Below are 72,089 nucleotides of genomic sequence, written 5' to 3' on the forward strand. Positions count from 1 at the left end.
AAAAAAATTATATTGAGATGCTAGGTGCACTAGGGTAAGAATGAAGTAGTAGATACACCTGAAAAGTAAGATTAGAGTGCTACACATATTTTCACTTTTCTTCTTATCCAAGGGTTTATTTTTTCTATTATATTCTCATATCTAGTTTGAGCTTTACAGTAATCATAAGAAGGCATCAAGAAGGAAATGGTTTCCTTTCCCGGTCTAATTTCTAGGGACCTAATAGATGTGGTGGTTCTTTATATCTCATAATGATTAGATAGAGAATTGATTTACATGTTTGAAGTTCATTTAAATGTTATACATTTTTTTATTTGAATTTTATTTATTATTTTTAAAAATTAGTGATTTAAATATAAAAAAATTAATACTATTTTTCTTTTGAGTAAAAAGGAATTCATTGATCAAAGGGATATGTACAATTAACGAGACACAACCAAATAGTTACAGCATTAATCATCTAAGAAAAGCTTCTCAAGAGTTACAAAAATTCTTCGCCTTCATGATATGGTCTGCAAAGGAAAGTGTCTCGTTGATCATCCTGGGTTCCTCGTTGAAGACGAAATTGTTACGAGCTCTCCACAGTTTCCAACAGAGTACGCCGAAGATAGTGCACCACAGTGGGTTATTCTTTGGACAACTTAGGTTTTCGTGAAACCAAACCAAATATTCAGAAGCCAGCTTGCGTTGCCTTAGGACATGATTAACTTTTTCTTCTTCAGTGCCACATATGCCTACGAGAACCCTTTCACTATATGTGAGTAATTTGCCTCCCATTGCAAGCCAGGGGAAAGTTCTGATTCTGTTTGGACCAGGTCAGAGCCAAGCTTGATCCCATTTGTTATTTTCTAGCGGGGCAAATGATAACGATAGATGTCTTAGTGGGCCAAGGTTGCCCACCCAGTGATCCATCCAGCTCAAAAAATAACCTAAAAAAAGATTAAATTTAAAATAAGTGACTTTGATTCCTGAAATTAAAAATTAGTGGTTTTAATTCCTAAAATTTGATCTCATTTTGACCTTGAAAATTAAAAATGATATTAACCCAAAAAATAAACAAAGATATATTTTCAATTTATTTGCCAAATTTTGCCGATGGATAGTGGCATAGGAAAAGTAAATGAATCAATATGATCAAACTCGGCAAACAATAAGACCAAACTGACGAAATGTTTGGGCCTCAGCAAGTTAACTGAAAAAAACATGTTTTTTGGGCCTCAGCAATTAAATATAGTATCAATCGCTCATATTTATATTGATTTTTTTTTTTGATCAGTTGAATCAGCTCTTCAATCAAATCTTGGCAATGAGAGTATTATCCTAATTTATGAATGGTACCCAAGCTCAGCAGAGAAATAATTTGACCTAAATGTCAACTGCAGGGTTAGGAAAGGGCTAAGAATCATTTCAGTTGACTCATGTAATTACAATCATGTAAAATTTGTCGCCAAATCTCATGCTTTATTAATTACAATGTTCTTAACCTGGTTTTAAAAAAACAAACAAAAAAAAAAAGACTGGCATGCTTGAGCAAGATGCTCAAGAACTATCTTCTCCGTCAAAGTCAGAATCCTCAATAGCCTCAACATCGTCGTCGTCGTCATCTTCAGGCTCATCACTTTCGGTTTCACTCAATACATATGTTTTGGGCCTGCGAATAACCCTCTGAGGTCTAGCTCTTGGTGCTGGTGCAACTTCAACTACCTCATCCGCACCAGGCGATGTGGAAGCAGAACCAGACTGTTCTTCACTTTCAGTTTCATCTTTGTTTGAAACCTTGGCCAGCATGGAACCACTTTTCTTGTTAAATGGGGATTCTCTCATCTTTCTTACTTTCTTCTCCGGTGAGATCCCTGAACTATCAGCTGTTGGCTTCAAAATATCATTAATAAATTTTTGACCCAGAATCTGAGTTTGCTTTTTGGCTGCTACACCTCTCTTCCTGGTGGCTGCAGGCGGCTTTTTGGCACCACTCTGAGCTGCAGGTTTCCTACCTCGTCTCTTTTTTTCTGGTTCTGGGGCAATTTGCTGCTGTAACTCAAAATCATCATCTTCAACGTCGTCACCACCAAAATTTTCATTATCGCTATCAGAACTGTCCAAAACTGTAATAGCTGAGGACTTCTTTTTCGCAGCAGCCCTTTTGCCATGTTCTTTCTTTCCAGCAGCAGGCACATGGGGTTCTTCAGTTTCCATGACTGTTTAAAGCATATAATAAGTTATGATATCCCAGGATAGGCGACAGTCCAATACAGAAGCAGTTGTCTGGGAATATTTTACCTGTAGAATCATTACTACCAGATGGGCCAAGGTTATATGCAGCAAGGCGTTCTTGAAGGGATAGCATTTCATCATCATCCTCATCATCCTGATGACAAGTATCAGCCTATCAGGTCAGATAAAGCCCACGAGGCCGTTATATGCGGATGGGATGAAAGGGGAAAAAACTAAACATACCTTCTTATTCTTAGCAGGACCTTTCTTGGTAGCTCCCCCTCTACCTTTTGGTTTAGCAATCTCAGCAGGTTTCTCTGGTGATGCAAATGAAGAGAATCCCAGATGGACGTTAAAAGTTTAAATTTCTACCCATAGCATTCTAATATGCATTCAAGATCATAATACTAACAATCCAAACTTACCAACGTCCATTGAAGTAGATATGGTTTCAGCCTCTGGCTCAACGACCTTATTGTTCTTTCGTGGTCCCCTCTTAGCGGGAGCTTTTGTGCCAACAGCACGACTGGTCCTTTTACTTGCTTGACTTGATCTCTTCTGCTCCTCCTCTGCCTCCTTTCTGTCCAGATCCTGAAAAATAACGTTACATTAGCAAATGAAACTCAACACATTCAAATATGAACAAAGATGATGAGGTTAGATGTTGTCTCCTACATCAAGTTTCTTCTCTAGCTCATCCAAATCTGTCAACCACATAGACGTTGGTGGTGTTGCTTTCAAAATCTCATACTCCCCAGTCTTTTCATCCTTCTCGTTTAGTAGCTTCTGAACACTTTCAATGGTCAAAGTTCCTATTGACATTGACAACAGATACTCATAGTCACCAACACTTGCTCCTTCAGTACTAGCAGACTTTGAACCATTTTCCTGCTCTCCAGAACTGTCATTCTCCTGCTCTTCTGAGTTTTCATCATTTGCCCCAGCAATTTGTGGTTCTGCTGATTTACCTTTCCTTGGCATGGGAGTGAAACCTTTCTGCTTCAGCTCCATCAACAAATCAGCCTTCTTTCTGTTACTTACAACAATCTCTCCGCTCACAACCCCTAAGATAAACCTGACTTTATTATCCAACACCAACAAAAGTCGTTCAAGATTGCCTAATTTATATTTCTGCATGGACAGCCAAATCGCTCATAAGTTCCTCCCTAATTAGCACTGAGACATTAAAATATATACTTATAACCATCATAATCATTTACCTTTCTTCTCTCATAATACTCCAGCCTCAGCGGAAAGAACTCCTCGAGAACTGCATAAACAAAAATATGAACAGTTACTACCAAGGAACCAACAAGTATAACATTCCAAATAGTTCCATACTTCAAGTGGCATACTTTGTTCTGCGGTGTCATATTTCTTAATCTTCCCCTCTGCATCAAAAAGGTGCATGTTGCTTGTGCTAATAGTACCAGTCAGTTTTAACTTCTTTAGCAGGCCTTCCTGCATGATAGCCGTTATCTTGTCCTGCTTCAACCTAATTTCTATATTTACAGTAGCGTCATCACCATTTTGCCTGAAATCCTGAAGACAGGAAAAACTACTTGTGAATTAAGAGAGACGAGCAAAATTACTATGAATATGTTGGATGCTTTTTCTTAGGTTGAGGCATGGCACTTGCAAAAGGGAGTCATTTTTGTGCCTTATGCATGAGATGCTTGTATAAATCAATAACATATGGACAGTTAAGTTTATCAAATCATGATTCCAAGAGCGTCCCAAACTTCTGCACGCATATGTTAGCTTACCTCGATGAGTGTATCCTTGGCATTAGGCGTCCCATCAGTAACAGATTCAAGGAACTGCTTATAATCTTGAGTCCACCTACGGATAGGCAATTCTGTGATCCTGAAAGTTTGCTCATCTACTTCCTCTATCATACCATTGACGTTGTACCCACCTTCCTTGGCACTTTTCTCAATGATTCCTTTAAACCCTTTGTACCATGGATCCATGGGTACAACTTCTTCACCTTTCAACAAGCGCCTAACATTAGCAATAATGTCTCTTGGGTTATAATTCGGAATGAAGGAACTCCATCCGGTACCAATCCCTTCACTACCATTGACAAGAACCATTGGTATGACTGGCATGTACCTGTACGATCATTAAACGAGGGTATGATTTAGTTACCAGGTTCCTTAATCCAAAATAATGTTTCATTGCGAAAAAATAGGAGAGCATAATACCAGTTCGGTTCAATTGACTTCCCGTCTTCATTAAGATAGTCCAGAAGCTTATCATCATCCTCCGCGAAGAGACACCGAGTTACTGGACTGAGTTCAGTATAAATATACCTAGCACTTGCGTGATCTTTGCCACCCTGTAAGAAGCAATTGGCCATCACAAAACATGAAGCCTCAATGGTGCTAGCACATCAAGGAAAGAGTTGTTTGCCTTACCATGTTACGAGTACCAAATTGACCGTTTGGTTTGAGAAGGTTGATGTTGTTACTACCCACAAAATCCTGCGCCATTCCGATGATAGTGGTAGAAAGACTCTGCTCACCATGATGGTAAGCTGAGTGCTCAGACACATAACCAATGAACTGGCCAACTTTTATTTCTTTGAACAACTTTTTCTTGAATGAGCAGAAAAGAATCTTCCTTTGACCAGGCTTGAGACCGTCAACCATTGAAGGAATGGACCTTTGAAGATCCGCCCTTGAGAACAATATGAGCTCTTTGTTAACGAAGTCTCTGTAGTTTATATATTTTGCCATGTGATCACGGTGAGTGCCAGGCTGCAAGAACAAAGGGAGGTTAAAATTTCTGATAGGTATCATATGATGGACAAAACTAATTACTTGGTCAAATTATATCAAACCTCAAAGTTACGGATCCAGGTCTTCCTATCTTCTGCTTTTTTCTTACTAAATGCCAGCTCAATTGCAGTCCCATCCTGGTCATCTTCCCAGACAAAGTCTTTCCTGTGCTTATCAAGATCTCTGAAGTACTCTCTTCCTTCCTGGGGAGAACTTGTTCCCAGACCCTACAGGGGTATAAGCAGATCAGTGAGCACCCAAGGAAAAGCTAGACCCGATGGAGGGATTTCAGACAGTAATGGGGTTTAATGCTTCCAAATTAGATCAGACAACAAACCTTATAGTACTTTATCTTCCACCCATTTGCATTATTCCCCAAACTTTCTTTCCATGATTCGAACTCTGGCATGGAATAAAATGATATTTTTGTCCCATTCGTGTGAAAAGCCTGTTGAAATTTGATTAAATTAAATAATCAATCCCAACAAAATGTTCCTTTTGGCATTATGCACTGCTAATTAGACCAGAGTACAAACCCTTATAATCGGAGTTGTGAATTCAACCAAGAAAGATGGAACTCTAAGCAATGAAGGCCAGAAAGAATGAATGAAGTTGATCAGAAGCCCTTTGATGTGGGAACCATCATGATCCTGCACCCATAAACTTCAAATTCTCAACCTCCTAAAAAGCAAATAGACCATTTGCAAGCTTGTTTCCAACCGAGTTCTCAAGGTTTTCTAGAGAGAAAACAGAAGACAGAAAATCCAAAGTAACTGACCTGATCAGCCATAATCATCAAATGACCATATCTCAATGACTTAACGCTGTTATACTCCTTATTCTGCTGCAGCCCAAGAATCTTCTTGATATTTTGAATTTCTTCATTCTCACTTATCTGCTTGCTGCTTGCCTCTCGTACATTGAGCAATTTGCCCCTTAATGGAAAAACACCATAGTGGTCACGACCCACGACAGAGAGCCCAGCCATCTTCATAGAAGTTAAAGTAGGTCAGAATTTTTTGAGGAACAACTTATTTAGTACTAGTGTTATTATGGGGGAAAAGCTTACCGCAAGAGCCTTGGCAGAGTCTCCCTCGGTCAATATCAAGGTACACTTATCGGAATTTCTTCCTCCTGCGTCATTAGCATCCTCAAGCTTTACAATTCCACGAACTCTCTGGGTCTTGGTTCCATCGGATTTCTTCAGATCTTTGCTCTGCTTGAAATCTGCCCATGATAAGAGCGTGTCCACTATTCCAGAATTTGACACTGCAGATATATATTTAAGCAAAACACCAAGTTATATCTAAAATATAATAGGTGACATATGCCCGTAAGCAATTCTTACTAGTAGATATTTAAAATAACGCCAAGTTATATCTTGACGAACCTTCCTTCAGCAATGATTCTGGAACATCACATTTGGAACCAAAACTATTTTGGCGAGTAGTAAGAGTTTCCTTGGTTTGCGAATCAAAAGCAGGGTTGTCAATCAGAGCATTGACGAAGACCCATAAATGATTCTTCACATTGTGCGCTTTGACATTGGCATCCTTTTTCTTCTTGTTAACTTTGTTCATCACATAATTTGTGATTTGATTGGTAATGTAATCAACATGAGTTCCGCCCTTGATTGTATTAATAGAGTTCACAAAACTGACCTGGAAAAACCAATTCATATTCAAATTACAAGCAAAAAAGGTATTAACAACAACAACAATAACAGTGAAATATCATGCTTCTTCAATTACCTGTTGAAATTGTCCATCACTTAAACTCACACAGATTTCCCACCTATCACCTATTTTTGCATGAATCCTAACAATGTGAAAAAAATAGACAAATGAGTATGGTTGAAGTATAAAAATCATAATAATACTCAAACCGTGATTCAGAAGGGAACCTTGGAAGGGGTACTGGTCTGGATTTCTCAGCTGATTTCAGGTAGAGATCAGCATAATCACGGAACGATTTTAATCGAATCAAGCGCCCGTTAAGTTCAACCTTCACAGTCTTTCCAAGACACCCAGCTAAGTCCACAACCCGCTTCTTCATTAAAGCAACAACATCTTCTTCCAGATAGCTCATTTTGAACTTCTCTAAGTCAGGCTTAAAGGAAACCTTAGTCCAATTTTCACCCTCTTTGCATTTTGTTATGGCCGGCTCAGACTTCTTCCCCATGTTGTTGGAAAATACCTTTCGCAGATGAAGATGCGTTTAATATTTGTATAGCAATAAACGTACTAAACGCTAAAAAAAATTTGTTTGAATGCGGAATTATAAAGCTATACAAAACATGAAATATTCATCTACAGTTGAGGTTATCGTAGATCAAGAATGCAAGACGGAAAGCATGTTAACCAAGAAACAAACTTGGGATCACAAAAACTATATCAAAGCAAAGAAACATAAATATATTTCGATTTCACTAATCTACGCAACTATAGAACCTGTGCAGTTCAAAGAAAGACGACGAAGCTCAATTTAGATATATTAAGTTGAATAGTCACATCGGAGATCTCGGGTTTTTCTTAAGACGAAAATCTTCAAGTTTTTCAATTCATTAGAATTACCAATTAAAAACGAAGAAAGATGTGCAAAAACATAAATAGTAAAAATTTTCAGAGTTTCAAATTTTGAAGGAAATGATTTATTAAAATCCATAATACCTGTTTGTACTTCCTCTGGCGCTTCCCATCAGCTGTCTCGATCACGAACTCTGTCGAGAATATATTGGTAAGCTTCGCACCATACCCATTGCGACCACCGGTCGTCTTCTTCACGTTATCGTCATAGTTACTGCTGGTTAGCAAATGCCCAAATATCAGTTCGGGCACATACACCTGCTCCTCCTGATGGATCTCCACAGGAACCCCATCCCCATTGTTGTACACGCTAATCAAGTTCTGCTCAACATCGATGACAACCTTGAGGGAATCCATCGACGGATCCCTCTGCTTGTTATCGGCCGCGTTAACCAAGATCTCGTCAAAGATCTTGTATAGGCCCGGGACGTAGGTCACAGGGCGATTGACCATCTCATCGTTCTCGTAGACCCAGAGGGTCTGAGTGTGTTTCTCGATTGAACCAACGTAGGTATCAGGCCTGAGAAGGATGTGCTCGAGCTGGCTCTTCTTCTGGTACATCTCCTCGATCGTTTTCCCAGCGCCTGTCATTGCCGCTGGCCCGATGTTGACATTGTTGCTTGTTTCCAAAGGGCGAGTCGCCATGGCGATTGATTCAGAATGAAGTTGTTCGAGATTTGAGCGAAGAGCAAGAGCGTCAAACAGACACGGAGGAAGTGTCTGAATGATTTGGAGAGAGCAAGCGAGATTCAAAACCCGGTGAAGGCGAAGAGAATGGAATATAAATGAGGGTTTAAACTGAAGTGGCCAACGGTCATGTCCTCAGACGAGTTTGAATTTGAATTTGACATTCGAGCGGGACTCTGCATTTTGAATGCGTAGGAATAGGATTGGTAGGCGTCCAACGGTTGTGATGCAAGTATTGGCAAAAAAAAAAAAGCAAAAAGAAAAAAGAATGAAAACATTTTTGGGCCTTTATGGGCCAAGTTATTGGGCGAATGATTTGAATTTGAAAAAACTTCACGTTGGCAGATTCTTTGGATCCCAACGGTTTTGATCAGCAAAAAAAGGAAAGATACAAAACCTTAATCGGGATTACTGTAGGACTTTTACTCCTAAAAAGAATTGGGCCTTTAATGGGCCAAGTCTTGGGCCTCTATTTATGTTGCTTCCACATTAACTTGACCCTAGCCACGTCAGATTCTTTGAACCCCATATTCTTTTTTTTTTTTTTTTAACGTGGCATTGTTTAGGATTTAGGAAGGATAAAACGTTTTTACGGCGAATATATAGGTGCATAACCATTTAATGATTATTGGGAAAATTAGGGAAAAGATAATCATAGCATCAGAGTTTATTTGGAATTAACTTTTAAAACAGCTTTTCAATCATAATTTATAAAATACAAAATAAATAAATAAAAGAAATTTTATCTCAATTCAGGAGAAGGTGCTTTTAAGTATTTCAGATAAACATAGGCAAACAAATCCTTAATTTGGGTAACGGGACTTGCTTTTTGAGAAAATGATTTTATAAATACCATGAGTGGAATTAAGTAAGAATATAAGTTCACAAAATTATCTCTAAAAGAGTCAGTATTTAACTTAAAGATGTAATGTGAGATTCACACCAATCAGCCAATCACATTATAATTTCTTCATTTACTAGTGATTTTCTTTTTTTTTTTAAATTAAATAAACGAGCACTAATAGTTTAAAATTCCAAATGTAATCAAACGGGCAACTTCTTATTTATAATAGTTTGCATGCTGTTTTTTTTCTTTTTCTTTTATTTTCCAAAAACATTCCTCCATTCTATTGGTGATCAAAATTATTTAGTACTCCTCCGGTCTTTAATATAGGACCTAATTATTGAGTTGATTTTGGTCCTAAATATAAAATTGATTTCTCATATTTATCGATTTTTTCTAAATCAGATACTTTCTCGACCATAATCAAGTAAAAGAGAGAAGGAGGATATTAAAGAAGATAATTATGATGTTTTAGGAAAAGCATGTCAGATTTTTTATAATTAACTAACTTACATAACTTTCTTAATCCAATCAAATTAGTTAAATAGGTCTTATATTAAGGATTCGAGGGGTATTTGAACATTTCTTTTGGCTTTGAAATCAGCATTAATACATAATCCTATACATATGTAATGACCTCGAGGTGATTCACATTTTATGAATTGTCCATGATATATTAACAATATATTAATTAACAATATATTAACCTTAAATCTCACGCTACACGCTTACATGATTCTGATATATCTTTCATATTTGCATTAATTTACCTTAAAAAACTATATGCGTTCGATCCAAGGTAGTTTACGATCCACTCAAGACTATAGTAACGGGTTAAACGTACTTTTTATAGAAATAATAGTAATTTACTATAATAAAATTATAAATAAAGTGAAAATCAACAGCTGGGTCGCCTTTACGTCCTTGGATCAGTAGCTCTTGATGTATTGCCTCTAATTTGTAATATAATGCTAGTGTATAGATTGCACTCTGAATTAAACAGGAAACTAGATATTATATTAAAAATCAAAGATAGTATCACTTAAATTATTTATTTTTTTGTTGTTGCAATTATATATATTTAAAAAGTTACTGATAAAAGATAAGATAAGTTTTATTCCAAGGAGATTAATAACTATTTCCTTCTATTCTAAATATAAGAGCTTATTGAGAGGTTTTTATTTTTGTCTTAGATAAAAAATCTAAATTTACTTTGTATATTAGATTTATAAATTTTTTCTCAAGGTTTTCCCCGATCGTTTACATGTATCCAAGGCGAATTTTATCAATAAGTACATGATTAAAAGGAACATCATAAAAAAAAATAATACGTGTTTATTAAAAATAACTACTTTTAGCTAATTTTCTTGAATATATATAAACTAGTTACCTTTTTTTTTTATAATAAAAGTACTAATTAAACTTGAAAATGCTTCAAACTAGAGTTACTTGCCAATTCCTCCACATGGGGGCTTTTTTCTCATATTTTATTGCTTCCTCACATTTGTTCACGTTCTTCCTCTCCACATGACCCCATAAAGTATCATGATAAAGCTAACCCATAACTAAGCAGCCTTAGTAGGATCTTGGAACTTTCCAATATCCTTTGTTTCGCCCTAAACTTTATGTCAATTTTCTTACTCCGTGTTACCTCAAAACTAAACAACATTGAATCACATCTTAAAATAATCAAATTATGAAGAAATGTTAATATTAGGGCTGTACATGATCTCGTCCCAGGTGGCCCATCTCCATTTTATTTTCATTTTAGTATATTTTATATGACTATATGATCATATTTGAATATTGCCGGACTCAGTTGGGTTTAACTCTCCCAAATATGTTGAATACTACCTCCGGTTCTAATTATAAGAGCTAGTTGACTAACTTAAAGAGATTAAAAAAAAAGTTAAGTTAGTTATTTGTAATAAATATGTGTTATTTTTCTTAAAATATCCTTGCCAATCAAGTATATTGGCTAGAACTACCATTATTATTAGAAGAATTACTTTAGGAAAAAATACACAAATATAGGAGACAAAATGAATTGGGATCTTATATTTAGGACAAAAATAAAAATCAAACAATATCTTATATTAAGGACCAGAGACAGTATATTCACACAGACTCGAACCTAATATTTCGAACTCAAGTGATCAAAATTCCTTCAGTCAGAATTAACCCGCTGTTGATCTTATTTTGTTATATATATGTATAAATAAAACTTTCTTTAGACCTTTTAATTAACCTCTCTCATCTCCGCATGTCATTTGCTTATAGTTGCCTTTGTTCTTTGCCCTATTGCTTGATCTTGTGCCTAGGCTTCTCCTCCTCCATGGCTTATCCCCTGTGAGTTCAAAATTAACATATATTACTTCCGGTCCTAATTATAAGAACTAGTTAACTAATTTGAGGAAATTAAGAAAAGAAGTTAAGTTAGTTATTTATAATAAAAAGTGTTGTCTTTCTTAAAATATCATTGCTAATCAAGTGTATTGGTTAGAATTACTATTGTTAGAAGGACTATCTTGAAAAAAAAATACGTATATATGAGAGACAAAGTGAATTTAAGTCTTATATTTAGGACCAAAATAAAAGTCAAACAAGGTCTTATATTAAGGAGCGGAGGTAGTATAATATACTACATTTGGTTTTAAATATAATATCTAATTTGTAGTGCAAATTATATTAAAAACTAGTTCTTATATTTAGGACTGGATGTGGTATAATTTTAAAATCCATTGCATATGGCCCACCTATTTATCTATTGATTTCTTTTTTATAAAAAAATCTAGTGATGTTATTTGACCAAATTCTATATCCATGCTTTCCAACCCTGGCAAATAATTTTACTCCAAACAAACAAAGAAGAAAAAGCAAAAAGGCAGCTTCATGATTGATTCAGATTCCAGATATAATGGCCATGGCCATACTGTCCACAACCAGAGCAGTCCCTACATAAGAAGTTTCACAGAACAAGCCGAAGCAGCCATCAAAAGTCGGTCACAACCTTAAGGATTAGGAATTAATTAAATTAATGCTGATACTTCTTCACCAGACTGGCGTAGAAATAAGTTGATGAGAGAGCCTTCACCAGCACGTACGTATAGGATGTTGAATTATCCCACCAAATATATTTAAGAAAACAACTAGTAATTAACTTGGAACTTAGGCAACACTTTGCTTCATTCATCATATTGCAATTTGTTTTATTATAAATTTACTATTTTTCATCTTGTAATGTTCTTACACTTTCATTTATCTAGCTCTTACTTAAGGATCAGAGGAAGTAATTTCTAATTTTATTCCATTCTTTTAATTAATAACAAAGTTAAAGACATTATGATGTTTTCATAAGTTCATTCATTTACTGCTATAACAAGAAGTCAGACTTCTCTTATGATCTTTTAGGGTGTGTTTGGATGAAACCAAACCATGGTTTGGAGAATAGCTTCTGGAGAATAGATTCTGAAAAAAAATAGATTTTGGGAAGAATAGATTTTGTGAAAAAGTGATTTTGAGAAGTGTGAGTGTTTGGATAATTGTTATTAGAAGTACTTTTTATATATACAAATTGGCATAAATTAATATGATAATTATAGAAAAAATATATTTTATGATATATTTTAATTTGAAAGAATAAAATTGTTAATAATATATTTTTTATTAACATATATTAATAATATATAAGATAATATAATTAATAAATAATTAATATGTATATATATTTATAAGATATAAGATTAAATATGTTTATAAAAAATATGTTTATAAAAAAATAACAAGATACATATCCTATAGGCTCTCACACTCTCCCTTTTTTCTCCAAAAGTAAAAAAATTTTTGCTTTTCCCAAAACCATGGTTTTGGAGTCAAACCATGGTTTTGATTTTTTTAAGGGTGTTTGGCTAACATTTTTTCCCAAACCATGGTTTGGGGTGCTTGCCAAACACACCCTAAGGGGTGTTTGGATGAAGCCAAACCATGGTTTGGAGAATAGCTTCTGGAGAATTGATTCTGGAGAGAATAGATTTTGAAAGAATAGGTTTTCTGAAAAAGTGATTCTGATAAAGTGAGAGTGTTTGGATAGGTTTTGTCAGAAGTGCTTTTTACATGTAGAAATTACAAAAAAGGACATAAGTTTAAATGATAATTACATATAAGATATATTTCATAATATATGTTTATTTGAAGTAAATAAATAATATTAATAAAAAAATTTAATACGTATATAAATTAATAAAATAAATAAATATTTTTTTGTAAAATAATTAATAAAATAATTAAATATGTATATATATTAATAAATAATATATTAATAAAATAATTAAAATTAATACCTATATATATTAATAAAGTAATTAAATATGTTTTTTGTAAAATAATTAGTTTTGCCAACAAAAAATATGATCATTTCTTAAAGATTTTAAAGATGAAAAAATCCCATAATTTTTTTTTCACAAAATTAAAGAAGCACACAAAAAATTCTGATCAATTGTCTTAATAATAGAGGTTGCAACGAAAATATTTGTCCAAGTACTTTTTTTTTAACAACACATTACATTATCTGAAAAGAAAGAAGGAAATAAAAAAGACATGACTATTCTCGTATATAGTGAACAATTTGATCTCTTATGGAGTCACGAAGTCGAGCCATATAAGATGAAGATTCTATTGATGAAGGTATATGTGAAGATCCAACTCCATCATCATCGTTATTTTCTTCTGCATAAGAACCTTCTTGTTCAAACTGAATGAAACCAGGATTAGAAATGGATGTTGATCTAATGAAGTTATGTATGGCCATCGTTGCGCAAACAATTTGAACCTGTGTTGGAAAGTCATAGCTCGGCATGTTTCCTAAAATTGCAAACTTACTCTTCCAAACTCCAAAAGTTATTTCAATAGTGCTTCGTAGACTTGAGTGCAAATAATTAAACGCCTCATTGTCATTTTCAAGTGCAGATGACCTTCGAAAATCAGGGAGATGATAGCGTTCACGTCTGTAGGGACCAAGGTATCCCACGAGTGTCGGATAGCCAGCATCCACCAAATAATATTTGCCTACATGAAATATATGATTGGTGTCAATAAATTTTGTTTTGTAACAGTATCGCATAAATAAATTGTAGCAATTTAAAATATACCTTGAGGCGGATGGGGAAAGTTCATGGAAGGAGTTGTGAGAGCGTGGTCAAATATACGAGCATCATGCGCACTACCTTCCCATCCGGCTAATACAAAAGTGAAGCACATGTCCTAATCGCAAATCGCCATTACATTTTGCGTCACTCTTCCTTTTCGGTTAACAAATTTTGTTTGCTCAATTGCATTAACAACGCATGAAATATGTGTTCCATCAATTGCTCCAATAGCATGTTTGAAAAAGGGCCAGTATCGACCACCGGGCTGTATTTTTGAATGCAAATGCTGAAATGTTGGATCTTTTGGTTTGATATTGGACATTGCAAGTCTACAGCATGCCAGTAAGACATTATGGAAATGTCTACTAATTGTCTCCCCCGAATGCTGAAATCTTTCTTGCTGCATCCTACTACTAAGCACATGGCCAACGGTATTTAAAAACATTGCAACCATGTCATGTATCCCAACATTTCTAGTTTCCTTAAGACCGTGTTGCTGCAATTCTGTGCAAAGACTGAAAAACACTTCCCTTTCCATCCTAAACATGTTATAACAACGGGTAGAATGGCCTTGTAAAATGTCCCTTACCCATGCCTTGCCTGTATAAATACTTGTATGCTGGGGCTCTTTACACAAATGAAGAGAAGCGTATCCACCAACTGCTACTGCAACTTGATTAATCCGTTTGTTCCTTCTTTTACGATACTTTTCCGCAATTTTAATTTCATCAGCCATTTTTTGTCTTGTCCTGTGCACATAGATATAAAATTCAGAAATCCTCATATGAAATTACTAAACATTTAACAAGGAAATAAGTTGTCTAATTCCTAAAGAAGTTTAGCAGTCACATAATACAATAGTGCTGGTTACATCATTCCTAAAAACATATGCAAATTATCACAGTCATCTCCTGAATAACACAAAAAGTAGTCAAATACTATGGTAAGCAACACAAATGAAGTCTCAATATTTAGTTGCGTGCTTCAAGAAGATCAGGAGTCTTTCCCTCTTGTTCTTCAGAGTCACATACATCTCCCTTGCAGCTGGCTTGTCCATAAGGAGTGTTGTGCACCGGCCAAACAAATCAGGATCATCAACAACTTCGTCAACTTCGTTAAGGTGCTCTATGACTCCTGCAATTGACGTCTCATAAGCACGCGCTTCTTCTTCTATCTTCCTAGCACGTGCTTCTGAAATCTCTTCATGTTCACGCTGAGAATCATTTTCATTTGCTTGAGCTATCTTGCTTAATGCATCTGCTATTTTCATAGTGGCAGTGTTCTTCTTCTTCATGGATTCATCCTTTTTTTTAACCCCTAATGAGCTACTAGGTCGACTGCCACCTGTGCTTCTACCCCCATGACTGTTTTCCCGTCTCATCCCAGTGTTGCCTCCACTTCCTCCACTATTGTCATTGAATGTGACCGAATTAAACTCCCCGCTTATGCCAGTTGGTGCCCCCAATATTTCATCACTATCTCCAGACCCTTCTTCCATATCATTTTCGGGAACCCCTTCGCTTGGAAGCGTCATGGAAGAAGGTACCCATGACTGTGGTCCAGTTGCAGCGACAGACCCAAAGAGTTGAGTCAATTCAGCCCGAAATTGAAGTCCTCTTTCTCTAAATTTCTCGTAGCCTGGAACTTCCTGCACATTCAACACCAAAAATATTCTTTATTACGGAAAAAAAATGTTAACATCAGAGAAATTGCAAGCTCAAATGAAGTTAAATGATTACCACTATTTTCCTCTCCTACCAATCATCAGGGGCACTAACTGTATTCCTTTCCGCATCCCACCCCAAACCTGTCTCACGGAGCAGCCTATCCCATAACTGCCACTCCTTTCGCAGAGAGTCAAATTTGTTCTTTAATTGGATTTTTGTGTAGGCTCTCCCAGTCTTTGCGGTGAAGTTGTCCTCAAGACTTGACCAAGCAGGCTTGGTCAAGCTAGTTCCTTTTCTTCCCCCTTTCTCAACTTCTTCAATGCATAGGTTAATAAAGACTTTTGTGGCTCTTATATCCCACGAAACTTTTCCATTTTGTTTACTCATGATGCTATGGACCAATTACAACATTTCAGTCATCACAAGTTCAACCCAAAAAACATACCATTCAATTCGGAGATATGATATAACAGGCATCGTATTTAACAAGTATAGCCACATGTTCTATACCATTTATGTCAAGTTAATTGAAGTATAACATTAAGGTCAACAAAACAGATCCTTTGTCTTCAATAAAGCACAAAAAATGAGAACTAATCAACAAAAGAGTGCAGCAACCGTGAACAAAAAATCCAAGCAACCGTTTCAGCTACTCTTATTCCAAAAAATTTTACCTTTGTGGAAAACTGGTATATGCTATAGCGACAGGACATTTACAATACGTGAGAAAAATTTCAGTGTTCTGTGTCCAAAATAAAATCCAACCAAAATAATATAAGATCAACAAATAAGAATTCTAGCAGCACAAACATCCACAACCGACCAATGCTCTGCCTCTCATACCTACACAGATGAAGCCACACGATGTCTCTCATACACACACACACACGAAGCCACACGATGCTCGGTCTGTCATACGCACACACACAAGCCATAGCCAGTCACAACCAACCGACCAACCATACTCGTACACACACACAATTCTGATCAATTGTTTCAGAAGGGCCGACGGCAACTCACTCTGGCAACAAGTCGACTGGAGTTTCTGAAGGCACGATGGCAGCTCACCGATGGCAACAACCTTGGTCGGGTTTCGGACGGGACGACGGCAACTCACCGGATTTGATCAACTCACATGATGCTCTGTCTCTCACACACACATACACGAAGCCACAACCAGTCACAACCAAGCGAACACCCAAGAGTTTCACTGAAGAAGAGGAGAGAGCTCACCTGAAAAGCTAGATTTGAGCGATGGAACCAGACACGGTGACCTCAACAAACGATGACCGAACGAACTGAACACGGAAGAAGATCTTGTTAATCGAATGTGCAATAAAATTTCAGAACGAGCGACGGAAACTCACCGGTGGCAACAAGTCGACTGGACTTTCAGCACGGGTGACGACAACTCATAACCTTGGTCGAGTTTCGGAAGGTATGACCCAGTGGCAGCAAGTTCGATCTAGGGGCAGGCAACTCACCGGTGGCACAAAGTCTCGATCGACTTTCTCAGAAGGGGCGACGGTAGATTGCAGCTGAGAATGGGAGAAGAGGACGGTCAAATTGATCGATTTTCTCAGAAGGGGCAACGGCAGATGGAGAATGGGAGAAGAGGAAATTGTCGATTTTGGAGAGAAGGGGCGACGGCAGATGCGCAGCTGAGAATGGGAGAAGAGGATGGTCAGTTCGGTCGAATTTCTCAGGGGCGACGACAGATGCGCAAGGTGAGAATGGGAGAGACGGTCATTTCTCTTGCTTTTCACCGTTGAGTGCTCTGACAGGAATAATTATTACTGTAACGACTAGTTTTTAATCCTCAGAAGCGAAAAATTCCAGCTTATCGTGAAACCTTGGTTTGGCCGTGCAAAACCTTGGTTTTCTCTGAAACCTTGGTTTTGCAAAAAATCAGGGTGTTTGGCAATCCTTTTACCCAAACCATGGTTTGGGCCTCAGAATTGCTTCTACATAGATTGCCAAACACCCCCTTAGTTTGGTTTGTCAACTCAATTAATAATTTGGTGATGATAGTTAGATTAGGTAAGAATTACCTTTTAAAATATGTATGATAAATTACTACCTCATATCTTTAGCATAAAAACTAGTTGAGAAATTGTATTTACTTTTAAATATAAGACCTCAATTCATTTTATCTTTCGTTTTTCCAAAAAATCCCTCTTGATAATTCCACCAAAGGGTATTCCAAAATTATTATCTCTTGTATTTTATAAATTTGTAACTTATACTGCTACTTCTTCAGTCCTTAACATAAGACATATTCAAATAATTTAGTTATATTAAAAAAGTTAAGTGAGTTAGTTAATTATAAGAAATATAATATCTTTTTCTTAAAATACTATATTTATTTTTATTAATATGCCCCCTCTCTTATTTGATTGTAATTGATGGAATATCTATAAAGATAATTTAGAAAAAATGATAAATATAAAAAATAAGTATTACATTTTAGAACTAAAATCAACTCAATAATTATGTCCTATGTTAAGAATAGGAGGAGTATTAAATTCATGATTTGTTGTAAATTTTATGATTTATGTTAACGCTGTGTTGGGTAAACTTATTGTAAAGTTTATTTCCATAATACACTCTATTTTGATTTTTGGGAAAAGGATTGGTTTAAAGTACTGGATTGGTTTAAGTTTGTCATCAAATTTTATTATTCTTCACTAATTTTTTTTAAAAGTCAATTTATTTAATAAAACAATACGAAGAAAACCACCAACTGATTCTGATTTAAGATCAAATTAGGGGTAGAAGTCTAGAAAGAGAAACAGAGTAAAATAGACTAACATAGGGCTTGTTTGCTTGAGCGATTGGGAGGATAAAAATAGTTTATAGAGATCAAAGGTCAGATTGAGTTATATTATCATGTTTAGCATCACTTTTGGCTAGAAATCATTTTGCCTTAAAAAGCCACTTAAGTCATAAGCTAATTTTTATGACTTATGGCTTATCTTACTTGTCTAAAAGTAACTTTTCAAAACCAAAAGACATTTTTACCTCTATATTTATGCTGTCTTGTACTTCTCTCTACATATTACTTATGCTTTCAATCAATTTTTACTTATTTATTTTTAATCATCTTTTAAATTAAAAATATTTTTTATGGTTCTCTAAAATTTTAAAATTTAATTCACCCATCAAAATTTCACTTCTTCGTATTAAATTAATTTAAATTCATTCTATTATGTAAAATTGATTTTTAATCATATTTCATTATTTATTAAAATTCATATTTATTTTGGTAATTTTACAAACAAACTTACTTTTACTCAAGTATAATCCAAATAACCTTTTATCAATCTCACTTTTACAAACTAACTTTTTCAAACTCCAATCTAAACACAATTCACCTTACCCAATTTAACTCTTACCTAATCTTACTTTTTTAAAAGTCAAATCGGAAATAAACTACTTTTTTCACTGTCAATCCAAACGAACCGATAGACACTACCCTTACAAAATATTACTGTTCACTGAATAATGTCTGATTGATTTCTAATGTCAGCAAAATTAAAAGATAATTGGCTTATTAATTCATAGTATGACTTTTTCAATAATATTTACTTTCTTTTCTCAATAAAATTTATGATCACAATTAATTTGAAACGTAAATAAAAATAACAAAAGAAAAAAAAAACTAATTGCCATTAGTCTTAATAGAAAAGACTTTACTACTTAAGCATAAATCTCAAGTTTGAATCCGTATGAACATAAGAAACGGCTTTAAAAGAAGCCTGACAATGCTCCACTTAATCAGGTAGTGATGACCAAAAAAAAAATATTTATATATAACTTCAAAAAAAAGCTAATATTTAAATAAAAATGAATTAATTTATACTGAAGCACAAATCTCACAGACTACTTCTTTCAACTCAACACAACTTCATTTTAGGTTTAATAAGAAAAAAATATAAAATCTAATTCAATCTAATTTATCCAAATCTTCTAACCAAATCAACTAGAGCACAATATCTAATGGGGACTAGGTTTGGCTTCCTGAAAAGATCATCCAAGATTTAAAATTTTTTAGGAAAAAAGTTCTCACAGTTGATGTTGCACAGTATCTTACACAAGCGACCGACTTAGGTTGTGTTTGGGTGACACCTCAAACCATGGTTTGGAGAATAAATCACCTAAACACCCATCGAAAAACCAAAACTATGGTTTTGAAAAAAGCAAATTTTTTTTGCTTTTGGAAAAAAAAGGAAGAGTGTGAGAGCTTATAGGATATGTATCTTGTTATTTTTTTTATAAACATATTTAATATTATATTTTATAAATATATATACATATTAATTATTTATTAATTATATTATCTTATGTATTATTAATTATGTTAATAAAAAATATATTATTAACAATTTTATTCCTTCAAATTAAAATATATCATAAAATTTATTTTTTCTGTAATTATCATATTAACTTATGTCTTTTTTTTAGTAATTTGTATATATAAAAAGTGCTTCTGATAACAACTATTCAAACACTCTCATTTCTCAAAATTACTTTTTCATAAAATCTATTTTTTCCAAAATCTATTCTTTCTAGAATCTATTCTCCAGAATCACTTTTTCAAACCACGGTTTGGTTTCATCCAAACACACCCTTATAAAGCCGACTCGAGGGTGACACGCGCTGAGAGACAAAGTGACACGCACGTAGCCCCCATACAGCGTACGCTGGTCCCCACCGCCGCGGATTTTAGCTTATATTTGCCGCGACTTGATCATGCCACGTGGCATTTGTTGTCCTTATTATTTTTATTAATTGAAACAAAACAAAATCAAAACGTGTGAAAATATTAAATGATTATAATTCGTGGGGCTTTACTCGGCGGCCCATCTCTTTCACGGCCGACGTGGAAATTGTGATAAGATTGAGTTATCTTCTGCCGACTTTCTCCCCATATCCTCACATTCTTCATGCTTTCGTATCCGTGTGCGGGCGCCTTCCCAACTATGACATACCATTATTATAGTGATAGTCAATATCAATGCAGTCATTTACTAATATGGTTGATTTGGAGTTTTAATATTCAGTGTCATTATTTATTTTTATTCACATTTCCATTATGGATCTATTAGTTGTCTCACAGCAATGCAACTTACTAGAGGTGTATAAAAACCCAGTGGTCTGATCCAATCCAGTCTAGTCTAAATAAATTGTATAATGAAATTAGACTAGACTGGCTAGTCAGGTTGGACAGGGTTTTGAACCAAGTAATCAGGACCACTTGGACTGGTCCAGTCGAGGTGATTTTTTTTATTTTTTAATAATTTGTGATTTAGATGTTACCTTTATTTTTTTGAATATTTTTAAAAAAATTTATGTATTTATAATGAAGTCTTAATAGTTTAGGATGAGTTTACATGATTATAGGTGTTTTTTATTGTCTTAAATTGTATTTATGATGTTAAAATTTTACTTCCCATAAAGGGGAAAAAAAAGAAAAGAAAATTGGAAACCTATACTACCTGGAATAATCCACCAGTCTGGGAGACCAAGTCTAATTCAATCATCTTGGGTCACTACTAGACTGAATCAGACTACAGACTACCAAACCCAACCCAACCCAACCCAACCAAAAATCAGACTAGACTTCAAGTTGGATTTTGGTTTAATCGGATTTGTCCATTGTGTAGCCCTGCTACTTGCCATGTTTAGATGAGATATCAGGGAGGGGTTTGGCGTTCACAATATATGTGCGTGTATTAAATTATTTTAAGTAAAAAAAAATCAGGTTAACCATCCGCACATATAAATATGTTAATGCTGCTACTAGGATAGCCTGTCCTCGTCGCTATTGATATTAACTTTATCCCAGTAAGAATAAAAATCTTACGTCAAAAAAATTATTTGAGCAGTTGTTTAGCAGGTGGAGTTCCATTACTACAGGTCAATAACCAATAATGTAATATATTAAAATAAAGGATTGATGGTCATTTTTGTTCCAAAAATATCTTTAAAAAAAACTGTAGATACCCGAATGTGTTTTAACTCAGAAATAGAATGAGTTAATTCTATTATTTTTGTATTTCTTTAACATGAGTACATGACTATTGATTTATTTCTAAATTTTACGCATGTCATAAGATAATGAATGTTGGGCTTACAAGAATGATAAGAAAACAAAATGAGATAGCGAACTATGGTTGTTGAGATGAATATGCAATTATAAATTCATAATGATTATATATAAAAAAGAATTAGTGCAGCATCTATGTGATGAAAGTTAGAGGAAATCAACAAGACCATTGGGGAAAAAAAAAGTAATTGATCCAAGCCGACTTTTTAATAAACAATACATCTAAATAGTTGGTTGTTCATGGATACAACGGTGCAAGATAATTCATGTTGTCAAACCCAACCAGTAAGATGAGATTTGTTGTTATACCATTAAATTTCTAACTAACTCTTATATTTAGAGCCAGAAGTAGTATAAGAAGGTATTTGAATAAAACTAAATTATGATTTGAAAAATAATGCCTGAAAAAAAAAGTTATTTTAAAACTAGATTTTGTATAAAAAATGATTTTGATAAAGTGAGCCTATTTAGATAGTTGTTATCAGAATTATTTTTTTCACATACAAATTACTAAAAAAAAATATAAGTTAATATGATAATTACATAAAAGATAGACTTTAATTTATATCTTTGTTTGAAATAATAAATTTGTAAATAATACTTTTTTTGCCAACATAATAAATAATATGTGAACAAATATTATTAATTAATAATTAATATGTGCATGAATTTATAAATATGCTACATTGGTTCTTAATTTGAATAAAACCAAATTATGGTTTGAAAAATAGTGCCTGAAAAAAAAAAGTTATTTTAAAACTAGATTTTGCATAAAAAGTGATTTTAATAAAGTGAGACTATTTAGATAGTTGTTATCAGAATTACTTTTTTCATGTACAAATTACTAAAAAAAATAAGTTAATATGATAATTACATAAATGATAGACTTTAATTTATATCTTTGTTTGAAATAATAAATTTGTAAATAATACTTTTTTTGCCAACATAATAAATAATATGTGTATGAATTTATAAATATGCTACATTAGTCTTTAATATAAGAGCTAAATAAGTAATTTGTAAATACGCGCGATCATCATAGGAATTACTTGAGAGCAAAATGTATAAATATGAGAAACAGAATGGATTGATGTATTATATTTTGAATCAAATTAAATATCTAATTAGCTCTTATAAGTTACTGTGTAAGACTAGTTTATTATTTATATAAATAATAATTAAATGTCTACATATTTATAAAATATAAAATTAAATACATTTTTATATCTCAAACCATGATTTTGTACCTCTAAAAACAAAAAAAAAAATTCACTTTTGAAAAACCATGGTTTCATAGCCCAAACGATGGTTTCCAATTTAAAAGTAATTTTTTTAAAAAAATTGTTTTCGGATAATTTTTCTCAACATTTGAAAAAAGTACCCAAATACCCTTAAGAACTAATTGAGTGTTGAATTTAATTTTAAATGTAAGATCTTAATCTACTTTGTTTGTATTTTTGTTGAAGTATCCTTATTATATAAGGGGTTCTCACCAAGTAATAATTATAGTTAAAGAAGACCAACACATTTGTAACAAATAATCAATTTAACTAATTTTTTTAATATTTTTAAATTGGTTATTTAAGTCTTATATTAAGTGCTAGAGTTAGTTAGTACTATCTCTGTTCCTATTTATAAGAACCAATTGATTAATTTGAGAAAATTAAAAAAAATTAAGTTAATTATTTGTAATAAATAGGTGTTGTCTTTTTTAAAATATTTATACTAATTAAGTATATTAGCTATAACTATAATTATTAGAAAGATTATCTTGAAAAAAAATTCAGTAAATATGAGAGACAAAATAAATTAGAATCTTATATTTAAAACTAACATAAAAATCAAACAGCGTCTTACATTGAAAAACGGAGGTAGTATAATTTTTCAAAGAACAACTCTGCAGTCGTACATCCAAATACGATGTACGCGATCTTTGTTTGAAAGAACAACGTTGCAGTCGTACATCCAAATTGAGAGCCCGCGATCTTTGTTTGAAACCCTCTGAGGTCTAGCTCTTGGTGCTGGTGCAACTTCAACTTCACTTCCAGTTTCATCTTTGTTAAATGGGGATTCCCTCATCTTTCTTACTTTCTTCTTCTCCGCTGAGATCCCTGAACTATCATTACTGAATTTCTGACCAGTTTCAACATTGTTTGAAACCCTCTGAGGTCTAGCTCTTGGTGCTGGTGCAACTTCAACTTCACTTCCAGTTTCATCTTTGTTAAATGGGGATTCCCTCATCTTTCTTACTTTCTTCTCCGCTGAGATCCCTGAACTATCAGCTGTTGGCTTCAAAATATCATTACTAAATTTCTGACCAGTTTCAACGTTGTTTGAAACCCTCTGAGGTCTAGCTCTTGGTGCTGGTGCAACTTCAACTTCACTTCCAGTTTCATCTTTGTTAAATGGGGATTCCCTCATCTTTCTTACTTTCTTCTCCGCTGAGATCCCTGAACTATCAGCTGTTGGCTTCAAAATATCATTACTAAATTTCTGACCAGTTTCAACATTGTTTGAAACCCTCTGAGGTCTAGCTCTTGGTGCTGGTGCAACTTCAACTTCAACATCAACTTCACTTCCAGTTTCATCCTTGTCCGAAACCTTGGCCAGCATGGAACCACTTTTCTTGTTAAATGGGGATTCCCTCATCTTTCGTACTTTCTTCTCCGCTGAGATCCCTGAACTATCAGCTGTTGGCTTCAAAATATCATTACTAAATTTCTGACCAGTTTCAACTTTGTTCGAAACCTTGGCCAGCATGGAACCACTTTTCTTGTTAAATGGGGATTCCCTCATCTTTCTTACTTTCTTCTCCGCTGAGATCCCTGAACTATCAGCTGTTGGCTTCAAAATATCATTACTAAATTTCTGACCAGTTTCAACTTTGTTTGAAACCCTCTGAGGTCTAGCTCTTGGTGCTGGTGCAACTTCAACTTCAACTTCACTTCCAGTTTCATCTTTGTTCGAAACCTTGGCCAGCATGGAACCACTTTTCTTGTTAAATGGGGATTCCCTCATCTTTCTTACTTTCTTCTCCGCTGAGATCCCTGAACTATCAGCTGTTGGCTTCAAAATATCATTAGCAAATTTCTGACTCAGAATCTGAGTTTGCTTTTTGGCTGCTACACCTCTCTCCCTGGTGGCTGCAGGCGTCTTTTTGGCACCACTCTGAGCTGCAGGTTTCCTACCTGATCTCGTTTTTTCTGGTTCTGGGGCAATTTGCTGCTGTAACTCAAAATCATCATCTTCATCGTCACCACCAACATTTTCATTATCGCTATCAGAACTGTCCAAAACTGTAGTAGCTGAGGACTTCTTTTTTGCAGCAGCCCTTTTGCCATGTTCTTCCTTTGCAGCAGCAGGCACATGGGGTTCTTCAGTTTCCATGACTGTTTAAAGCATGTAACAAGTTATGATATCCCAGGATAAGCGAGAGTCCAATACAGAAGCAGTTGTATGGGAATATTTTACCTGTAGAATCATTACTACCAGATGGGCCAAGGTTACATGCAGCAAGGCGGTCTTGAAGGGATAGCATTTCATCATCATCCTCATCATCCTGATGACAAGTATCAGCCTATCAGGTCAGATTAAGCCCACGAGGCCGTTATATGCGGATGGGATGAAAGGGGAAAAAACTAAACATACCTTCTTATTCTTAGCAGGACCTTTCTTGGTAGCTCCCCCTCTACCTTTTGGTTTAGCAATCTCAGCAGGTTTCTCTGGTGATGCAAATGAAGAGAATCCCAGATGGACGTTAAAAGTTTAAATTTCTACCCATAGCATTCTAATATGCATTCAAGATCATAATACTAACAATCCAAACTTACCAACGTCCATTGAAGTAGATATGGTTTCAGCCTCTGGCTCAACGACCTTATTGTTCTCTCGTGGTCCCCTCTTAGCGGGAGATTTTGTGCCAACAGCACGACTGGTCCTTTTACTTGCTTGACTTGATCTCTTCTGCTCCTCCTCTGCCTCCTTTCTGTCCAGATCCTGAAAAATAACGTTACATTAGCAAATGAAACTCAACACATTCAAATATGAACAAAGATGATGAGGTTAGATGTTGTCTCCTACATCAAGTTTCTTCTCTAGCTCAGCCAAATCTGTCGACCACATAGACGTTGGTGGTGTTGCTTTCAAAATCTCATACTCCCCAGTCTTTTCATCCCACTCGTTTAGTAGCTTCTGAACACTTTCAATGGTCAAAGTTCCTATTGACATTGACTCGTTTTTCAGCACACTTGCTCCTTCAGTACTAGCAGACTTTGAACCATTTTCCTGCTCTCCAGAACTGTCATTCTCCTGCTCTTCTGAGTTTTCATCATTTGCCCCAGCAATTTGTGGTTCCGCTGATTTACCTTTCCTTGGCATGGGAGTGAAACCTTTCTGCTTCAGCTCCATCAACAAATCAGCCGTCTTTCTGTTACTTCCAACAATCTTTCCGCTCACATCCCCTAAGATAAACTTGAGTTTATTCTCCAACACCAACAAAAGTCGTTCAAGATTGCCTAATTTATATTTCTGCATGGACAGCCAAATCGCTCATAAGTTCCTCCCTAATTGGGGCTGAGACATGAAAATATATACTTATGACCATCATAATCATTTACCTTTCTTCTCTCATAATACTCCAGCCTCAGCGAAAAGAACTCCTCGAGAACTGCATAAACAAAAATATGAACAGTTACTACCAAGGAACCAACAAGTATAACATTCCAAATAGTTCCATACTTCAAGTGGCATACTTTGTTCTGCGGTGTCATATTTCTTAATCTTCCCCTCTGCATCAAAAAGGTGCATGTTGCTTGTGCTAATGGTACCAGTCAGTTTTAACTTCTTTAGCAGGCCTTCCTGCATGATAGCCGTTATCTTGTCCTGCTTCAACCTAATTTCTATATTTACAGTAGCGTCATCACCGTTTTGCCTGAAATCCTGGAGACAGGAAAAACTACTTGTGAATTAAGAGAGACGAGCAAAATTACTATGAATATGTTGGATGCCTTTTCTTAGGTTGAGGCATGGCAGTTGCAAAAGGGAGTCATGTTTGTGCCTTATGCATGAGATGCTTGCATAAATCAATAACATATGGACAGTTAAGTTTATCAAATCATGATTCCACGAGCGTCCCAAACTTCTGCATGCATGTTAGCTTACCTCGATGAGTGTATCCTTGGCATTAGGCGTCCCATCAGTGACAGATTCAAGGAACTGCTTATAATCTTGAGTCCACATACGGATAGGCAATTCTGTGATCCTGAAAGTTTGCTCATCTACTTCCTCTATCATACCATTGACGCTGTACCCACCTTCCTTGGCACTTTTCTCAATGATTCCTTTAAACCCTTTGTACCATGGATCCATGGGTACAACTTCTTCACCTTTCAACAAGCGCCTAACATTAGCAATAATGTCTCTTGGGTTATAATTCGGAATGAAGGAACTCCATCCGGTACCAATCCCTTCACTACCATTGACAAGAACCATTGGTATGACTGGCATGTACCTGTACGATCATTAAACGAGGATATGATTTAGTTACCAGGCTCCTTAGTCCAAAATAATGTTTCATTGCGAAAAAATAGGAGAGCATAATACCAGTTCGGTTCAATTGACTTCCCGTCTTCATTAAGATAGTCCAGAAGCTTATCATCATCCTCCGCGAAGAGAAACCGAGTTACTGGACTGAGTTCAGTATAAATATACCGAGCACTTGCTTGATCTTTGCCACCCTGTAAGAAGCAATTGGCCATCAAAATACAAAACATGAAGCCTCAATGGTGCTAGCACATCAAGGATAGACTTGTTTGCCTTACCATGTTACGAGTACCAAATTGACCGTTTGGTTCGAGAAGGTTGATGTTGTTACTACCCACAAAATCCTGCGCCATTCCGATGATAGTGGTAGCAAGACTCTGCTCACCATGATGGTAAGCTGAGTGCTCAGACACATAACCAATGAACTGGCCAACTTTCATTTCTTTGAACAACTTTTTCTTGAATGAGCAGAAAAGAATCTTCCTTTGACCAGGCTTGAGACCGTCAACCATTGAAGGAATGGACCTTTGAAGATCGCCCTTGAGAACAATATGAGCTCTTTGTTAACGAAGTCTCTGTAGTTTATATATTTTGCCATGTGATCACGGTGAGTGCCAGGCTGCAAGAAAAAGGGAGGTTAAAATTTCTGATAGGTATCATATGATGGACAAAGCTAATTACTTAGTCAAATTATATCAAACCTCAAAGTTACGGATCCAGGTCTTCCTATCTTCTGCTTTTTTCTTACTAAATGCCAGCTCAATTGCAGTCCCATCCTGGTCATCTTCCCAGACAAAGTCTTTCCTGTGCTTATCAAGATCTCTGAAGTACTCTCTTCCTTCCTGGGGGGAGCTTGTTCCCAGACCCTACAGGGGGGTATAAGCAGGTCAGTGCGCACACAAGGAAAAGCTAGACCCGATGGAGGAATTTCAGACAGTAATGGGGTTGCATGCTTCCAAATTAGATCAGACAACAAACCTTATAGTGCTTTATGTTCCACCCATTTGCATCATTCCCCAAACTTTCTTTCCATGATTCGAACTCTGGCATGGAATAAAATGATATTTTTGTCCCATTCGTGTGGAAAGCCTGTTGAAATTTGATTAAATTAAACAATCAATCCAACAAAATGTTCCTTTTGGCATTATGCACTGCTAATTAGATCAGAGTACAAACCCTTATAATCGGAGTTGTGAATTCAACCAAGAAAGATGGAACTCTAAGCAATGAAGGCCAGAAAGAATGAATGAAGTTGATCAGAAGCCCTTTGATGTGGGAACCATCATGATCCTGCACCCATAAACTTCAAATTCTCAAACTCCTAAAAAGCAAATAGACCATTTGAAAGCTTGTTTCCAACCGAGTTCTCAAGGTTTTCTAGAGAGAAAACAGAAGACAGAAAATCCAAAGTAACTGACCTGATCAGCCATAATCATCAAATGACCATATCTCAATGACTCAACGCTGTTATACTCCTTATTCTGCTGCAGCCCAAGAATCTTCATGATATTTTGAATTTCTTCATTCTCACTTATCTGCTTGCTGCTTGCCTCTCGTACATTGAGCAATTTGCCGCTTAATGGAAAAACACCATAGTGGTCACGACCCACGACAGAGAGCCCGGCCATCTTCATAGAAGTTAAAGTAGGTCAGAATTTTTTGAGGAACAACTTATTTAGTACTAGTGTTATTATGGGGGAAAAGCTTACCGCAAGAGCCTTGGCAGAGTCTCCCTCTGTCAATATCAAGGTACACTTATCGGAATTTCTTCCTCCTGCATCATTAGCATCCTCAAGCTTTACAATCCCACGAACTCTCTGGGTCTTGGTTCCATCGGATTTCTTCAGATCTTTGCTCTGCTTGAAATCTGCCCATGATAAGAGCGTGTCCACTATTCCAGAATTTGACACTGCAGATATATATTTCAGCAAAACACCAAGTTATATCCTCAATATAATAGGTGACATATGCCCGTAAGCAATTCTTACTAGTAGATATTAAAATAACGCTAAGTTATATCTTGACGAACCTTCCTTCAGCAATGATTCTGGAACATCACATTTGGAACCAAAACTATTTTGGCGAGTAGTAAGAGTTTCCTTGGTTTGCGAATCAAAAGCAGGGTTGTCAATCAGAGCATTGACGAAGACCCATAAATGATTCTTCACATTGTGCGCTTTGACATTGGCATCCTTTTTCTTCTTGTTAACTTCGTTCATCACATAATTTGTGATTTGATTGGTAATGTAATCAACATGAGTTCCGCCCTTGATTGTATTAATAGAGTTCACAAAACTGACCTGGAAAAACCAATTCATATTCAAATTACAAGCAAAAAAAGGTATTAACAACAACAATAACAGTGAAATATCATGCTTCTTCAATTACCTGTTGAAATTGTCCATCACTTAAACTCACACAGATTTCCCACCTATCATCTATTTTTGCATGAATCCTAACAATGTGAAAAAAATAGACAAATGAGTATGGTTGAAGTATAAAAATCATAATAATACTCAAACCGTGATTCAGAAGGGAACCTTGGAAGGGGTACTGGTCTGGATTTCTCAGCTGATTTCAGATAGAGATCAGCATAATCACGGAACGATTTTAATCGAATCAAGCGCCCGTTAAGTTCAACCTTCACAGCCTTTCCAAGACACCCAGCTAAGTCCACAACCCGCTTCTTCATTAAAGCAACAACATCTTCTTCCAGATAGCTCATTTTGAACTTCTCTAAGTCAGGCTTAAAGGAAACCTTAGTCCAATTTTCACCCTCTTTGCATTTTGTTATGGCCGGCTCAGACTTATTCCCCATGTTGTTGGAAAATACCTTTCGCAGATGAAGATGCGTTTAATATTTGTATAGCAATAAACGTACTAAACGCTAAAAAAATTTGGTTGAATGCGGAATTATAAAGCTATACAAAACAAGAAATATTCATCTACAGTTGAGGTTATCGTAGATCAAGAATGCAAGACGGAAAACATGTTAACCAAGAAACAAACTTGGGATCACAAAAACTATATCAAAGCAAAGAAACATAAATATATTTCGATTTCACTAATCTACGCAACTATAGAACCTGTGCAGTTCAAAGAAAGACGACGAAGCTCAATTTAGATATATTAAGTTGAATAGTCACATCGGAGATCTCGGGTTTTTCTTAAGACGAAAATCTTCAAGTTTTTCAATTCATTAGAAATACCAATTAAAAACGAAGAAAGATGTGCAAAAACATAAATAGTAAAAATTTTCAGAGTTTCAAATTTTGAAGGAAATGATTTATTAAAATCCATAATACCTGTTTGTACTTCCTCTGGCGCTTCCCATCAGCTGTCTCGATCACGAACTCTGTCGAGAATATATTGGTAAGCTTCGCACCATACCCATTGCGACCACCGGTCGTCTTCTTCACGTTATCGTCATAGTTACTGCTGGTTAGCAAATGCCCAAATATCAGTTCGGGCACATACACCTGCTCCTCCTGATGGATCTCCACAGGAACCCCATCCCCATTGTTGTACACGCTAATCAAGTTCTGCTCAACATCGATGACAACCTTGAGGGAATCCATCGACGGATCCCTCTGCTTGTTATCGGCCGCGTTAACCAAGATCTCGTCAAAGATCTTGTATAGGCCCGGGACGTAGGTCACAGGGCGATTGACCATCTCATCGTTCTCGTAGACCCAGAGGGTCTGAGTGTGTTTCTCGATTGAACCAACGTAGGTATCAGGCCTGAGAAGGATGTGCTCGAGCTGGCTCTTCTTCTGGTACATCTCCTCGATCGTTTTCCCAGCGCCTGTCATTGCCGCTGGCCCGATGTTGACATTGTTGCTTGTCTGCAAAGGGCGAGTCGCCATGGCGATTGATTCAGAATGAAGTTGTTCGAGATTTGAGCGAAGAGCAAGAGCGTCAAACAGACACGGAGGAAGTGTCTGAATGATTTTGGAGAGAGCAAGCGAGATTCAATACCCGGTGAAGGCGAAGAGAATGGATATAAATGAGGGTTTAAACTGAAGTGGCCAACGGTCATGTCCTCAGACGAGTTTGAATTTGAATTTGACATTCGAGCGGGACTCTGCATTTTGAATGCGTAGGAATAGGGTTAGTAGGAGTCCAACGGTTGTGATGCAGGTATTGGGGGGGGGGGAATAAAGCAAAAAGAAAAAAAATGAAAACATATTGGGGCCTTTGTGGGCCATGTTATTGGGCGTATGATTTGTGTTTGAAAAAACTTCACGCTGGCAGATTCTTTGGATTCCAGCGGGAGTATGAATTTGAATTTGTGGGTCATGTCCTCAGACAAGTTTGAATTTGAATTTGACATTCGAGCGGGACTCTGCATTTTGAATGCGTAGGAATAGGATTGGTAGGCGTCCACGGTTGTGATGCAAGTATTGGCAAAAAAAAAAAGAGCAAAAAGAAAAAAGAATGAAAACATTTTTGGGCCTTTATGGGCCAAGTTATTGGGCGAAGGATTTGTGTTTGAAAAAACTTCAAGTTGGCAGATTCTTTGGATTCCAACGGTTTTGATCAGCAAAAAAAGGAAAGATACAAAACCTTAATCGGGATTACTGTAGGACTTTTACTCCTAAAAAGAATTGGGCCTTTAATGGGCCAAGTCTTGGGCCTCTATTTATGTTGCTTCCACATTAACTTGACCCTAGCCACGTCAGATTCTTTGAACCCCATATTCTTTTTTTTTTTTTTTTAACGTGGCATTGTTTAGGATTTAGGAAGGATAAAACGTTTTTACGGCGAATATATAGGTGCATAACCATTTAATGATTATTGGGAAAATTAGGGAAAAGATAATCATAGCATCAGAGTTTATTTGGAATTAACTTTTAAAACAGCTTTTCAATCATAATTTATAAAATACAAAATAAATAAATAAAAGAAATTTTATCTCAATTCAGGAGAAGGTGCTTTTAAGTATTTCAGATAAACATAGGCAAACAAATCCTTAATTTGGGTAACGGGACTTGCTTTTTGAGAAAATGATTTTATAAATACCATGAGTGGAATTAAGTAAGAATATAAGTTCACAAAATTATCTCTAAAAGAGTCATGTATTTAACTTAAAGATGTAATGTGAGATTCACACCAATCAGCCAATCACGTTATAATTTCATCATTTACTAGTGATTTTCTTTTTTTTTTCTTTTATTAAAGAAACGAGCAGTAATAGTCTAAAATTACAAATGTAATCAAACGGGCAACTTCTTATTTATAATAGTTTGCATGCAACAGAACTAAGGGTATTGGCATCAATGATTACGTGGCTGCTGTTTTTTCTTTTTCTTTTATTTTCCAAAAACATTCCTCCATTCTATTGGTGATAAAAATTATCTAGTACTCCTCCTGTCCTTAATATAGGACCTAATTGTTGAGTTGATTTTGGTCTGAAATATAAGACCTATTTCTCATATTTATCAGTTTTTCCTAAATTATCCTTATAGATACTCTCTCAACCATAACAAGTAGAAGAGAGAAGGAGGATATTAAAGAAAATGATTATGGTGTTTTAGAAAAAACACGTCATATTTCTTATAATTAACTAACTTACTTAATTTTTTTAATTTAATCAAATTAGTTAAATAAATCTTATATTAGGGATCAAAAGAGTATTTGAACATTTCTTTTGGCTTTGAAATCAGCATTAATACATAATCCCATACATATGTACGGACCTCGAGATGATTCATATTTTATGAATTGTCCATGGTATATTAAAAATATACTCTTCCGGTCCTTAATATAAGACCTCTTTAACTAATTTGATTATATTAAGGAAGTTAGGTAAGTTAGTTAATTATAAAAAAATGTGACACATTTTTTCTAAAACACCATAATCATCTTTCTTAATATCTCATTTCCCTCTTCTACTTTATTATGGTTGAGGGAGTATTCATAGAGCTAATTTAGAGAAAATTGATAAATATGAGAAATGAGTCTTATATTTAGGATCAAAACCAATTTAATAATTAGATCCTATATTAAGGACCGGAAGAGTACTAAACTTAAATCTCACACTACACGCTTACCTGATTCTGATATATCTTTCATATTTGCATTAATTTACCTTTAGAAAAACTATATGCGTTCGATCCAAGGGAGTTTACGATCCACTCAAGACTATAACAATGGGTTAAACGTACTTTTTATAGAAATAATTGTAATTTAATAGAATAAAATTATAAATAAAATGAAAATCAACAGCTGGATCGCCTTTACGTCCTTGGATCAGTAGCTCTTGATGTATTGCCTCTAATTTTTAATACTACCTCCGATCCTAATTATAAGACCTAGTTGACTTATTTGAGGAGATTAAGGAAGTAAGTTAAGTTAGTTATTTGTAATAAATAAGTGTTGTCATTCCTAAAATATCATTATTAATTAAGCGTATTGGCTAGAACTATATTATTAGAAGGACTATCTTGAAAAAAATGCATAAATATGAGAGAAAAATGGATTGGGGTCTTATAATCAGGACCAAACAAAAAGTCAAACGGAGTCTTATATTAAGGACCGGAGGTAGCATATACTACCTCTAATCCTAATTATAAGAGCTAGTTGACTAATTTGAGGAGATTAAAAAAATAAGTTGCGTTAGTTATTTATAATAAATATGTATTGTTTTTCCTAAAATATCCTTATTAATCAAGTGTATTAGCTAGAGTTACTATTATTAAAAGGACTACATTAGAAAAAATATATAAATATAAGAGACAAAGTTGATTAGAGTCTTATATTTAGAACCAAAATAAAAGTCAAAGGAGATTTTATACCAAGAACCGAAAGTAGTAGACTAGTAGATTACATTCCGAATTAAACTAGAAACTAGATATTATGTTAAAAACCAAAAATAGTATCACTTAAATTACTTGTTGCAATTATATATTTGAAAAGTTATTGATAAAAGATAAGATAAGCTTTATTCTAAAGAGATTAATAATTATTTTCTCCTATTCTAAATATCAGAGCTTATTGAGGTGTTTTTATTTTTGCCTTAGATAAAAAATCTAAATTCACTTTGCATATTAGATTTATAAATTTTTTTCTCAAGGTTTTTCCCGATTGTTTACATGCATCCATGATGAATTCCATCAGTAAGTACATGATTAAAAGGAATATTATAGAAAAAATAATATGTGTTTATTAGAAATAACTACTTTTAGTTAATTTTCTCAATATATATACTACCTCTAGTACTTAATATAAGACTATATTTGACTTTGATTTTGATCCTAAATATAAGACTCCAATCCATTTTATCTCTCATATTTATATATATATATTTTTTCAAAGTAGCCCTTCTAACAATGATAGTTCTAGTCAATACACTTGATTAGCAAGGATATTTTAGGAAAGACAATACCTATTTAGGACAAATAACTAACTCAACTTACTTCTTTAATCTCCTCAAATTAGTCAACTAGCTCTTATAATTAGAACCGGAGGTAGTATAAACTAATTACCTTTTTTTTTTTTTATAAAAGTACTAATTAAACTTGAAAATGCTTCAAAATAGAGTTACTTGCCAATTCCTCCACATGGGAGCTTTTTTTCTCATATTTTATTGCTTCCTCACATTTGTTCACGTTCTTCCTCTCCACATGACCCATAAAGTATCATCATAAAGCTAACCCATAACTAAGCAGCCTTAGTAGGATCTTGGAACTTTCCAATACCCTTTGTTTCGCCCTAAAATTTATGTCAATTTTCTTACTCCGTATTATCTCAAAACTAAACAACATTGAATCACATCTTAAAATAATCAAATTATGAAGAAATGTTAATATTAGGGCTGTACATGAGCTCGTCCCAGGTGGCCCATCTCCATTTTATTTTCATTTTAGTACTACCTCCGGTCCTAATTATAAGACCCAGTTAACTAATTTGAGGAGATTAAAGAAAGAAGTTAAGTTAGTTATTTGTAATAAATATGTATTGCGTTTCCTAAAATATCCTTACTAATCAACTATATTGGTTAGGACTATCACTATTAGAAGGACTATCTTGAAAAAAATGCATAAATATGAGAGACAAAGTGGATTGGGGTCTTATATTTAAAACCAAAATAAAAGTCAAACAGGGTCTTATATTAAGGACCGGAGGTAGTATATTTTATATGACTATATGATCATATTTGAACATTGCCGGACTCAGTTGGGTTTAACTCTCCCAAATGTGTTTGATATATTCACACAGACTCGAACTTAATACTACCTCCGATCTTTAATATAAGACTTCGTTTAATTTTTATTTTGGTCCTAAATATAAGACCTTAATCCACTTTGTCTCTTATATTTATATAATTTTTTTCAAGATAGTCCTTCTAATAATTGTAGTTTTAGCCAACACACTTGATTAGTAGGAATATTTTAAGAAAGACAATACCTATTTATTACAAATAACTAACTTAACTTATTTTCTTAATCTCCTCAAATTAATCAACTAGCTCTTATAATTAGGACCAGAGGTAATAATTCGAGCTTAAGTGATCAAAATTCCTTTAGTTAGAATCAACCCGCAGTTGATCTTATTTTGTTATATGTATGTATAAATAAAACTTTCTTTATACCTTTTAATTAACTTCTCTCATCTCTGCATGTCATTTGCTTATAGCTGCCTTTGTTCTTTGCCCTATTGCTTGATCTTGTGCCTAAGCTACTCCTCCTCCATGGCTTATCCTCTGTGAGTTCAAAATTAACATATATAATATACTATCTTTGGTCTTAAATATAAGATCTAGTTTGTAGTGCAAATTATATTAAAAACTAGTTTTTATATTTAGGACTGGATGTGGTATAATTTTAAAATCCATTACATATGGCCCACCTATTTATCTATTGATTTCTCTTTTATAAAAAAAATCTAGTGATGTTATTTGACCAAATTCTATCCATGCTTTCCAACCTTGGCAAATAATATTTTATCTCCAAACAAACAAAGAAGAAAAAGCAAAAAGGCAGCTTCATGATTGATTCAGATCCCAGATATAATGGCCATGGCCATACTGTTCACAACCAGAGCAGTCCCTACATAAGAAGTTTCACAGAACAAGCCGAAGCAGCCATCAAAAGTCGGTCACAACCTTAAGGATTAGGAATTAATTAAATTAATGCTGATACTTCTTCACCAGACTGGCATGGAAATAAGTTGATGAGAGAGCCTTCACCAGCACGTACGTATAGGATGTTGAATTATCCCACCAAATATATTTAAGAAAACAACTAGTAATTAACTTGGAACTTAGGCAACACTTTGCTTCATTCATCATATTGCAATTTGTTTTATTATAAATTTACTATTTTTCATCTTGTAATGTTCTTACACTTTCATTTATCTAGCTCTTACTTAAGGATCAGAGGAAGTAATTTCTAATTTTATTCCATTCTTTTAATTAATAACAAAGTTAAAGACATTCTGATGTTTTCATAAGTTCATTCATTTACTGCTATAACAAGAAGTCAGACTTCTCTTATGATCTTTTAGTCCTATTCTTTCACAGGCCTGGCCTATTTATATGTACATCTGGAAGAGGCATGATTATTTGATCTGGAAACAACCAGAATTCCGAAACAACAAACATATAATAATAAACTTTCTGTCCTCAAGCATTTAAACTGATGGACTAAGTGAGATTCTAAGCAGAATGAGATTAACAATGGAGCAGTACGGAAGACTTGTAGCAGAATAAATGTACTGCATTTATAAACTCCTCAGTTATGCCATGTGAGAACAAGTCATTTACTGTGAGAAGTAATGTGATTGAATCCATGGAAAGTTATGTATCAGACTCAAAAGTAGGGTCAATAATAGATATTTTCAGACAAAAGCCCACATGATCAGAATCACATTCAATGCAGCTGTAACATGGCATCATGCATTATGAAAAAGAAATGGAACAGAGCAGCAAAACATTTCAGACTGAACTGGAATTTATGTTAGATTTTGGAGCATTCTGGGCAAACACATAGCTCACTAAAGCAACTTGACATATATGATAAGATTAAATTTCAAGAGCCATGTCATTGGAGATAGAACATAGACAGCACTGGATTCCGAAACTTCAACTGCATTAGTATTATACATGAATATATGAGAAAAACATATGCTTTTTTATGCAAATGTTGGGATAATGGGAACTGCAGAAAAAAAATCAATACTTTTTTGTATGTTTATAGTTTACTCTGGCATTCTGAACTTTTCCTTTTGCCCAACCAACATTTCAGATAATCTTCCTTTCAAAATTGATTATCAGCTAAGAAGACTGGACACTAAAGGATGAGATTGATATGATATGGACACCCGATACCATAAAATATATTACATTCTGGTGTATTTTGAAATGCCTGTCATATCAAATACGAGGATTTTGTTTAAAACATCAGGTTTACATTCTTTTTACAGGAATGAATCCAGCATATGAAGAGAAACTAAGAAAAGAGTACGGGTAAGGTTTTTGTTAGTCTTTTTCGCTCTATTTTTGCAAAAGAAAAAAAATGAGTTGGCTAAGTGTGTGTCAGTGATGATATAGGCAGCATGCCATGTGAGATCAAGCTCAAATCTTGAGGAAAACACGTGTTTTGTCAGACTTCATAGCATGAAACCAGTGTAACCCATCTGGGAAAGGGTGGTAATGGATCTAACAGGACAAACATAAACTCATCAATTACCATCACCTGCTCAAATCAAAGATAACAAACAAGTATACCAATGCTCGGTAATTTTATTCATAGAATCTGGATAGTGAGATCTCAAATCTCAAATCACTATGAACGAGTGATGGATTTGCGTTGCTGAAACAAATTAATAACCATGGTTTTTATTTGGTATTCCAGTCTAAGCTGGGGAAGAGATTCGTAAGGCACGCTATAAGAAAAGCAAACCCTGGTTTATCAGATTCAGAGTATTTTCTGCAGTCTTGCTTTTTACTCAAACTAAACTAAGAAAAATAAGTTATTAAAGGAAATGAGACACTCTACTTTTAGCTCAACTAAACTGATTTCATTCAAACAAGATCAGGTAATTTACATTGATCATAGATTGACGGCAGTATGAATTAAAAGACCCAAAATTTTACACTCAAATCAGTTAATTGACGGCCAAATCCAATTCGCCAAAACGGTAAAAACAAAGGGGCAACTTCAGTATTTCATTTTCATATACTCCCAGATTGCCCTTTTCACCATCATCTTGAAGGACTCTGTTTTCCTTTCCCCTGTCTTCAATAATTGTTAAATTCAACCTCATAGTACAGAACCCCATTCGCATGAGCCCTCCATTAAGGAGATATTCTTCTTCTTCTTCTTTCACTCTCATCCTGAGAAGCAATTTGATAGGACAAGATATATAGGTGTTCATACACAATCAAAACTATATCATGTCCCACATATGATGCTTCGAGAATCTTCGTCCCCTTGCAATTCCTCTTCCCGGCAATCAACCAATTGAGCGAATCAAGATCCACGGTAGTTGAAATAACCAAATTGACCGAGAAATAAAACCCTTCCAATTGTGCGCAGCTGAAACGCTATCCAAAGGCAACTCTAATCGGAAATTGCATGGTCATGCCAGCAAAGGAGCATGGTGATACAGCGGCCGAGGATGTAGAAGCGAGTCTTCTGCTGCTTGGCCACCAGAAAACACCTCTTACGGAGGCTACGACGGGATTCCCGGTCTGAAGGACGGCGAGAGAACTGGGGTTTTGGAGTGAACTGAGAGACAGCCATGGCCACACGCGAGAGAGAGAGAGAGAGAAGGAATGAGAGGATGAGAGAGGAATAGCGGGATCAGATCAGATGTGAGCCCCAACGGGGGGAGGCAAGCGTGGGCGCGTATTTATAAAAGCGTCGGATGTTCTGTGGGTCCCACTTGCTCATTTTACCTAAAGACTAAAGTCCATTCATAAATTTGTTGATTCAGAAAATATTTATAATTAATAAAATTTTAAAAACTGGTAGTAGTAATAGTATTAATTTTCTTCTGGAAAGTATAGTTTAAAATCATGTTGATAATAATTTTCTTAAAAATTAAAAATAATTTTTCTCTGTAATAAAAAAATTAAAATGCTTAAAAATCTCACAGTGAATTGTTGCTCTAATCACTAGGATTTTAATTAAAATAATTATGATCATAAAGTTTTCCATTATAATTTATAATAACTTTTTTGTACCAGCCAATTAGAATTTTAAAAAGTTTGGGGCATCCAGATGTAGTATTTGCTTTTAAATTAGGTGCACGAATTTAATTATCTGCGCCGTGTGGTCCCTCTTGCTTACGCAAAGGCCAATTCATGCAATGTGTAGGTCCTTGGCTTATTTGCCGTCATAGGCTCATAGGTATAGCTTCTCCCAACCTTCCTACCCTGACATGCAAAACGTGTGCTTTTTTTTTCCCCCAAAAAAATCTCTCTTCTAAATTTTTTTTGTCCAAAAAATCAGGTGTGCTGCATCTCATTTATGTTCAACAAATATTTATAAAAATATTTACATATAGCTTATTAATAAAATCCTCACATCAGTATTAAGATTCAAACTTTTAACTTTATAAGTTATAAACCGACTCTTACTAATTAGATTTATTCTTATTAGTTTCTCTTTTAAGTTTATATGTGATGTGTGGATACAAGTTTTTTTTTTTTGCCCATTAATATATGTGAATGTATCAATATAAATATTAATTTATATGTTTCTCGGAAACAATATATAAGAAATATAATATTTTGATCAAACAAAATATAAGATAAATAATATAATTTTAGTAAAAGTATAACTTTAGCTAAACACCTCATATTTTGTTTTGATTTTCTAATTTTATAAAGTGTCTTTTAGTCTTTTAATCGTAATGATGTTGTTAACCAAATTTTTAGACATTGATATATTCAATTTAATTTTAAAAAACTAACAGTGATTAGTGTAAAACAAGTCATATTTGAGATTAATGAAGGGACCAAAGTAAAACATTTCATAAAATTAGAGGATTTAATATATACTTTAATATAGTACCCTAAAATGTTATAAAATTATATTTATTAACATCAAAATCTTGATGAAATATATTTAAAAAAATTTTAAAATGAAAAATCACATGAACATAACAAATTGTACTACCTCCGATCCTTAATATAATATATTGTCTGACTTTTATTTTGATCATAAATATAAGACTCTAATCTATTTTGTCTTTCATATTTAAGCATTTTTTTCCAAGATAGTCCTTCTAATAACGATAATTCTAGCAAGTACATTTGATTGGCAAGGATATTTTAGGAAAAACAACACATATTTATTATAAATAACTAACTTAACTTCTTTCATTAATCTTCTCAAATTAGTTAACTAACTCTTATAATTATGATCGAAAGTAGTATTAATCATTGTTTGTGAAATAAAAAAAATTCATATAAATTCAATATCACATAATATCCTGAAAATAAATTGAAAATATCACCATTAATCCCCCGAAACATGTAAAAATATATTATTAGTTTACTGAAAAATTTTGATCACGTGTTTGAATGCGTATTCCTTAATTTAATTTCGGTTGAAATAAATTTATATATATTATTTATTTAGAAAATAGTTTTTCTCACGAACCTGTTCACCAAATGCGAAGTAGATTTTGTTCATTTAAACAGAACTAAATTAACGTCAAATAATGTAAAAGCAAAGTCAAATCAAATAAGGTTGTTGAAACTTGAAAGGGTGCCCGGATGCGCAAAGAAGCTTGGCTTTTGAATGGCGTCAAATCAAACAAATTCAAAATTTCAAATAGTAAACTTAAGCAGCAAATCTGAGCCGTTGATATTTAATCTAACAACCCAAGTTTATTATATAATATATATTTGACTTGAATAATTTTTTTATTTTAAAAGATACAATAGAGTAAAAATAATAATATGTAAAAAGATAAACCTGCATTATTTTTATACAATGTTCATGCTAATTTTGGTCTTTTTATTTTTTATTTAAAAAATATTTTTTTTGAAAATGTATCACAGTTCAAAGTAAATTATGGCATAAGTAACTAAAGAGGTGTTTGGATGAAAACCAAATCATGGTTTTAAAAATAATTTTACTGTATATGAAATAAATATATGAAGAAGATTGTATCGATTTGCGAAAAAATACTTTTCAGAAACACTTTTATGTGATGCTAAACACCCCCTAAACTTATTTTTAAATTTGATCAAGATAATGTATAATACATATGTATAAAGTCACATGATTTTAAAATAAAAAAGACATAGTTGCCACGACATTTAAAAAAGTATGTCGGCCCAAGCAAAATCTCCCAAATTGTAGAATAATATTTTGAAGAATAAATGTATGAAGTTGCCAGGCAAAGAAATAATAATTTAATTTCAAGTAGTAAAAATGTAAAATAAAAAAAAAAACGGAGAGAATGAAAGCAGACAAAATCACAAAATAGAAGTTGAAGTGAAATTTGCTTGGGCCGTGACATGTATAGGGAAAAAAAAATGTGGTCAACAAAGTAGGTTAGTCAAAAAGTCAGTGGAAAGATGACAAGGACACTACATGGAAAGGCGCCGTGTATGTTATCAATTCTTTTGTCGGCTTTATTCTTTTGTCCATATTCAATTTTGAATTTTTTTTAGCCTCATGCATATCTATGCACGCCAGGTGATTTATTATCTAATACTATCTCGAATGCTTAGTATAAAAATTAATTAATTAATTAATTAAATTAAAAAAATTTATTAAATTAGTTATTTATAATAACTTGGTGTTATTTTTCTTAAAATATCTTTGTTAATCGTATTTATTAACTAAAATTATCATTTAATACATGTGTAATCATTATAAGGACTACTTTAAAAAAAATACAAATATAAGAAACAAAGTGACATAAGATCTTGTATTTAGAACTTAATTGAATGTTAAACTAACTCTTGCTTTAAAAATTGAAACTAGTAATTAGAGTTTGCAAAATAGGCCAATTGATTTAAATTTGTTTAAATTGAAAATCGGGTTAAAAAAATAGAATTTCAGAATAAATGATTTTTTTTAAACCTAACCTTTTAGGTTTGCCCTAAGAACCTGCACTTATGGAGCCGGCTTAGGGCTTGTTTAGATTGCAGTTTGAAACTGCAGTTGTGTCTTGGAATCTGTGAAACTGAGGTTATAAACTGAGTTAACTTTTCCTACCAACTTCAACCTCAGTTGGACTCAATAGAAAAAAATCTAACTTTTCAAACTACAGTTTCAAACGATGATTATTAAAAATAAGCATCCCAGATTTACCCTCACATTTTTCCCTCTACCTCATCTCCTTCGTTAGTATAATAAGCTTTTATTCAGACCAAATGAATTTTAATTTATATTCATATTTGTCCATTATGTATATTTAATTAATTATCTACAATGTGTTTTCAAATTTTTCTTTGTAAGAGATATTTTATTTTATAATTTCACAAATAAACTATTATATTTTGTCATAATAATTTTACGTATTTTTTAAACTATTATTACATTAAAAATATAAAATTTCAAACACTACTATTCAATAAAGTTCATACTCTTTTCAGTCATTTTACAACTAAACTAACTTTTCTATTAATCATCCAAACAATTTTTAACTTTTTCAACTGACTTTTTAAAAATACCTATCCAAACATACCCTAACTGACTTTTACTCTAACTTCAGTTGCAAAAGTCAGTTGAACTATAAGTCAGTTTTGTCTAATGCCAATCCAAATATACCTTTAGTTTGGTTTGTCAACTCAATTAATAATTTGGTGATCATAGTTAATTTAGGTAAGAATTACCTTTTAAAATATGTATGATAAGTTACTACCTCATATCTTTAGCATAAAAGTTAGTTGAGAAGTTGTATTTACTTTTAAATATAAAACTTCAATTCATTTTATCTCCCGTCTTTCCAAAAAATCCCTCTTGATAATAAAGAGTTCCACCAAAAGGTATTCCAAAATTATTATCTCTTGTATTTTATAAATTTGTAACTTATACTGCTACTTCTTTAGTCCTTAACATTAGATATATTCAAATAATTTAGTTATATTAAAAAAGTATGTGAGTTAGTTAATTGTAAGAAATATGATATGTTTTTCTTAAAATACTATATTTATTTTTATTAATATGCCCCCTTTCTTATTTGATTATAGTTGATGGAGTATTTATAAAAGTAATTTAGAAAAAATAATAACTATAAAAAATAAGTATTACATTTTAGAACTAAAATAAACTTAATAATTAGGTTATATGTTAAGAATAAGAGGAGTATTAGATTCGTGATTTGTTGTAAATTTTACGATTTATGTTAACGCTGTGTTGGATAAACTTATTGTAAAGTTTATATCCTTAATACACTCTATTTTGATTTTTGGGAAAAGCATTGGTTTAAAGTATTGGATTGGTTTAAGTTTGTCATCAAATTTTATTATTCTTCACTGATTTTTTTAAAAAGTCAATTTATTTAATAAAACAATACGGAAAAAACCACCAACTGATTCTGATTTAAGATCAAATTAGGGATACTAACATAGGACCTATTTGCTAGAGCGATTGGGAGGATAAAAGTAGTTTATAGAGATCAAAGGTCAGATTGAGTTATATTATCATGTTTAACATCACTTTTGGCTAGAAATCATTTTGCCTCAAAAAGCCACTTAAGTCATAAGTTAATTTTTAAGGCTTATAAGGCTTATGACTTATCTTGCTTGTCCAAAAGTAACTTTTCAAAATCAAAAGACATTTTTACCTCTATATTTATGTTGTCTTATACTTTTCTCTACATATTCCTTATGCTTTCAATCAATTTTTACTGATTTATTTTTAATCCTGTTTTAAATTAAAAATATTTTTTATGGTTTCTCTAAAGTTTTAAAATTCACTTCACTCATTAAATTTCACTTTTTCATATTAAATTAATTTAAATTCATTTTATTATGTAAAATTGTTTTTTTAATCATGTTTCATTATTTATTAAAACTCATACCCATTTTGGTAACTTTACAAACAAATTTACTTTTACTCAAACATAATCCAAACAACATTTTATCAATCTTACTTTTACAAACTAACTTTTTTAAACTCCAATCCAAACACAATTCATCTTATCTAATTTAACTTTTACCTGATTTTATTTTTTTAAAAGTCAAATCAGAAATAAACTATTTTTTTTACCGCCAATCCAAACGAACCGATAGACACTTCCCTTACAAAATATTACTGTTCACTGACTGATTGATTTTTAATGTCAGCAAAATTAAAGGATAATCGGCTTATTAATTCATAATATGACGTTTTCAATAATATTTACTTGCTTTTCTCAATAAAATTTATGATCACAATTAATTTAAAACATAAGTAAAAATAACGAAAGAGAAAAAAACTAATTGCCATTAGTCTTAATAGAAAGACTTTACTACTTAAGCACAAATCTCAAGTTTGAATCCGTATGAACATAAGAAACGGCTTTAAAAGAAGCCTGACAATGCTCCACTTAATCAGGTAGTGATAACCAAAAAAAAGATATTTATATATAACTTCGAAAAAAAACTAATATTTAAATAAAAAAGAATTAATTTATACTGAAGCACAAATCTCACAGACTACTTCTTTCAACTCAAAATAACTTCATTTTAGGTTTAATAAGAAAAAAAATATAAAATCTAATTCAATCTAATTTATCCAAATCTTCTAACCAAATCAATCAGAGCACAATATCTAATGGGGACTAGGTTTGGCTTCATGAAAAGATCATCCAAGATTTAAAATTTTTCAGAAAAAAAGTTCTCACAGTTAATGTTGCACAGTATCTTAAACAAGCGACCGACTAATAAAGCCGACTCGAGGGTGACACGGGCTGAGAGACAAAGTGACACGCACGTAGCCCCCCATACAGCGTACGCTGGTCCCCACCGCCGCGGATTTTAGCTTATATTTGCCGCGACTTGATCATGCCACGTGGCATTTGTTGTCCTTATTATTTTTATTAATTGAAACAAAACAAAATCAAAACATGTGCAAATATTAAATGATTATAATTCGTGGGGCTTAGGTTGGTTACTCGGCGGCCCATCTCTTTCACGGCCGACGTGGAAATTGTGATAAGATTGAGTTATCTTCTGCCGACTTTCTCCCCATATCCTCATATTCTTCATGCTTTCGTATCCGTGTGCGGGCGCGTTCCCAACTATGACGTGCCATTATTATAGTGATAGTCAATATCAATGTAGTCATTTACTAACATGGTTGGTTTGGAGATTTATTTATTCAGTGTCATTATTTATTTTTATTCACATTTCTATTATTGATCTATTAGTTGTCTCATAGCAATGCTACTTACTAGAGGTGTACAAAAACCTAGTGGTCTGGTCTAATCCAATCTAATCTGAAATGGTTTGGTCCAATCCAATCCAGTCTAAATAAACTATATAGTGAAATTAGACTAGACTGGCTAGTCGGGCTAGACAGAGTTTCGAACCAAGTAATCAGGACCACTTGGACTGGTCCAGTCCAGTCGAGGTGATTTTTTTATTTTTTTAATAATTTGTAATTTAGATGTTACCTTTATTTTTTTTTGAATATTTTTAAAAAAATTTATGTATTTATAATGAAGTCTTAATATTTTAGGATGAGTTTACATGATTATAAGTGTTTTTTATTGTCTTAAATTGTATTTATGATGTTGAAATTTTACTTCCCATAAAGGGGGGAAAAAAAAAGAAAATTGGAAACCTAGACTATCTGGACCAATTCGTCAGTCTGGTAGACCAAGTTTGATCCAATCCGATCTCGGGTCACCACTAAACTGAATCAGACCACAGACTACCAAATCCAACCCAACTAAAAATCAGATTAGATTTTGGGTTGGGCTCTGGTCTAGTCTGGTTTGTCCATTGTATAGCCTTGTTACTTGCCATGTTTAGATGAGATATCAGGTGGGGGATTGGTGTTCATAATATATGTGCGTGTATTTAATTATATTAAGTTAAAAAAAAAAACAGGTTAACCATCCGTACATATAAATATGTTAATGCTGCTACTAGGATAGCCTGTCCTCGTCGCCATTGATATTAACTTTATCCCAGTAAGAATAAAAATCTTACGTCTAAAAAATTATTTGAGCAGTTGTTTAGCAGGTGGATTTCCATTACTGCAGGTCAATAACCAATAATGTAATATATTAAAATAAAGGATTGATGGTCATTTTTGTTCCAAAAATATCTTTAAAAAAAAACTGTAGATACCCGAATGTGTTTTAACTCAGAAATAGAATGAGTTAATTCTATTATTTTTGTATTTCTTTAACATGACTATTGATTTATTTCTAAATTTTACGCATGTCATAAGATAGTGAATATTGGGCTTACAAGAATGATAAGAAAACAAAATGAGATAGCGAACTATGGTTGTTGAGATGAATATGCAATTATAAATTCATAATGATTATATATAAAAAAGAATTAGTGTAGCATCTATGTGATGAAAGTTAGAGGAAATCAACAAGATCATTGGGAAAAAAAAAAAGGTAATTGATCCAAGCTGACTTTTTAATAAACAATACATCTGAATAGTTGGTTGTTCATAGATACAACTGTGTAAGATAGTTCATGTTGTCAAACCCAACTAATAAGATGAGATTTGTTGTTATACCATTAAATTTCTAACTAACTCTTATATTTAGAGCCAGAGGTAGTATAAGGGGGTATTTGAATAAAACCAAATTATGATTTGAAAAATAGTGCCTGAAAAAAAAGTTATTTTAAAATTAGATTTTGTATAAAAAGTGATTTTGATAAAGTGAGACTATTTAGATAGTTGTTATCAGAATTACTTTTTTCATGTACAAATTACTAAAAAAAATATAAGTTGATATAATAATTACATAAAAGATAGACTTTAATTTATATCTTTGTTTGAAATAATAAATTTGTAAAAAATACTTTTTTTGCCAACATAATAAATAATATGTGAACAAATATTATTAATTAGTAATTAATGCGTGTATGAATTTATAAATATGCTACATTGATTCTTAATATAAGAGTTAAATAACTAATTTGTAAATGCGTGTAATTATCATTGGAATTACTTGAGGGAAAAATGTATAAATATAGGAAACAGAATGGATTGATATATTATATTTAGAATCAAATTAAATATCTAATTAGCTCTTATAAGTTATTGAGTAAGACTAGTTTATTATTTATATAAATAATAATTAAATGTCTACATATTTATAAAATATAAAATTAAATATATTTTTATATCTCAAACCATGATTTTGTACCTCTAAAAACAAAAAGAAATTCACTTTTGGAAAACCATGGTTTCATACCCCAAATGATGGTTTCCAATTTAAAAGTAATTTTTTTAAAAAATTGTTTTTGGATGATTTTTCTCAACATTTGAAAAAAGTACCCAAATAACTTCTAAAAACTAATTGAGTATTGAATTTGATTTTAAATATAAGATCTTAATTTACTTTGTTTGTATTTTTTTTTTGAAATATCCTTATTAATTGTAAGGGGTTCTCACCAAGTAATAATTTCAATAATTTAATACACATAATTGAAAATTATAGCTAAAGAAGACCAACACATTTGTGACAAATAATCAATTTAACTAATTTTTTTAATATTTTTAAATTGGTTATTTAAGTCTTATATTAACTGCTAGAGTTAGTTAGTACTGCCTCCGGTTCTAATTATAAGAGCTAGTTGACTAATTTGAGAAAATTAAGGAAAGAAGTTAAATTAGTTATTTATAATAAATAAATAGGTGTTGTCTTTTTTAAAATATCCTTACTAATCAAGTATATTAACTAAAACTATAATTATTAGAAGGACTATCTTGGAAAAAATTGAGTAAATGTGAGAGACAAAATGGATTGTGGTCTTATATTTAGCACCAACATAAAAGTAAAACATGATCTTATATTAAAGACCGGAGGTAGTATAATTTTTCAAAGAACAACTCTACAATTGTACATCCAAATACAAGGAAATTGATGTGAGGGCACTACATATTTAGAACTTGAGAAGATAAAGTCACCGAATAAACAAGGTCCCCCGGAAACGGAGCAGCCCACTAAGTGAACAAGGGGGGAAGGCCTAACGGGTCGAGTAGTTTTCAGTTATGACTAGTCAAATCAAATGGTGTCTCCCAAATCCAAATCCCGCAAAAAGGGCAGTAATAAAGGGTCCCATTATCCTGCTTCTGCTCAAAAGCATGCACTGTTTTTTTCTTGTTCAAATAGGAAAAGCAAACACTTTCGGTTTGAGTTAAGTGAAAGAAACTGGATCTTCTTAGATAAGGGTAACAGTTCGAATTTGATGGATGAAACAGACAATGTTGAGCCAATGGCATGTTACTGCATTGGCACCTGGCTGCTTCTCCCAAAATCCTTCAGTCACAGGCGTATGTTATTGTAGAATGTGTCCTGGTTCATTCTTCTTAATATAACAATAAAAACAATAGTAACAAGCTTGATTTCACTAAATGAAATTGATTAAAGGGATTTAATGATATTATTATACTCTATCAACAATTAAATTTTTAAATAATTGTTATCTAAAAGGTTTCCCTCAATAATTGCACTAAATTTTCTTTTATTGTTTTTTGTAAGATTCTATACTGTCTAATCTATTATATTTACTGACACTTCTAATAGCTGTCTTTGTGCACGTACAAATTACTTTAAAGGATTTTCTATCATTTTTTTCAATAGGCACTACACCAACTCTCTCTCTCACATGTATGTTCACTATAAATTTTAACTTTTTTATATAACTAAGTATCTATATCCACATCTTTCATCTCAGTCATCCCAACTTTATAAAATAAAAGGAAAAGAAAAAGGATAACGTTGAAAGAATTATTTTTAATGCAGTTTGATAAAGAGCTAGCACTTTGGATTTTTCCTTTGAATTGAAATATATAATGAACGAAGATAGCAATACATCCAACATGAACCTAACCTTTGTATGTAGGTGTAAGATGTCACTGAGATTGTCTCCTATTCACGTGTGTAAACAGGACTCCCCGCTGACAGGAAGTGTCCCACCAACCATTTTAACGTCCTTTCCACAATGTGATTGGGAAGCCACGCCAACAGTGTCTCATCTTTTAATTACATGAGAATAAGATCAGCGGTGTTATATGGTAATGAAATGTTGGGCTTTAAAGAAAAAAGCAAGAGCGTAAAATTAGAGCGACAGAAATGAGAATGTTAAAATGACTCTGTGGTCATACAAAAAAAAAAATTAACATTTAAATGACAATATCATAGCAAGAATAAGTGTAACTAGAAGTGTTCACGGAACCGGAACGGGACATGAATTTTGTCCAGTGTCCCATCCCGGTCTCGTCGGGATCGGGACGAGACAGGGACGTCCCGCTACCCCTTTTTTTTTTAAAAAAAAATAATGTTTTAGATGAATTTTTTTATGTTATAATGCTTATTTTTCATTGGATTTCTAAAGTTAAAAAAATCATAAAAAAATATTATGTAAAAAACTCAATTATATAATATAAAAAGATGTAAAAATAATGCTGTAAAAAAATATAGGGGAAAAAAACACTATATAGTCTTTATGAATTATTTTATTGAGGAATGAGATTTTGTTAAGATAATACTACAACTTAAGAGCTAAAAATCACTATAAAAATAATAATAATTATTAATAAGTAAATTAAATAATCTAATAATAATTATTAATAAATAACTTTTTTAAAAAAAATACCTCGGGAGTCATTGTTCCCGTCCCGTCCTGTACTTGTCCTGTCCCAAAATTTTTTGTCTCGTCCTGTCTCGTCCCAAACTCACCGGGACTAGGATGAGACGACCGGGACGGGACAAATTACACACCCCTAAGTGTAACACCTATCAAAGAGAAAATAATTGAACATTGTTTGAGATAATTTGAACATGTACAGAAAAGGCCATTGGAAGCACAGTAAGAAAGGTATATCACACAATTTAGAGTCATGAAAAAGAGGCAGAGGAAGATTCAAGAGAACGCTTAATGAGATTATTGAACGAGATTTTCTAATCAACAACATATATAAAGACTTGGTTGTTAATAGGGCATAATAGCATCGTGAGATCCTTATAGTTGACCCCACCTACTGGTTGTTGATATGAAATAAAATATTGCTTGGTTTTCAAGAGAGAAACATGATGACTATATACTTGTTACAAGTAACTATATCTCCAGAGGAAAAAAAAGTAAGGACTTCCCAGGCATTAAAAAAAAACTAAAAAAGGTAATCTATTTTCTTATAACTTAATAAATGCTTTATTATCACAAATTCTAAATATTTTATATACTTATAATGAATCTAATCCATAAATTCGAGATGAACTATACTGTTCATAACTCAATTACTTACAACTTTTATGGATATATTCGTCAGTTATATTAAATGTCATAATAATATTACAAGTTACTTTTTATTCGTGGCATTGGCATTATTTCTCTCCCAAGAATTGGCATTTTGTTGACATGGGAAAATCATTCCTCCCAACTAGTTCTAGGCTGTGACGATACTAACATTAAACCTTAGGTCCTGGAAAAAAATTATTAAAAGAAAAAGAGAGATTATCAAATGAACATCAACCGAAAAACCAGATCAACTAGCAGCTAAATGGAAAACCAAGAGAAAATCTACAAAGGCAAAGGAGTTCAAATCATAATTAGACGTTAATAGGCAAAATGGTAACATTACTTCTTTTGGTGGTAATATTTGTCTAGCAGCATCTCTGAATACTCTCCGAAAGTAAGGGCAGCGTTTGATCGTATAAGCTGCAAAATAGAAAGAACAGGCACGATCTAGCCTCTATAAATCCTGCATACTAAATTTATATACAGGAGGCAGAAGCATTTCATTGTCTCAACTGAGCTCCGGATATGAAAGTCTAGCTTTTAAGGTTTAATCAGTAATGGTAATTCCCAGTATGAGGGTCATGGCTTAAAAATGCATACCTCTTTATGAATATGGACATCCTCAGGAAAATTGAGTTTTTCATCCCTGAAAAGGAAACTGTTAATTAAGCCTGGATTCATAGTTAACCTCAACTTTGCCATACATTCAAGAAGCACCAAACTCAGCATGGTTAACTAAAGCCTAAAAAGATAACTTTAGTATCTGACCATACATACCAGTCAGGTTGCATGAAGAATGCAAATGTTGAACGCTCAATACCAGAAGCCTCCAATCCCTTAGGAGCCTAAAAGGATCAGAAATTCCATACTTAATAAGATTAGATGCCAGAGGACAGCGAATCTAGATCTGATACGCTACAACTCTAGAGATGAAGGTAAGTTGAACATTGAGGAAAAAGTTCATTTATCATCACAAAACTACTTTACACTGTTCCTCTAGTCCTTAATATCAGAACTACTTTTGTACTACAAAATGGGTTTTATATTAAGAACTGAAGAGAGTATCTTATAATCAAACTGTAGCATTCCAAATCTCCAAGTTTATCTTCTAAGCTGGCCTAATCAGACCATCTCATATACAAACCATCACCATCCAAGAAAGACGATGAGGAAAAATGAGCTTTGAACTGAAAGACCGAAGAAAGCATTTGTACTTTAAGCAAATCATAACAAAAATTGACCAATGTGAATGATCGCTGGTCCAGAAGAACACTAAATGTACAAAATGAAAGACTTCCCGGGGGAAAAAAATATTGAAGAGAAAGATGCCGGTTTGCAATTTATAGCTAGTGTGGAGAAAAAGAAACCAAGCGATGCAATATAAAGAAAGAAAAAAGGAACATATAAAACATAGTTTAATATGGTAACTAGTAAGATCACCATAACACATGGTATGCTTAAAGGAACAGCAAAGAGATTCCGAGGCTTAGAGTTTACCCGAACACAGTGAGGTGTTGCACAAAGATAGCCTCCAGATAATATTTCAGTGGTTTCACCAATTTGGTAGGCTATATCATCTTTTCCAAACACAACCTAATGGGTAAAACATCAAATGAGTACATACAATGTGTTGAATTATAATAATTCTAGGCTTCATGAGCCAACTTCATGAAAAGGAACCAAGGAAGCTTCATTCAGTTTTCTGTTGAATATTCATTTGCAATTAAAACCAAAACATATACTAACAGCCTGTAGTTGTTAAAAAGAGAAAGTTAAAATTTACAGGACAGATGCTTTCACAGTTTACATGCAACCGTCATTCCTACTGAGGGTAGCGTCTGTTATATATGCTTTCGTCCTGCTCATCCTAAATACAAAGGGACAAGACTGCAAAAAATTATGAAACCCACATTGCTCATGCTGAATTATGACACGTATCCCTATTGACATTAGGCTGGACGTGTGAGCAGTCTGGAGTTAGTAGATCAGACTTCATAATATATATATATATATATATTAAAAAAAGTAACAGAAAAAATGCCATAAAAGTTTAGAAATGAAACTGATGCCCATTCAAATGCATCAAACATCAGTTAAATTTCTCTTCAAATACTTCCAAGTTCCAACCATTTCTTAGAATATTATCGTTAAAAAGTTTTTACTTCTACTAGGTATTTTCTCCTATCTCTAGTCTATCTCTCTCAAAGAACTGTATGCATATCAAAACCTTATTATCAGTGTTTCTTGCTATTAAAATTCCAGTCCATTTAAGTAGAATGTAGCACAAGTTTTTTCGATCAAATTGCAGTAATTTGGTTTTTTACCCTTCTTAAATAAAATATATGATCTTATCAAAAAATTATGGATAAATGTTATTTGACATTATAGACGTGTGAATTTTACCCCTTTATTTCAACATGTTTTCACATACAGAAATAAATAACACAGTTTTGACTTTTGGAGAATCAACATTGTCTGTAATTCCATTAAAGAATATTCTAACACTCATGCTTGGAGAGAGACGGACCAAGAAGAAATTTTAGGTTTCAATAATGACAATATCTTCTGAATTCATTGAATTGTATCTCGTTTTACTTTCAAATGCAGGAAAGGAATGCATACTTTCACAACTTGGTCACTTCGTGTTCGAATATATAAGCCAGCAGTACCATCAGGACAAGGCACTTCCACGCCATTTCTCTTAAACATACCACAGGTCAGACCTGCAAATTAAAATTTGAATAGAAAATGGGGAAAAAGATGACACGTGAAGAACAACAATATTAGTTCTTCTCTAGACAACTTATAATTTTCCCTACACATGTTACTATATCAACAAACACACTAGAATAAAACCTTTATGACCAAAAAAGAAAAAGTGATGGTCACCTGTTAGTGAACCATGGTCTGTGTGCCAACCACACCAATCAGACATAGAGCTACCATCCAGAGTGCTGTTAAAGCAAGTCATTCGCAGCTTTTTCAATACTGTCATGCATATCATAAACTATGCTAAATACAAGATTAATAAAAATTCAACTTTAGAAATAGAGTATTCTATAAAGTAAGTTTGTCCTTTATCATGGAAGTTCCACTCAAACCTGAAATATACAGGTCCATGAACAGAACTAGAAAAAATATACAGGAGAAAATGTCCATATGAAGAAATGTTATGCCTTTATCCATCAACTGAAAATGTGATTCTCCCAATATTATCAGATCGAGGTTTCAAAAGGAAGTGAAAAATTTGGCCCAAAAAGAGAAATGTAAAGTAAAAGAAAAGATAAGCTGTTAAGCTAAATAAAAGACAGACAAACGAAAGTCTAGAGTGTAGGTATTGAACTACAGGTTTCAGTTCTCAGTGATTCCCTATGTTGTCCTCGATAGACCATGAAATTAGGGCTAATAAGATTTAGCAAGTAAAACGATTTTACATGGCACCTTTGAAAAATTAAATGAATGAACAATGAACAAAGGACTCTGAATTTCATATTATCTCTCAAGTCATTTAATTACATTCATGTCTTCCACTCTATTCATATATTCATGGGGGAAAAAAATCAAACTTCAACTATCAGCTCGCTGCTTTTGTCAGATGTTAACTTGAAAGTTTTAGATGAGCAAAAGAAAAACAATATCAAAATTACCCTTGTTGTGCAGGAAAATAATAAAGCAAACGTCCTTTATGACAACGGGAGCGGCGAAGTATTGGCTCCAAACCTTCATCCTGGTGCTTTTTCATCCCTTTAGATACTGAAAAGCAAAATTGAAGGTGACAGAAAATCATTACTTGAGAAAAAATGAGAGGAAATATATACAACTGTTAAAAGACCTTCTTCAAGAACAAAAGGAAGCAGTTACAATTTCCATATCAGCAGCATCACCTAAGCATACCAACACTCACAAATGATCCACACAAGTCACAGCCTTAAACTGATAAGGGCGTACAGCTAAAATCCTTTACTTGGCGGATCTTAGAACCCAAGGCCCATTCCCAGCTTACCACGGGAAGTTAGCGGGGGAAGGAAAATGGGCCAAAAATCCATTTTTAGGAAATCCACATAGATCATATCAACTATTTTGCATATTACTGGATATGCTTTTTATAAAGAGATCTTTATTTGATTTCAATGTGTACAGAAATAGAAGGCTTGGGGAGGCCATTGGCAGCGTATTTGTCTGAGGAAGAACATATAAAGCTAATTGTATTACCATATTGATCACAGTGATATGCCAACATCAGCCCAACATCAAACATCAGCTTCCCAAGTGCTTTGAAAGCTACACAATCAAAACAAGTGAGCATTGATTGAGTAATCATGTACCAGTATGGCAAAACAGATCACAAAAAGTTAAACGCTTCATTGTCACTATCTCAAATTTTAGTAATTTACAAGAAAAACATAAGAACGACATGCTCTTGACCAAATTCAACTGTAACATCTAATAATCCAAGAAGACAAGGGAATAAAAAGGTTGCTCCATGTACAATGCACTGCAGCAGAAATTATAGAGAAGCATGAAGAGAAGTGTCAGACTATCTGCTAAAGAGAACCACAAAAATGGATAAAGATGTAGGCAAGCAAATAGCAAAAGTGCTGCATGCACATACAAACGGCAAATCCAGAAAAACAGCTTATAGTCTACAATCATCAATTACACGATCATTCAAATAACATCAGAGGAAATACTTCCAGCAACACTTGATAGAAAACTGCTGCACACGTAAAATTGGTCTAGGCCATACCCGCTTCAAGTTCCGGTAATGTTTTGCTGGGCCATATATTTGATCCACAGTATGACGGATACCTACAGAACATGCAAAAGCTGAGGTGATGCATATGCTCACAAGCACCAGACTTGAAAACACTTCCCATTTTGGTCATTTAGAGTTAAAAAGTGATGAGAAAACAGAACTTAATGACTCAGATGATAACTTGAAGTAATTATGTAACCTATTGCACTAAGGGTATTTTCTATAGAAAAATAATCACTCATTCCAAACGTTGAGAATACAGCAAAGCAAAAGTTGACTCCATATCAGCCATTTTATAGATCTTGTAATAGCCAAGGGCAAGAAACAGCTTGAGCAAAGAAAAATCGGCTTTTATTTGCCTTTACCGTTGTATCAAGGATGCCTCTGTTGTAGGCCTATCTAGTATAGGATTTGCATAGAAAGAACCTTTTAATAGATCTGCAGTTGAGGAATAAAAAAAGTAGATAAAGATAAAAAGAAACCTCATTTAAGAAAAATGAAGAGATAATTAATTAATTTTCTCATAAAATTGTGCACGCAACCAAATACTAACAGTTATGCTTTTCAAAAATACAGGCAACATAATGTTTGAAAAAGCAAAATCATATAATTGGATCACATTCATTTATGAGAAAAGTATGCTTACATTTAGAAATAATTCATTTATGAGAAAAGTATGCTTACATTTAGAAATAATGTTAACCAGAAATAACATAACTTTTGTAGTAGAAAGTCACCTAGCGTATAGGCGTAATTATATATCTTTTATGTTGACGTCAGATAGTCACTTTTAGAACATATTACAGACACGTTAAAGTACATATCATTTGCTTCATTTTGAATCATTTTTCAAAAAGATATATTAGGATTGTTTCATGCTGAATTAAGCATGCCATCTCACCATCAACCAAAGCTGCCTCAACATTTTCTTATCTTAGGTCACAGACAAACCCAGCAGGAGACTCAGAATGCTTTGCTGTGGTATAAGACCATGTAACCCAACTTGACCTTACAGAAAGGTATTGTCCAGATCATCAAATTCTTGGATAAAATTTCAACCTTTTTGGGGCTGAAGCGATGCCCACTTTCCAGTGCAATGATCAAAGTACACCAACAAACAGATAAGAACTTTGTAACTTCTATTCTACTTTCAATAAGCTAAGAATTTCCTTCAATCCAATGCATATGAAAAGATACATGTGGACAAGAATGTAGGTTTGCGCGGACATATAATAAAACATGAAAAACATTTGTTTCAACCTCATCAAGCATCTCTCAGATTGCGCATTATATCTTACAGATGAAATAATTTACCAGGCTTCCCAGATTCAAGCTTCTCTTTCCCATGACTCCAGCCAAAATTGTACCTGCAAATTCATGGCGGATAGAAGGAAAAAAAATATTATTTTTACTCTGTCAAATATCTAGAAGTAAAGGTATTGGATGGCAGATGATAGCAATATAACTGGTTGAGTAAGTAGAAAATATCATGAAAAGTGGAAATGAAATGGTGAGAACTTCTAATAACAGAGGAAATTACCTGCTATGAGGATCCTCAAGTTCCTCCTTCACCTTTTCAGGGAGACTAGCCAATCTGACAGAACATATGGAAAACTTTTCAGTACCAAAATAGCATGCTTTTATTAATCATCTTTGATCCTAAACTAACGCATCCATAATGATGGTAGAAACACTATTTTGAAGCACTTACCTGGGTGCAAGATGCAAAAGATCAGTACGTAATGAAGAGTATCCAGGGACCTAAAGTCAATTAAAGGGTTATGAGGGCACAAAGTATAGTTCAGCCAGAAAACAAAATATCCAGTTCCGGCATAATTATCTAAACCACATCTATATGGATTGATTTAGAGGACAAACAGAAAAACCCATCACAAGAGATAATGCATTGTAATTTTAGACATGATGCACACATTCTTACACTACTCATTTGTCATTGCCTATATTTTCTTTCTCTTCACTTATGATTTCCTAAGGCTCAGAGAACACAAACATGTCTAAGTGCAATCCCAACGTCAAGAACAACAATATTCCAAGTTCTTGCAGATGGTTGGTGCATGCTTGGCCTCTTATCCTTTTGTTGATATCATCCATGTCCGAGAGCATCAAAGCTTGTGCACCATCCTGGGTCTCAAAGGTTAAGCAAGATGGGACATAATATTGAATACCCCTTTAAAAGTCAACGGCTCACAACTTAAGCCAAGAGGAGAGCCCCAACCTAAAAGTCTATCAATCTATCATGTTGGATGGGAGAGGCTCAAGGATTAGTTCTTAGATCTTAATGGTACCCCATAAGGGTAATAACACTGGCTAGCCCAACCCAAGTGATGCCAAGTGAATGGATTCCTTAGAAGTAAAACGAAAATATATTCTCACAGTTGGGAACAGAACGCCGCAAAAATTCAATGCCAATTTATGTGCAAAGCATTACAACGAACTACATAAGAACTAACTAAATCAAAATATTTAATCCCTCCAAAACCAAAAATATTGTAGTTTATCAAGGCTGGAATTAATAGGTGGTATAAAAAGCAACTTTGCACAGACATCTGTGACCGAAAGAATTCCTAGTCCATTGGGCCCAAACCCTTCTTCAATCTTCATCGACAAGTCAGAGTTCTTATCCTGCCACAGCAAATAAAAAACGAACCAAATCAATAAACAAAACACAAGTCAAATTACACTTGTAGCAACACAATTGCATCGAGAATATCTTCAGTGTTGCACAAGACAAAGCATCAATACTTCACTAATCGCCATAGCACGCCCACAACAAACACATTTAAACAACCGCTATTTGCATGTTGGCACGTTTAAAATCCATTTCAGAATCAGTTCACTCACGATAAATAGTAATCACAAGATATCCATTGAACCAAAAACACAATGAGGAAAGAGAGAGCGAGAGAGGGGTACTTTGAGCTCCGAGAAAGATATGCTGACAGTGGTGAAGGTAGGAAAGGAGGTTTGAGAGAAGCAGGACATCTTCTGGCACAGAATCGGACCCCGTTTGGAGGGAAACGGGGAGGAGGATGAAGCGGGAATAAGCAGAGAGTCACCACGAGAGAGAGTATTACAGAGAAAGCACCTCGGAGACTCGAAGAGGAAGGTGGAGGAGACGTGGGAACTCATGAGACTGATTCTCTGAATTTCAAATCAAATCGCGAATAATAATTTTCAAACGCAACTGGACTAGAAATACTCCGATTCAAAATAAAAAATTTATTAAATTACTTAATTATACACATAAGGTTTTCCTAAAATACTTATGTGTATTATTAAATTATATATTAATTTATAAATAAAATAAATTAGTTAAAAAATAATAAATTGAATCTTAGGAAGTGGTATTTAAAGCAATAAGTTAATTCTTATAAATTAATTTTTTATTAATTTATTTCTTGATTTCTTGATGAGATGAGCTATGTTATTTAGAAAAAATCTCACAAAAATACCACTTCAATTTCTGAAATTTCAAAAAGTTCACTCTAATTTGCAAGAGACTTAACTCTTGTATTCAATTTCTTTAGAAGAAGCAAATAGAAAATAGCAACAAAAATTTTAATTTAATTGGTAAGGATGTGATTTATATAAACATGAGTTTAAATTGTTTTGCTGCAAATGTAAATCCATAGGACCTAGTTGATAGAAATTTTACTATTGATAGCTTTTTTTCCAAATACATGAGAATATTATTACAAAAAATTAATAAAGCAAGTTTAGACATACGTCTAGGAGATTTCTTCTTGCGCTTTCTGAATTTACATATCCGTCACTGAAAGCACTTATTATAGTGCAAATCTGTTTCTTTTGAAAATAATTTTGGTATGAATCAACCAAATCATCCATCATTAATATCAATATAATACCTCCTGTAATTAATATACAATTTAGATTTGAATTTGATTTAATCCAAATATAAAATTTCAATCTATTTTGTTTTTTAAATTTATAATTTTTTAAAAATATTATTATTAATTATGCAAACTTAAAAAGTAGTTTTAATACATATGACAAAATATGATAGTGAAAGTTAATAACTCATATGAAATAAAAAAGAAGAAGAAAATCAATAACAAATTTTATTAAGCGTTAAGGTGATTCAGTACCAAGTATTTTTCTAGATGCATATAGCATTTTAAAATATATTTTTATTTGTATCAAGCACCTCAAAGTATCAAATTTTGATATCAAATTTGAAAAAATTAAAAAAAATTATTTAGGTTATTTATCAAAAAATTGTTTAAGTAATAAATATAGTTGTAGGATTTAATACTCTTTTATAATTTATTACTAAGTTAATAATAATTTATAGGGTTCATAAAATTTTTGGTTCCTAAAATATGGGTTTGTTTTGATTTTGATTTCTCAAATTTTAAACTTCTGATTTTGGTTTCTGAAATTTAGTCCGTTTTAAAATGTTAGTCTTTAGAAGTATCATAAATAGTGTTAAAGTGGTGATTTGAAGTTTTGAACTAACTAGATGGTTTTCTATCTGAATTTTGTATAAATAACAGATGATAAAAATATAAGAATATGTCCTCAAAATGCAACTGTTTAGCTCTTTTTTTTTTGGCATGTTTGTCATATTTTAAAGCTTCATGTGATTCACACGAGATCCAGCTAACCTAATATATGTTAATTTCACATTATCACTTTAATGTTTTGATAAATTTTAATATTGTCACACTTCAAGTATTAACATTTTAAGAGACACTAAATTTTAAGACTAAAACTATAAATTTAAAATTTGAGGGATTAAAATCAAAATATATTCAAATATTAACGACAAAAAATATATCAACGCTAATCTGCAACTATTTTTTCAATTCTTAACATCAAACATTCTATGAAGTAGGTAATTAAATTATTTTATTTTGTGCATTAAATTATTAATGACTTTTTCTCTTTTATTGGAATTTTTAAAATTTGTAATCCTAAATTATATTTGTACGGCCTTCAATTTTGTCCAGTACACGTACGCGAATGATAAACAATTTCAATGAAGTAAAATTTATATCATCTAGACACCACATTTTTCTATTTCTGTTAAAATATGTTTCGTGCAAATCCCTACATTTACGGTTACATTTATTTGAAATTAGCGAAATTATTCTCCAAAAAACAAAGATATATTTAAGGAATTGAACGGAAAATTTCATTATTTTTTTTCTAACAGAAAAAATTATTATTAAATTGTGACCAGAGGTTGATTGAGGCTGATAATAATCGCTTTATTTTCCGTTGTATCAAAAAACTCATATATTTAAGGAATTGGACGGAATTTTTTTTTTTCCAACAGAAAAATTTATCATTAAATTGTGATTGGGAGGTTATTTGATTGAGATTGGTAATAACTGATCAGACTGAAATTGAGAAAATGAAAATTCAAATTTCGGACCGTTCTAAGCAAACGACTAGCTATCTTAAGACGACAAGCGTCCATCGAATTTGACGGTCACCCATCAAACTTCTGGCTTGGTGGTGGAAGCGTGTTGATGCTTGCTTTCGCCTCTTGATCCGAGAGTTCGAATGCGGCAATCTGACTCACTCAGTTGAATCTAACGGTCATCAATGGCGGATTTGCCCAGTGGCTCTGGGAGCTTCTGGCCTCAGGCTAACGCTCTTCTTCAGAAAAACTTGGCTTTACAGGTTCCTCTCTCCCTCCCTCTCTCTGTTCCATTTCTTACCTTTTCATGTTCTTTGCGGACTCTAAACGAAGCTGTTGGTCTACGCATTTTAAATCCAGAGGCTCGTTCGGAGCTTTTAACTACTATTTAAGCTTTTAACTACCATATCTTAACTTCGGATACAATGGTTTTTGAAGCAGCGTTGCTGGTTGTAGTATAAGTTCATAACCCATCAAACTTATGGCTTGGTGGTGGAAGTGTGTTGCTTTGCTTGCTTTCGCCTCTTGATCCGAGAGTTCAAATGCGGCAATCTGACTCACTCAGTTGAATCTAACGATCATCAATGGCGGATTTGCCCTGTGGCTCTGCGAGCTTCTGGGTTCAGGCTAACGCTCTCCTTCAGGAAAACTTGACTTTACAGGTTCTTGTCTCCCTCCCTCTCTCTGTTCAATTTCTTAACTTTTCATGTTCTTTGGGGACTCTAAGCGAAGCTGTTGGTCTAAGCATTTTAAATCCAGAGGCTCATTCGGAGTTTTTAACTACCTTATCTTAACTTCAGATGCAATAGTTTTTGAAGCAGCCTTGCTGATTGGAGTATAAGTTCATAACATATCAAGTGAAACTGGGATTACTTTCTTCCAGCATTCTTGTGTAGATTCGTTTAGAGTCTGGAATGCATCTATTTCAATTTGATGGGTTTGAAATAGATACCTCTTATTCTTAAACTTATTGCGTCTGGGAAAATACATTTTCTGTGGGTTTTTTCTGATGATAATACAGATATATATCTTCTTCCATGATTCTTCTATGCATATTGGTTTCTGCGTGTATTTCAATTTGATGGGTTTGAAACATATACCTCTCATTCTTTAGTCTATGGCGTCTGGGAAAATATTTTTGCTGTGAGTTTTTTCTGATGATAATACACATATATTTCATGATTCTTATATGTAGATTTGTTTAGAGCCTGGTATGCATTTTTTTTTCCCAATTTGATGGGTTTTAAACAGATAGCTCTCATTCTTTAGCTTATTGCGTCTGGGAAAATACTTTTGCTGTGGGGTTTTTCTGATTAATACACATATATTTTCTTCCATGATTCTCATATGTAGATTTGTTTAGAGCTTGGTATACATTTTTTTTTTCAATTTGATGGGTTTTAAACAGATACCTCCCATTCTTTAGCTTATTGCGTCTGGGAAAATACTTTCGCTGTGGGTTTTATCTAATGATAATACACATATTTTCTTCCATGATTCTTATATGTAGATTTGTTTAGAGTTTGGTATGCATGAGTTTCAATTTGATGGGTTTGAAACAGACACCTCTTATTCTTAAACTTATTGCATCTGGGAAAATATATTTTCTGTGGGATTTTTCTGGTGATAATACGCATATATTTTCTTCCATGATTCTTATGTAGATTTGTTTAGAGTCTGGTATGCATTCATTTCAATTTGATGGGTTTGAAACAGATACATCTCATTCTTAAACTTATAGAGTCTAGGCAAATATATTTTCTGTGGGTTTTGCTTGATGATAATACACATATATCTTTGCTTAAATAAACGAAATGTAAAGATAAATATACGTCTCTCATCTTATTATTCCCATTTGTCCTTTGCAACCAGTCAACATTTCTTGCAAATTTTGTTGACGTGTTAGAAGAACAAATAATCAATGCTTATTTCTCTTCAACTTACATTTTTTTTCAATGATCATTATAATCCATAACTTTGATTTATGTGGACAGAAGGCATTACTGCAGAACCAGATGTGATGATTCAAAACATTACTGAGGACACCGAGTCCATCATCTTGGCTAGTGACGGCATCTGGGAGGTAAAATTTCTATTAGGATATTTGCATATAATGAACTCAAAGAGTATTTTCATATTTGATGTTTTGATCTTAACAAAGAACTTGATAATAAGTTGATAACAAACTCTGCTTGCTGCTTGTTATTGTCCCAGCGAATTGGATAAACCAGGAAAAAGGGGTGGTTGCATTTGTACTAAATAGAGATGGCAATCAGATTAAGTTACAATTAACTTGTGCAATTCCTAATGCTCCAGGATGGCCTCCATTGTTACACTTGCCTGCACAGGTTAGTGCTTGTTATTGGATCAAATAATATAATCTTAACAACTCTAGTAGTTTATTTATGAGATCATCTCTTGCAGTTATTCTCAGCATGATGATCAAGATTCCCACAGGTATCTATTGAATTCCTTCAACAGAATTGGCTCACTGTTTTCTAGATTCAAGGGCCTTTTCCAGAGTATGATACTGATAAATTTTTTAATTCTCTTTATGTAACTTAAACTGTTTTACACTTAGTGTTGTTTCCTGTGATTGCGATTATTCAGCATGCCAAAGTTTCCTATTAGGGAAACGTTTTATTGTAATTGAAGCTACAAATGAGCAGGTTTCACTTGAGAGTCATGGTTTTAAGTTAAATTACGTGGCATGCCAAAGTTCCTACGTTTTATTGTAATTGAGCTACAAATGAGCAGGTTTCACTTGAGAGTCATGGTTAAGTTTACGTGGCAAATTGGCCATATAAAGATAAAGTTTTTCTGGTGTTCTTTGACTTGTTGAGTAGTTAATTGTTATGGGGTTGATATGATTAGGAAGAAAAAGAACAAGTTAGTAATGAGGGCTAACAGGAAGCTAATGCGTCTCATAATTGACCTCCACTGTTACATCTGCTTGTTATTTATTCCGTTTTCAAATGATTTTTTCAGAAGGACAAGGTCGTGCCTTGTAACTTTCTTTTCACTGACACTAATATGTATATATTTCAGTGTCTGCTCTCTTGCTTTTATATATTCTTTGCTGACTTATTTGATGGATTTCGCTGTCTCAGATGTCTTAACCACATGTATGTATACACACACGCACATATATCTTTCTTTGGAAATATGTTTGAAAGGTTGGTGAATTTTAGATGATATTAATTGACTGATCTTGAATAATGACTTGTCATTGACTGCTTTTAACTGTAGCTTGATTATATATTTTTTTCCCAGTTGATTCATAAAATGCAAAATGAAATGGAGAACTTTTAGAAACTTGGATATAACACTTACTTATTTGAAACATTTGGACAATGATTATAATCCTGTGGAAGATTGTTGCTAATAAATTCTTTAAACAAAAAAGCATCCAATCCATCATTCTTCTCACGTAACAATGATGCTTTCTAGGTTATATGCCTTTAGGTTGACACATACACTTCTTGAAGTCAAATGTCGACCTTCAGTTTTTGTAGGATCCTAATACTTTAATGTTATTTGATGTGGTTTCTCTTCTAGGTGCCTCTTTCTTTACTTTGGTCCTCCTGCACTTTTTCTTTGCATATACATCTAATTACAAAAAGGGTTTCTAATAAATAATTGGTTGATTTGAGGCACCTATGTTTATTTGTTAGTATGGTTTCCTTAAGATCCATTCAAGAAACAATCTTACAATAAACTCTTTAATTTTTTTTTTAATTTTCATTTTCATATAAACCTTATATTCTATCTTTACCATTTATCTTCTTGACTTGTGAACGCAACCGCAACCAAATGATTACTTATTACTTATTTTGGATTTTCTTTGCATGCATGTAATTATGTAGATAGATAATTATTTTACTACTTGCAAGACTATTCATGTGCTAAGAGTTAGGGAAAATAATATGTTAACATCTGACATTGACATGACTAAAATGCTAGGTAGTTATTCTCATATGCTTAACTATTTTGGGCATTTAAGTCCTATCTTATTAGTGAAGATATTTTTCACATTATCGGTACATGAGAAGGAAAAGAAACTCAAAATAATGGTTAAAATGTGTGCTCTTGGTGACATCATTCCTGTTAGTTATCTAGTGTGTCTTATTTTGTCATATTTTGCTCAATCTATGATAAGAATACAAGCATCTGAACAACTGTACACTTTTGACGTCTTGGATGCATTTGACTTTATTTATATTATAATATTCAATTGTTTTTTATTGCTTCTCTACAAACTTGCAAATTGATCTGGTATTTCTTGTTTCCTCCATGTTTTCAAATATTAAAGACAATAATTCTAGTTTTTACAATTAACCGTTTGATATGATATGATATGGTGTCTTAGGATCTGGGCTTTTAGCCGACTTTCTTTTCAATTCTTTTTTCATTTCGTTCAAGATATATCATTTCCTAGTAAGTTACACACGCACGCACAACTTTGTTTGGAAATATGTTTGAAAGTGCCTTTAGAATGAATAACTCTAATATCGTGGGTAGTTTTTGCAAGAAATGCCATGGTGAGTTAGTATAGTTATTATTTATTTAGAATTTTCCCTTGTGAGTTTGTGTTTGTATTTCTCTTGTTCTTTCATCATCTTACATTCTAGACATGTTATCTTGTGCATTTTGTTCATAATTATTTCATGAAATGACACTTTGTTGACTCAACCATCAAAATGATCCAAAGTATAAAGCACTACTTGTATTCACAATTTATCATATCAGATGTGATTATAGGCAAACAAATGATTATGCAAGGTTATTTAAGGTTGGTGAATTTCAGATGATAATAATTGGCTTATATTGAATGATAGCTTGTCATTGACTGTTTTTTATGGTAGTATGATCATACATTTTTTCCCAATTGGTTCTACCTTAAAACAATTGATATTTCATAAAATGCAAAATGAAATGGAGAACTTTTAGAAACTTGGATATAATATTTGCTTATTTTATACAATCGTGAATTTGCCATATTTTGTGATATTTGACTCATTCTTTGATAAGAATACAAGCCTCTGAACTATTTTACATTTTTGACATTTAAGATTCATTTTAATGCATATGACTTCATTTACATCATAGTATCTAATTGTTTTGTTATTGCTGGCATTTTTTGTTTTCTCCATGTTAAAGATAACTTTAGTCTTGATAGTTAAGCTTTTGATGAGTTATTCATAACAAAGAGATTTAGATGACTTTTTGTTTGTGATATATTATGATGTCCTTGGATCTCGGCAAGCTAGCTTTCTTTTCAATTCTTTTTTGTTCAAGATATATCATTTCCTAGTAAGTTGGTTGGCTAACGAATGATACCCCTTTTTTTGTTTTTGTTTTATTGGATGTGCTTGTTGTATCATGTTGGTATTTTTTTCTATATGGCTAGATAATGATGTTAATAGCCATAACAACATCCATAGAGTAGTTGTTTATGTTCACATTAGCAAATGTTTCAATCTTTTTATGATAGAAAGAAAACAATTTAATCATTGACTTTATTGCATTTTCTATTTTTTTTAAATATTTTATTGTCCCATTAGTCATGATATCTATTATTATTTTAGTAGTTATAAACCCATAATTTTAGAGTGAAGTGACTTTTTTTTTTTACTTCCCTTTATATGGTAGACCTCATATTTATTGATATCTTTTCCATGAGATTAACTTGTGCAAAGCTTATTATAGGCTCTATTTTGCTCACTTGGTCAAGAGTTCAATAATTTTGTGAAAATTCATGAGTCTTGTTTGAGCCTAACAGTTAGTTTCTTGTAATGTAAGGAAGAATTTTTTTCCTGGTTGACTAATAAATATTTATAAGTAACAACATCAACAAGGCAAGTAGGTAAGTGGTAAATTTTATTTTGGTTATCTTAGAGTTAGCTATCATGTTATCACTAATGCAGTGCGATACATCCCAGGCCTGAGGGGTGCAGATGAGGTTTGGCTAAGTGGTACCCAAAGTCTGTGGAGACTAGGGGGCCCGTGTTTGAGCTTACTTAAAGGAACTGGCTTACATCTATGCTATCAGCTTAAACATTAACATGATGGTTGGTGTTTCGTTCTTAAGATTAGATTCAACCAAGTGGTGCCGAAAGTCGACAGAGACTGGGGGCCCACCTTTGAGCTTACCTAAAGGCACTGGCTTACATCTATGCTATCAGCTTAAACTTTTGGCATGATGGTTAGTGTTTTGTTCTTAAGATTAGATTCAGCCAACTGCTACCTAAAGTTGGTGGAGACTCGGGGCCCACATTTGAGTTTACTTAAAGGAATTGGCATATCAAGTTAAACTTTTGGCATGATGGTTAGCATTTTGTTCTTAAGGTTTGATCACCTATCATGTTATTACCAATGTGATGCGATGCGTCCAATGGTCTGAAGGGTGTGGATTAGGTTTGGCCAAGTAATATCTAAAGTTCAAGGAGACCAGATGACTCGTATCTGAGCTTACTTAAAGTTGGTTTGAGGGGTGTTTAAGCCTCTACTATCAGCTTAAACATGTGGTACGATGGTTAGTGCTTTGTTCTTTGATTTGATGTCAAAACTTGTACAGATTTGATGTTACTTTTGTAGAGGTTTGAGGCCAAACCTCCTTTAAGAGCAAGGAAATGGTATGTATCGAGTATCGTGTGGACTAGGTTTAACTAGGTGACAACCAAAGCAGTGTGGAGATTGAAGGCCATGTCTAAGGTTAGTACTCCATTCTTGAGGTTTGATATAAGCATAAGTTTTTGGCATTATGATTATCTCTTCATTTCTAAATCTTTGTGCACACTATATAATATACATTCTAACAATCTCTTTGAGTCTATGATTGACCAAACAAGCCTACTCCCTAAGAATGAAACCATGATCTAAACATCTATACCAATCTCCATCGTCAAATTCTTTACAATAATCTCCATCCATCATTATCTCCATCAACCTCAACACCATTTATTATCACCACAGTCATCATCTTTATGTCTTATTTAACATCCAAAGTCATTTTCAAATTTTTATAATCTAAATTGTTAACATTTAAATGAGAATTTAGGTCTTAAAATGCTCATATGCTCTCTATATCATGACTATATTCTCATATTTTCAATATGTTAAATAATCCCATCATCTTTAGTAACCAGTCAAGATTAGAATATCAATTAAACTTTTACATTTTAATGTCAAATTTTAAAAAATTAGAAAAATTGTATTAAAAAATTGTTTAATTTACTTATAAAAAAAATTCTAATTTACTTATAAAAAAAATTCTAAGTTTAACTAATAAATAGTGGTGTAGGATTTAATGCTTACCTTTTACAATTTTTTACTAGTTTATAAAATTTGCAACTATTTTTTTTAGTTTCTAACATCAAACAATTTAAGAAGAAATCAAGTCAAATTCTCTAATCATATACATAACCATGTGTTCTTTTTCAGTTCACATAAATTTATAATTAAAATTTTCAATTTCTAACATCAAAAAATTAAGTCGAATTCTTTAATCATACATAACTATATGCCTTTTGTATTTCACATAAATTTATAATTAAATATTACTAAATGTTAGTATTTTAAAAATAGGACACATAGTCATAGCAATTTTGTCCCTAATCTTATTTTTTATGTGCAACTTTGCCTTTCATCTTTTTTTTTAGATGCAATTTTGTCCCTCAAGGTTAAGACTGCACATACCAAAAAAGATTAAGGTCAAAATTACACTCAAGAAATAAGATTATAGTCAAAATTGCACCTGAACCCTAAAAAATTTGATGTAAATATTATGCATGAAGTAATTTTATTTTGTCCATTAAATTATTAATGTCTTTTGCTCCTTTATTGAAATTTTTAATCCAAAAGTATTTTTAAATTGATATATTTGTCTGAAAATACGATTCTTCCAATGTACAGTATTTAATTTTTGTCCAATAGATACGACAAACATATTCAATAGATAGTTTGGTGGTGATTGTCCAACGGTGACTGGTACCATAAACTATTTCCCCTAAATAAAATTTATATTCTTTGTGTGCAAAAACAATATAAAAGAAATACATTATTAATACGTGAATTATAAACAATACACTTCATCCTTTTTTCCTCCAACTAGCAATAGACTTCATCCTATGTGGCTGTTGGATATTTGTTAAAACATATAATAGTATTTTAAATTGGGATAATTAATCTATAAGTCCTTATAGTTTCAATCAATTTTAAATTAGGCTCCTGTAGTTTTTTTTCTTTTTATCAAGTCCTTATATTTTTATCTGTTTTTAATTAGCTCCTTGTATTTATTTTTCTTTTTATCAAGTCCCTATAAGTTCAATTTATTTTTAATTAAGTTCCTAAATTTTTTATTCTTTATTTTATAAATTCTAATAATACTATTCTATTAACATAAAATAGTATATATTATTTAATATTATTTTATAAACAATAATATTCTAAAAATAATGAATTATTATAATATTGTATTTTTTGCCAGCAAGAAAATGTTAATTGTTCTAAAAAATTTCCCGAATTAATTAATTAAGTTACTTATTTTTTATAATATAACTGTTAATTTAATTTCATTATCAATATTTTATATTTCAGTATTAATCTATTTTATTAAGTTTATATTTAATTAATAAATAAAAATTAAAACTACATGGACCTGACTAAAAATTTAGTGAAATTATAAGGACTTGATAAAAAGAAAAATAAATATAAGGACCTAATTAAAAATAGGTAAAAGTATAAGGACCTAATAGAAAGAAAAAAAACTTTAAGGACCTAATTCAAAATTAGTTGAAACTATAAGGACTTGCAGATTAATTAACCCTTTTAAATTTTAAGACTCAAGTTGTAAACTTAAACAAGAAAAGCCCGTCTTGCCCAAAATGATTAGGGCTTATATAGGATAGGATCGAATAGCGGGAAGCATTTTGTAGCCTGATCATCCTTCAAGCTGAGCATCAGATAGAGACCTGCCCAACTCTGCCTAGCTCAGCCCATGTATACCCTTATTCAGTAACATGTCAATATTAGAATCAGTTAAACTTTTATATTTCAATGTCAAAATTTGAAAAATTTGAAAAATTGTATTAAAAAATTGTTTGATTTATTTATAAAAGAATTTAAGTTTAACTAATAAATATAGGTATAGGATTTTTTTTTGAGCTGAAATATAGGTATAGGATTTGATGCTTATCTTTTATAATTTTTTTTTACTAAGTTTATAAAATTTGCAACTATTTTTTTCAATTTCAAAAGATCAAACAATTTATGGAGAAAGTAAATCAAATTCTCTAATCATACATGAGCATGTGTTTTCATTTTTTTTTGTTTTATGTAAGTTTGTACTTAAATGCTATTAAATGTTAATATTTTAAAAATAGGACTTATAGTTATGTATGATGGGAGAATTTGATATTATGAATATAAAAAATTTGATAAAAGTATTATGCATGAAGTAATTTTATTTTGTCCGTTACATTATTAATGTCTTTTGCTCCTTTATTGAAATTTTTAATCCAAAATTATTTTTAAATTGATATATTAGTCTGAAAATGCGATTTCCTTCTTCCAATGCCATCATTTTGACTACAATTTGTACAGTATTTAATTTTGTCCAATATATACGACAAACATATTCAATTAATTAAGTAAATGTTTTACATTATCTAGACATAAACTATTTCCCCTAAATAAAATTTATATTCTTTGTGTGCATAAACAATATAAAAGAAATACTACCTCCGGTCATAATTATAAGAGTTAGTTAACTAATTTGAGAAAATTAAAAAATAAGTTAAGTTAATTGTCTGTAATAAATATGTGCTGTCTTTTTTAAAATATCCTTACTAATCAAGTGTGTTGACTAAAACTACTATTATTAAAAAGACTATCTTAAAAAAAACATAAATATTAAAGACAAAGTGGATTGAGATCTTATATTTAAGATCAAAATAAAATCAAACAAAGTTTTATATTAAGAACAAAAGGTAGTATATTTTTAATACGTAAATCATAAACAATACACTTCATCCTATATCTTAGAATCCTTACCAAATGAGAGCTCATGGAAAGTTAACTTCCCGAAAAATAATAAAATACTCCTCCGGAAGAGTTCATCTTATTGGGTTTGTTATAAGATTTTAGCTAAAATGTTTGCCTGTAGAGGTTTTAACTTTTTTCTATTCATTAGTCCATTAGCATGTTAATTTGTTTGGACTTGAGAGTTAAAATACAAATTTGTTTACCTGTAGAGGTTTTAACTTTTTTATATTCATTAGTCAATTAGCATGTTAATTTGTTTGGACTTAAGAGTTTTCTTTTGGCCAAATGTTTGGACTTAAAGAGTTAAAATACAAATTTGTTTCAGAAACTTTTTACTCCAGCAATTTTATCCTTAAAATTTTTTGAGTTCAATATTGTCTTGAAAATATTAAAAATATAGCCGGGCAACATCAATTTTTAATAGTGAGTATTAGTTTTTTAACAAAATAGGGTAACAATATTTCGTTTTGAAACTTCAGATGCGTCATTAAACTCGAAAGGACTTTCAGGATAATATTACTCCTGAAAATTAGTTTCTAAGACAGATTTACACCTTAATTCTACTTCTAAATCATGAGCATCATGCTTGACGTACATATACTCGCACAGTCTCACATTTGACACACACAGACATATATAAAGGAAAATTATAATTAGGCCTCGTCTAAAAGAATTAAATACAAAAAAATCCTTTAAAATCAAGAAATTATACTGAAGTCTCGAGAGACTTGATTGTAATAAATTTTATTTGTTTAATTACCAAATCACTCTTTTTTTTTTTTAAGTTTGCATTGACAACTGAAAGAGTAGTGGTTAACAATTTAGGGTGTAAAAATTAACAACTATCATTATAGGTATTGACAACTCGTGCATTAGATTTTGTGATGTGCTGAGAAATGTGTTGTCAATACCTGTG

General features: G+C 32.8%; 2 protein-coding genes, 1 long non-coding RNA gene and 1 pseudogene across 4 annotated transcripts; 1 reads left to right on the top strand and 3 right to left on the bottom strand.

Moving 5' to 3' along the window:
- Positions 1–1,344: 1,344 nt before the first annotated feature.
- On the bottom strand, positions 1,345–8,308 carry LOC114751227 (DNA topoisomerase 2-like). Its single transcript, XM_028939886.1, has 19 exons — positions 7,667–8,308; positions 6,901–7,193; positions 6,749–6,815; positions 6,388–6,658; positions 6,067–6,266; positions 5,776–5,985; positions 5,534–5,647; positions 5,335–5,445; positions 5,060–5,224; positions 4,635–4,976; positions 4,422–4,555; positions 3,981–4,329; positions 3,570–3,756; positions 3,435–3,484; positions 2,890–3,345; positions 2,640–2,805; positions 2,458–2,531; positions 2,281–2,368; positions 1,345–2,198 (listed from the first exon to the last, which is right to left on the bottom strand). The coding sequence occupies exons 1-19, from the start codon at positions 8,225–8,227 to the stop codon at positions 1,540–1,542; spliced, it is 4,497 nt and encodes a 1,498-aa protein (XP_028795719.1). The 5' UTR covers positions 8,228–8,308; the 3' UTR covers positions 1,345–1,539.
- Positions 8,309–23,917: 15,609 nt separating this feature from the next.
- Positions 23,918–31,577, bottom strand: LOC114751228 (DNA topoisomerase 2-like; annotated as a pseudogene).
- A 19,257-nt stretch (positions 31,578–50,834) lies between these two features.
- LOC114751231 (uncharacterized) lies at positions 50,835–58,879 on the bottom strand. Of its 2 annotated transcripts, none has more exons than XM_028939889.1 (16): positions 58,657–58,879; positions 58,288–58,365; positions 57,434–57,483; positions 57,263–57,316; positions 57,037–57,089; positions 56,088–56,160; positions 55,714–55,775; positions 55,179–55,247; positions 54,614–54,719; positions 53,856–53,920; positions 53,589–53,689; positions 52,464–52,559; positions 51,744–51,811; positions 51,567–51,612; positions 51,310–51,386; positions 50,835–51,150 (listed from the first exon to the last, which is right to left on the bottom strand). In XM_028939889.1, the coding sequence occupies exons 1-16, from the start codon at positions 58,870–58,872 to the stop codon at positions 51,144–51,146; spliced, it is 1,221 nt and encodes a 406-aa protein (XP_028795722.1). In that variant the 5' UTR covers positions 58,873–58,879; the 3' UTR covers positions 50,835–51,143. The 2 variants fall into 2 exon arrangements, with proteins under 2 accessions (XP_028795722.1, XP_028795721.1); XM_028939888.1 differs by having other exon boundaries at positions 52,407–52,559.
- Positions 58,880–63,125: 4,246 nt separating this feature from the next.
- LOC114751232 (uncharacterized) lies at positions 63,126–63,654 on the top strand. The gene is made up of 3 exons (XR_003740723.1): positions 63,126–63,212; positions 63,344–63,477; positions 63,554–63,654. It is a non-coding gene; the product is annotated as an uncharacterized LOC114751232 (long non-coding RNA).
- The last annotated feature ends 8,435 nt before the right edge of the window (positions 63,655–72,089 follow it).

The sequence above is a fragment of the Neltuma alba genome, unplaced genomic scaffold (genome assembly GCF_004799145.2).
Source record: "Neltuma alba isolate B1F8T4 unplaced genomic scaffold, ASM479914v2 tig00006832_pilon, whole genome shotgun sequence".
Classification (NCBI taxonomy): domain Eukaryota; kingdom Viridiplantae; phylum Streptophyta; class Magnoliopsida; order Fabales; family Fabaceae; genus Neltuma; species Neltuma alba.

Coding starts and splice junctions, on each gene's coding strand:
- LOC114751227 (XM_028939886.1), bottom strand. CDS start 8,227: ATGGCGACTCGCCCTTTGGAAACAAGCAACAATGTCAACATCGGGCCA. Junction 4,977..5,059: donor CCTGGATCCGTAACTTTGAG/GTTTGATATAAT, acceptor TTGTTCTTGCAG/CCTGGCACTCACCGTGATCA. Junction 4,556..4,634: donor AATTTGGTACTCGTAACATG/GTAAGGCAAACA, acceptor TGCTTCTTACAG/GGTGGCAAAGATCACGCAAG.
- LOC114751231 (XM_028939888.1), bottom strand. CDS start 58,872: ATGAGTTCCCACGTCTCCTCCACCTTCCTCTTCGAGTCTCCGAGGTGC. Junction 57,484..58,287: donor GAATTCTTTCGGTCACAGAT/GTCTGTGCAAAG, acceptor AATTGACTTTAG/GTCCCTGGATACTCTTCATT. Junction 51,613..51,743: donor TTCTTCATGCAACCTGACTG/GTATGTATGGTC, acceptor TTTCCTTTTCAG/GGATGAAAAACTCAATTTTC.